The sequence below is a fragment of the Phyllostomus hastatus genome, unplaced genomic scaffold, assembly GCF_019186645.2.
Source record: "Phyllostomus hastatus isolate PE091 unplaced genomic scaffold, TTU_PhHast_1.1 phas_scaffold_1674, whole genome shotgun sequence".
NCBI lineage: Eukaryota > Metazoa > Chordata > Mammalia > Chiroptera > Phyllostomidae > Phyllostomus > Phyllostomus hastatus.
This window is the reverse complement of record NW_025334011.1, coordinates 2,848,836-2,905,756: the sequence shown is the minus strand read 5'-3', so window position 1 is coordinate 2,905,756 and position 56,921 is coordinate 2,848,836. Positions and strand designations below refer to the sequence as shown.

The 56,921-nt window shown below is 39.0% G+C and overlaps 1 pseudogene; it reads left to right on the top strand.

The window, feature by feature from the left end:
* Positions 1 to 34,529: 34,529 nt before the first annotated feature.
* Positions 34,530 to 48,831, top strand: LOC123831056 (annotated as a pseudogene).
* The last annotated feature ends 8,090 nt before the right edge of the window (positions 48,832 to 56,921 follow it).

The window sequence follows — 56,921 nt, the reverse complement described above, 5'->3', positions numbered from 1 at the left end:
TTTTTAGACAGAGGAGAAGGGAAGGAGAAAGAGAGGGAGAGAAACATCAGTGTGTGGTTGCCTCTCATGCACCCTCTACCGGGGACCTGGCCCACAACCCAAGCATATGTCCTGACTGGGAATAGAACTGATGACCCTTTGGTTTGCAGGCCGGCACTCAATCCACTGAGCCATCAGCCAGGGCACATGGTTTTAATTATATCTTGAAATAAACAAGACCCATAAAAACAACTGAGTCAAATGATAGGAAAAATGTTTTAAAAATGCTGATTCAAGGTCATATAACTTTATAAAGATTTTTTTTCTTCTTGTTTTTTAAAATTCTATATTATTTTGATCTTTTGCTTTTACAGACATGTAATAACGTAAAAGCTAAGCTGAGCTGAGATGAAATTCAGCAATTTGGAGAAAGTAGCTTAAGTGAAAAACCATGTCATATGCTATAATTTCTATAGTGTGTCTCTCATAAGTCTACTTCTTAAAACTTTGATTGTTTTAACAATTTTGTTTCAAAATACGAGCTTCACTTTAACCAGTCCTTTTTCTTCACTTTGGCCTCAGGGATTGTGGAAGTATTTAAGACACAAATTGGCCAGGATACAAACTCCTCCACATGCATAGATTCTGTTAAAGAGAGGAGCACTCAACCCACTTGTGTGATTGTTTGTTGATCTATGTCTCACCCACATGACTGGAAATTTCACAGAGTCAGAGACCAGGTCTGCCCTATTTACACTGTATGCCAGGTTCTTGCCAGGGCCTGCACTAAACAGGTGCTCTATCAACATTTCCTGAATGAACATACAAACTCCCCAGTTCTCAGAATCTTTCCCAACAAGTGCAATATCAATAAAAGGAAGTGAAAATGTTTATATCAGTCTATTTTTGGTCTCCCTCAAGGGCAATTGCTTTATTTGCATGAACCCAGAAGAGTCTATCATGGAAACTACAGTTTTACTTCATGCTCTCATTTAGTGGTACATAGATAAAATAGTAACTAGTTCAGCCAGGCAGCAATTTCTCCTTGGGTGAATTAACAGTACCATGCTCTCTTCTAGGCTGCCTCCCAGTTGGAGTAAGAGGTACCCCACTGCAGACTGGGTAAGGGATGAAGAGCAGCATGCAGGGACTACCAGTGATTGGCATTCATTGATAGAGAATGGCTGCTTCCTTCTTCCCATAGCCTGTGTTTCATGGGCTGGGGAACATCCAGATGGTATTTTCAGAAGCCAGTGAGTGAACATGAATCATGTCCTGAAAATTTAGTCTCATCAACCTTAAAAGTACTAAGGCTAAAACAGATTAACTTTCCTTTCCTCGGTGGTTCTTAACCTTTTTTAAAACTGTAACTACTTAATCATTTGAAAATATAATGGAAGTTATGTGCCTCCTGCTTACCACCTAAGTTCACTTAAGCTAAAATGTACAAAGTTGTACATCATATTTCAGGAAGTTTACTCACCTTCACGAAAAACTCTTAAGGAGTAAGATAATGAAGAGTAAATTGGAGGTATAGTACTTGAAAATAACAAGTGAACCCTGAGCTTGTTATCGTTACGTCAGCTGAAAGAGAAATGATATTTTCTGACTGCTGCTTACTGTCCCTGGCAGAGACTTTGGAAAACCTTTCTGGAAGTCCTCAAAAGAGAAGATATAGACAGATAAGGAAAAGAATGAAGAGAAATAAGAGAATCTTCATATTAAATGAAGTCAAGATATGATTGACCTTTAGTTTTCTTGTCAATACACAAGAATAAAACCCAAAACAATACAAAAGATGAAAACTTAGTACTACTTTCAACTGAGGCAACCTGCTTATCTAATCTGCTAAAAGGTAGTACCAAAGACACAAGGTAGCTGAGGTGCAGGGTGAAGTATTTGTCCTTCATAATTCCCTTCAAGTCACAAAATAGATGCATAATTTCAAAAAAAACTATGTGATGTTTTCACATAAAAAAACAAAATTAGAAAATAATTTAGATTGTGTACAAGTTTAGAGATGGGGGCCAGTCTCTCAGAACTTCCTATATTTATGCAAAATAAGGCCATAAAACTTCTTAGTCTATTTGTACTTAATCTGGTGCCCTATATTATCTGATTTCCATATTTGAGTCCCTTTTATGTCTGGGTAGTTTGTTTTCCCGCCTAGCGTAATTTATTACTTTCCACATCTCGGGTGCTTTCTTTCTTGACTATATTAGCTTACTCATCAAGATTAAATCGCTCCTTGTGGTCCCTTAAACAGGAAGGAGGAAATCACCACTTGCAGACTTGAGTGCAGTTTTGAAACAAAGGAAAACTATCTACTCTAAACCTGTTGGATGAGCTTTTCATGAACTTCCTTTTCTCCAACTGAAGGGGGTGAACCTGGAAAGCAGTACTGGCACCATCTCTTGCCCAGTGGGAGACAAAACAAGATGGGCAGGCAAAGAGGAGAGAAAGAGATAAGAAATAACACACCCAGCCAGACCGAGACCTTGAAAGCACATGCCAAAGGGACCCAGAGAGAAGTGAAGGAGGTATGAGGAGAATGAAATATGAGGAGGTAATGGGGAGGTAATGGGGAGAATGAAAGTGGCACACTTTTTTTTCTGAGCTTGACTTACTTAGACTTTAGCAACAAGTGCAGAGTGGCCTCTCTCAAGAATAATTGTACTAGCAAGATTTTACTCCTAAGTACATCATATGTTTTATTTTTGTAGTATTCACAATGACATTATATATTTGCATTGTTTATTCCCATTTAATCGATGAGGAAACAGATTCAAGTTAAGTAACTGGTTGAGGGTCACCCAGCAAGTAGGAGAGATAGTTAACATTTGAGCATAAACAGGGTCCAGAGACTCCGTGCCTCCTCAGAAAGTTTTTCTCATGTGTCTGTAAGTCTCACAGACTTGGTTTTGAGCACATTCACCTGCTTTCTCCCATCCTCCCCTGCCTGAGAGAATTGAGAAGTCTGGAGAAGAGGAGTTCATTCAGTGAGAGGAGAGGAACAACATAAACCAGTAGAAGGACTAGTCCCTCCTCCTGTCAAGGCTTCAGGTTTTCATTAGTAAAATGACAGAATTTATTTCTCCAGTTCTTCCTGTCCAATTTGGTGTGTTATTCTGAGAGACTAAGTGGAATATATAGAGATCTTTCTCTGGGGAATTTGGCCACTTGTGCTGGGAAAGGACACTTGAGATTCAGCAAAACTTCAAGAGAATTTGCACTCGCCCTTAAACTGAGCAAACTACCAAGTCTCATGTGTAAGATTCTCATCAACTGAGAAAGAAGGACCTTACTTTTAAAATAAGGGCTTTCCCTGGCTGGCATAGCTCAGTTGATTGAGCACACGGGCTGCCAACCAAAGCATCGCAGGTTCGATTTCCAGTCAGGGCACATGCCTGGGTTGCAGATCACGGCCCCTAACAACCACACATTGATGTTTCTCTCTCTCTCTCTCTCTCTCTCTCTCTCGCTCTCGCTCTCGCTCTCGCTCTCTCGCTCTCTCTCTTTCTCCCTCCCTTCCCTCTCTAAAAAGAAATAAATAAAATCTTTAAAATAAGGGCTTAATGAAGAAAGAGGCTACAATTGGTGGTCATGGGGGGGTGGTATGAGTCACCATCACACTCCTGTCCCCCAAGAATGAGAGGAAATGCTGCCTGTGCTGGTTTCCCTTTATGATTTCCTCACGACTCTTAGAAAAGTGGCAATTGTTGATCCATTATTGTGAAACAAGTCATGTGGTTGGAGCTGGAAACAATTTTTGAAAGAAAGAAAGACCCCCTGATTTGCTCCAAAGAAAAACATCAAATTTAATGCATATCACTTGAAAATATATTAACCATCTATTCAACAAGCAGTTACAGAGCACCTTCTATGTCTCAAGCACTTTTCTAGTTGCTTAGAAACTCAGTAAATAGCATAAACAGAAATGGCTACACATATGAGTGTTTTTAGATGGATAAATGTTCTATTTTTAAAAAGTAGGAACTTCTGGCCAAGATGGAGATGTAGGTAGACACACTGTGCCTCCTCACACAACCAAAATAAGGACAAAACAATTTGGAAACAGAAAACAATCAGTACCAACAGAAAATTGAACTGTATGGAAGTCTGACAACCTCTGGACCAGTAGGAGGAGCAGAGTCAGGCAGACCAGTGGAGAAGGTCCCAGCAAAGTGGTAGCTGGTGGACCTGAGCACCCAAGGCAGCAGCTGGCAGACCCAGTGAGGCAGCGGATTGTGGAGGGGCTCAGTGCACAAGGTGGCTGGCGGACCAGGCAGTCCCACATTCGCACTCAAATAAACCAGGCTAAACTGGGGAGCAAGACAGACCGCACAACCCAGGGTCCCAGTATGGGGAAATAAAGCATCAAAATACCAATTGAAAACACCTATGGGAGTTGAGGCAGCAGCAGGATAAACTCCCAGCCTCATAGGACAGTTCATTGGAGAGACCCACAGGGTCCTAGAATGCACAAAAAACCCACCCATATGGGAATCAGCACCAGAAGGGCCCAATCTGCTTGGAGGAAGAGGGGGAAGTGACTGATATGGGGCAGAAAGCAGAGCAAATGCCATTGTTCCCTCTTGGATCTCTCCCCCACATACAGCCTCACAACCCAGTGACGTGGGTTGACCCACCCAGGTGAACACCTAAGGCTCCACCTCTCATATGTAACAGGCACATCAAGGCAAAAAAAAAATGGCCCAAATGAAAAAGAGATCAAAGCTCCAGAAAAAAATATAACTAAGGAATGAAGACATAGCCAACCTATCAGGTTCACAGTTCAAAACACAGTTCAATTCACATCAATGGAATGGACCAGAAGGAAAAAAGAATCAACCACACAGAAAAGAATGAAGAAATAAGAATTCAAAAAAATGAGGAGAGGCTTAGGAGCCTCCAGGACATCTTTAAACATTCCAGCATCCAAATTATAGGAGTGCCAGCAGGAGAAGAGGAAGAGCAAGAAGTGGGAAAGTTATTTGAAAAAATAATAAAGGAGAACTTCCCTAATCTGTCAAAGGAAATAGACTTCCAAGAAGTGCAGGAAGCTCAGAGAGTCCCAAAGAAGTTGGACCCAAGGAGGAACACACAAAGACACATCATAATTACATTGCCCAAGATTAAAGATAAGGAGAGAATATTAAGAGCAGCAAGACAAAAGGAGAGAATTACCTGCAAAGGAGTGCCCATCAGACTGTCAGCTGATTTCTCAAAAGAGACCTTATAGGCAAGAAGGAGCTGGAAAGAAGTATTCCAACTCATGAAAGGAAAGGACCTATATCCAAGATTGCTCTATCCAGCAAAGCTTTCATTTAGAATGGAAGGGCAGATAAAGGGCTTCTCAGATGAGGTCAAGTTAAAGGACTTCATCATCATCAAGCCCTTATTATATAAAATGTTAAAGGGACTTATCTAAGAAAAAGAAGATAAAAAACATGTACAGTAAAATGACAGCAAACTCACAATTATTAACAACCACACCAAAAACAAAAGCAAACTAAGCAAACAACTAGAAAAGGAATAGAACCACAGAAATGGAGATCACATAGAGGGCTAGCAACAGGGGAGTGGGAGGAGGAGAGAGGGGGAAAAGTACAGAGAATAAGTAGCATAGATGGTAGGTAGAAAATAGACAGGGGAGGGTAAGAATAATATGGGAAATATAGAAGCTAAAGAACTTATAAGTATGACACATGGACATGAACTAAAGGAGGGAATATGGGTGGGAGGGGGTGTTCAGGGTGGAGGGGAATGAAGGAGGGAAATGGGACAACTGTAATAGCAAAATCAATAAAATATATTTAAAAATAAAAATATAAAATAACAAAGTAAAGCAGAGCAGGGAGATTGGGGTGTCAGGGGGGTTGGGAATGAGCAGACTACAGCATTAGGGAGTCAAGGGAAGCCTCCTTGGGAAGTCAAGACTGAACTAATAATTGAGAGGTATAGGAATGGGTTAAATGGCTATATAGGTGATTATTTCAAGCAAAGAGTCAGCTAGAAGTAACAGTTTAAGTTGGGAGCTGGATTATGTGATTGAGGAACAGTAGGAGTGGGGTAGGGGGATAACTGGAAAAGAAGGACAGCGAGCAATGGGCCAGATTATACAGGCTTGGCAGGTCCTCTTGCACTCTGAGTGGAAAGCCACTGCAGGGTTTGAAGAAAATCAGTGATACGATCTGACACTCTGGCTGTTCATGGGGAAAAAGAGTTGGGGTGGGGGCAAAGGTAAATCAAGATGAACAGTTAGAAGTTACTGTGGAAGTCCAGGAGAAAGATGCCAGTTTTTCACAGTGAGCCAGAGTGGTAACAGCAGACATAATAACTAGTGGTCAGCTTCTGGATATTAAAAAAAAAAAAAAGCACAATAGCCCAAGGGGTATGAGATGTGAGAAAAGGAAAATTATTGATGATGAAGACATTATGTGCAAACTATTGAAAGGACAGAGTATTCATCAACTTTACAGAGCCTAAACTAACATTGCAGAATTATTCGGGTATGGGATGATTCTTGCTTAATTAAACACTTCTAGGTCCTGAGTGGAGCTTCTCAATTATACCCCACACTTGCTTGAAATGGTGGCTATTGCTGGTAGTGCAAGGAGACAGAGACAGGCAGGAAGGCTAGAGGGTAAGGGGTATGTAATAGGTTAACATTTATTGTGTTCTAGTCACTGTACTAGGTCCATTTTAAAAATAAGAATTGTATATGTTTAAGGTATACAACATGATAATTTCATATTCATGTACTATAAGTGAAATGGTTACTACAGTTAAGTCATTTAACTTATCATCTTCTCCCATAGGTACTGTTTTTTTTCACTGAGAGAACCTAAAATCTCTTAACAAATTTCTAGTATTCAAATACAGTATGATTAACTATGATCAGCACGCTGAACATTAGATCTCTAGTTTCATCTTACATTCACAAAAACTCTTAAAGCTTGTCTTTAATGTTATCACTGAATAAAATCACACTCAGTCACAGAGATATATAGGTAGGATTAAAAACAAAAAAAAAGATTAAATATTCCCCTTGGAACTTTTTATCCTATCTTGGACACAGAACCTTAATGCACTATGAAGTGTTTATATACAAGATATGTCCAGAAAAAGTCTCACCATGTTAATATAAGAACAATTTGCATGACAGCGATGTAACCTGGCAGCCAAGGAGAGTGTACTGGAGTGAGCATGCATGAACAATGATGAGTGGGAGTGGTAGATGCCATTGAGTGAACATATGTACTGTGTGGCCGTAGCATTCAAAATGACTGAACAAGTAGAGCAAGTAATCTGTATCAAATTTTACATTAACCTTGAACATTCCTTCATGGAAACTATTTGGATGATTCATTAGGCCACAGCTATGGGCAGCTTCATCACAACAATGCACCCACTCATACATCACATGCCATGCAGAGTTTTTAGCAAAATATCAAGTCACCTAGGTTACTCAGTCCTGCTGAGGCCCAGATTTGGTGCCCTGCGACTTCTGGCTTTTCCAAAAACTAAAACCACCTTTGAAAGGGAAAAGATTTCAGACTGTTGATGAGATTCAGGGAAATACAATGGGGCAGCTAATGGCAATTTGGAGAAGTGTGTGAAGTCCCAAGGCGCCTACTTTGAAGGGGACTGAGGTGTCATTGTCCTATGTACAATGTTTCTTATATTTTGTATCTTCTTCAATAAATGTCTCTATTTTTCATATTACCTAGTTGGATACCTTCTGGAAAGACCTCATATATATTTTTATATTCTAGTACATGAAATATTTTTTCCAGTTTTATTGAGATATATTTGACACAAATCACTGCATAAGACTCAGGTATACAGCATAATGGTTTGGCTTACATACAGTGTGAACTATTTTTAATAACATATTACCCTGGCTGGTGTAGCTCAGTGGATTGAGCACAGGCCTGTGAACTAAAGGGCTGTCAGTTCAATTCCCAGTCTAGGGCACATGCCTGGGTTGTGGACCATGTCCTCAGTAGGGGGCACGTAAGAGGCAACCACACATTGATGTTTCTCTCCCTCTCTCCTTCCCTTCCCCCTATCTAAAAATAAATAAATAAAATATATTTTTAAAAAGAAAATATTATAGTACATTGCAATATATTTGTATAATCTTAAAAGTATAATTTATTCAATATAGGCAGTTAATTTATTTTCAGGTCTTCTCAATTTATTTTGATATTTCTTCTCCTTCCTTCTCCTCCTTCTCCCCCTCCTCTTTCTTCTTCTTTCTTCTATCCCCTTTCTTCAGTATACTCATATTCTAAAAAAGAGAGAGAGAGAGAGGGATTGGCTCAGGCTCACTCTGACTTTTGCAGGACTTTGTGGAGGAACTCTATAGCACAGGAAAGCACTACCTACCTTCATAAATATACCATAAACCATGGAGAGGGAAAAAATAAATTTTGAAAAGAATAAGACATTTTCTCTTTTCTGTGATGTGTTTCAGATACAGGTTCTAAGCCATGCACAAATTCCATCTTTGGTGATTTTGGAATTGTGCAGCTTGGTAAGGGTTGCCCTTAATCATAACTAGGTGGCAATGTAGGAAGGGTTCTGAGTGGAAAAGGCTAACATAAGGAATCCTTGCAATCTCCAGCATGTCCCAATACAAGCCCCGCCTTGTGGCCAGAGGGCAGCGTCACCACACTCCTGGCTACAAACTTACCAAAAAGGTGAGGCTGGAGAGTTTCAAGAAATGCAACCAGGGTTTTAGGCCAGGATGTTGCGTGCTACTTGGTTTTTGGTTTTGTTTTGTTTTTTCATTTCTTAGGAACTGTCCCCGTTCACTTGCTCATTTCCTGCAGGGTGTGTATGTGTGTTTGTGTGTATGTGTTGGGAAAGGGGGGAAGTCTGTCTGTCTAACAATTTTTTTATGTTGGGGAGAAACGAAAGGAGAAAAAAGGAAGAAAGGATAAGAAAGGAGACAGGAAAGGAATAAATGATTGAGGGTGTTAGGATACCTGTTTTTCTCTCCAAAAAAGCAGGCATTTCCTTAATGTCAAGGACTATTAAAATGGTCACATCAAAATATCTTGGGAATATAGCAGGACAGCGTATAATATCATATTGAGCATCATACATAGTGCATTGTACAATAGTTAGCCTTTAAGAAAATGCAGGGAAATATACAACATAAAATTTACCTCCACAACCACTTGTAGGTGCGCAGTTGGTTCAGTGATACTCTGTTCATTCTCATGGTTGTGCAGCCATCAACACCATCCATTCACCTCCAGAACTCTTGGTACTCACTTTTTTATAAATTTATTTTGGATTACATTTTTTCCATTATCCTTTATCCCCTTACACCCCATCCCCTCCGTAATCACCACACTGTTGTGCATGTCCATGAGCCCTTTTTTCCTTTTAGCTTGATCTCTCCACCCCCTAACCACCTCCCAACTAGCTGTCAGCCTGCTCTCTAACTATAGTCTGTCTCTAGTTTGCTTGTTAGTTTAGTCTGTTCATTAGATTGCATATATGTGCAGAATCATGTAGTATTTGTCCTTCTCTGACTGGCTTATTTCACTTAGCATAATGTTCTCCAGATCCATTCATGCTGTTGCAAAGGGTAACAATTTCTTCTTTTTATGGCCAAGTAGTATTCTATTGTGTAAGTGTCCCACAGTTGTTTTATCCACTCATCTACTGATGGACACTTGGGCTGTTTCCATATCTTGGTGATTGTAAATAATGCTGCAATGAATATATCGTGCTTATGTTCTCTTGAATTAGCATTCAGGTTTCTTCGAATGAATTTCCAGAAGTGGAGTTGCTGAGTCATAACACAGATCCATTTTTAATTTTTTGAGGTAAATCCATACTGCTTTACTCAATGGCTGCACCAATTTGCATTCCCACCAATAGTCCAAAAGGGTTCTCCTTTCTTCACATCTTCCCCAGTTCTTGTTGTTTGTTGATTTATTGATGATTGCCATTCTGGCCAGTGTGAGGTGATATCTCATTTGTGGTTTTAATATGCATCTCTTTGATGGCTTGTGATGTTGAGCATCTTTCATATGTCTGTTGGCCATCTGCATGTCTTCTTTGGAGAAGTTCTATTCAGGTCCTTTGCCCATTTTTTAATTGAATTGCTTGATTTTTGGTATTGAGTTTTATCAGTTCTTCATAAATTTTGGATATTAACCCCTTATCAGATATATTGGCAAATATGTTCTCCCATTCAGTGGGTTGTCTTTTTTGTTTTGTTGATGATCTCCTTGCTGTGAAAAACTTTTTAGTTTGTTGTAGTTCCATTTGTTTATTTTTCTGTTATTTCTCTTGCCTAAAGAGCTATATCAGATAAAATATTGCTACAAACAATGTCTGAGATTTTACTGCCTATGTTTTCTTCTAGGATTTTTATGGTTTGGAGTCTAACATATACATCTTTAATCTGTTTTGAATTTATTCTTGTGTGTGGTGTAAAGAGGTGGTCTAGTTTCATTTTTCTGCACATATCTGTCCAATTTGCCCAACATTATTTACTGAGTAAACTGTCTTTAGCCCATTGTATGTCTTGCTTCTGACTCTTTAATAAAAATGACCTTGGTTTAAATCAAGTCCTTGACACTAAGAATCACTTATGTCTAAAGCCTTAGTCTCTTTCCTTTATAAATTGTATGTTTAAAAGAAAACTGACAGGGTCATTGTGAGTATTAACTCATAATGCTTGTAAAGTGCGTAGTATAGTGATAAATGATGGTATTCATTATTGTTGTTAGGATTTCCTGGAATTCTAGCCACTTGTTACTTCTCCATGAATGACATGATCCCAAACTTCTCTATCATCACCTAGTAACTCACTACCAGATCCCTGAAAAGCATACCCTAATGCTCCATATATTTCTTACATTATTATCATTGAACTGTGTGTCATTTCCTATAGCAAGGAAATGGGTTAAGTAGCTGCCAAGACAGTGAAAGAATAGTCTTCAGCACCACTCTGTTCCAGCACAAATTATCAATTTATTTCAACAACCATAGAGCATCAAATGTTCTCAGTTGGTGAGGCAGGGCTAGGTGGGCCAGGATCTGGGCAGCCAGTCTTTGGCACAGCTTTGGCAGAACAGCCTCCATCCAAGAAGTCAGACTCAAAGACTGCAACCTCCCTGGCACACATCCCCTTCTTGGGACCTTTGTAGATACGGATGAATCAATGGAATAGACAGTCAAGGAGGACAAAACTACCTTATTCCCCTTGCTGGGCTCCCACTCATGGCCAGTTCTCCCCACCTCCCCACCTCCCCTGCTCCGCTTCCCCACAATATATCTGAGCCATGCTGTCAGGTCTGGTTTGTAGGAAATTTTAAGGCAAGCTAAATTCAAAAGTCTCCTGTAGGCATTATAATTTACCTCTATTTATACCATTCTGACTTGCTATACATTATCCCATTCAGTGTGCAAATATGACTACTCTCCCTCTCTCTCACATATCCTCCCTTCCTTCTTCCTCCTTTCCTTCTTCCTTCCTTGTTTCCTTCCTTCCTGCCTCCCTCCCTCCCTCCCTAAAAATTATAGTTCCTGATTATAGACATGATTCACTTTCAGTGTAGAAATTTGGGAAATAAAGAAGAAAACAAAAATTATCTGTAATCTCAGCATCCAAGATAAAGACTTTGATATGTATGTTCCAATATTGCACATGTATTTATGAACATGTATTTCAAAAATTAGGCTATACAATACATACAATTTTGAGTTCTGTTTATTTCACCTTCCACTCTCATGTTGACTTTTACTATCAGCACCTACATATCATGATTTTTAGCATTTGTAATATATTATAATATGTGATTTTACCAAGTAACTTTTTTTAACATCTCTATTTGAGGCCCTTCCTTGTTTCCAAGCCTCACTGCACTGGGCTGAGCCCTCCTTTCTCTGGTCTGGATCACCACTGAAACCTACCCACTGGATCAACCTCAAATTTCATTCCTCCACCATCCATTCACTGCTGCCAAGTGAACTTTTTAAAATGCAAATCTGGCCATACCTTCCCCTGGCTTTAATTTCAATTTCTATGTCAACACCATTGTCTTCAAAACACAGTTTAGCCCCCTCACCACGATAAAAGTCCTGCTCCACTAGGACCCTGCTGACCTCTCCAAACTCCTCTCTGGATGTATCTGTCTTCTTTCCCATGCTCACCTTCAGTCCTTTCAGTCTTGGCTCTTTGAGCTTACGGCACACTCTGTCTGGAATGCTCTACCTCCACACCCCACTCCCACCCTGCTTTTTTTTTTTTCCTCAACGAACCTGTTGACCCCTTACAAAGTCTAGGCAGCAACTTCCTCTCTCCTTCCTTGTCTTGAACTTGCCCTTAACTTGCCCCCATCTGGGTTGGGCCTCCCAATCTGCTCTCCCCTAATTCTGTGTACCAACCTCGAGCCCAGTGGGCACATACAAGTTACCTAGGTTTGTTGAAACACGAATCTTAGGACTTGATTCCCAGAGTTTCTGTTTCAGAAGGGTCCAGAGCAAGTATTCACCTTTCTACAAGTTCCCAGGTAACGATGATGTTGCCAGTCCAGGAAATAGGCTTTAAGTACCACTTCTGTAGCCTACTATACTATATTTTAAGTGATTTTTTTTGTTTGCTTGTTTGTTTCTGCCTTCTGGACAGTGACTTCCATGAAACAGGGTCAGAAATGAGCCCCCAGATCTTTGCACATGGTAAGCACATAAAACCTCCTAACTGGAGGAAGTCTTCCCGGAGTCGTTCTGGCTCAACTACCAAGTGGTCACTGTAACCATGCAGAGTATACTTCCTCCATGGGCTGCAGTGTGATAGATTCATTTCTGAGTCATGACTCAACAGCAATCCCTGTGCAATGTTGTTTGCTGACACACTCCAGGAGTCATGGGCCTGAGTACCTCGGCCATGTGTGGGATTTCCAGGGGATTTTGGAAACCTCCCCCTAAATCCCCTTTCCTCAATAAATTTCTCTTGGCTGATGTTTTAAAGAATAATAAAAATAAGGCATTGCTTTCCTGTGGATAAATCACCAACTGTGCAATTGTTCCTTATTAACTTTGCTATTAGGAACCACAAAATGTTACAGAAAAAACTACATGAATTTTACCTTAAAATTCTGGTAAACACACTTTTGCATATGTAAAGGATTTCCATCTTTGGCAGCAGGTGAGGCACAAAAAGGCTGAACGTCATACCAAGGAAAATATAGTGTTGTGGAAAGAAAAACCCCTTTGAATGTGACCTAATGGAAGCTTTCCATGTGACAAATTCAATTCTTTGACCCTCCTAACCACATCTGCTTTCATACAGATGACGTTTTGAAGCTACACCTAAACTTACCAAATTCAGGAAAATGATTGTTTATTAAACTTGCCATAAGCAGAGGAAGACAGGAACCAAAGCATTGCTTCTCTAAAGTGTTCCAGTTTCAATTTTACATGTTAAGCTTGTAGATGTTAAGACAGTCTTTTAAAATGTGCTAATAATTTATACATTAGTAATTTATGTAAAAATGGCTAATGATTACTTTAGGAGTAGAAGATAAAAGAACTCATGATGGCTCCATGTTTTCAAAGACACCTGTGAGAGAAATTTCAGTCTCATTAGGCAAGCTTGGACTCACCAGGATTAGAAGTTAACTTTCCTTCCCACTGCTGAGACCAATGGAGGAAGGCCATAGGAATGACCCAGTTCCCTCTGCTTTATCCCAGAATTTCTTTGTAATTGTTGCCCACTCTTTATGGAGCCACCCAATTCTGTTTGTTTTTTCATCAACCCCAGGGCACAATTACTTAGGGCACAAATTACTTAGTACATGAACAGAGGTGTAGGGAGCTGAACTCAAAGATGACAGTTCAGACTCATGCACCTCATGGATGATCAACAATTAGCTAAAAGACTTATAGATATTTAATCAACAAAAAAGTGAAGACAGCCACCACACACACTTTCCAACTGATTTCTTCCTACAGATAACAGTATGTGTGGGGATGAAGCAGGACATTTTCTGCTTCCCTCCTAAAATAGAAAAAGGACAAGATTTACCTTGAATGTTTCAGGTGTCTCTTTCTTTAGTTCTAGCCTTTTACATATGCTTATGCAGTAATACAATAACCAGGAAATAAAACCTCAGGAGTTCTTGCCTGTCACTCTAGCAGAAAGTGGACAGTCAGTCCTAGGTCTCATCAACATTAGTCAACCCTGAGCTGGAATTCAGAGGACCTACAAATCTGTACATAGATGCACATACATATACAATATGTAGACCAAAATTCTAGAATAATAAAAACAATGATATAGTTGACTCATTTAAAATTTTAAAATGATTTTCTAGGTAAAGTGGAAAAACCATTTATTTGAAGTTTTAATGATTTGATCACAAATATTAATTTGCCAGAATATACAAGTAATAGAAAATGTCAAGAATTTAGCTAGGACATAATTATGGCAGTGTTTTCTTTATCTTTTACTGTGTTATTAGAAGGGATTCTTTGATTAGTCTTGCTCATTAATGGTTTTTTACATTTATCAATTGAATTAATATTTACTGAATAACATTAAATGCTGGGCATGTTGTTAGGTACAAGTGAATTTTTGTTAACATTTATTAATACTGACTACTAAAATTTTTAATAAAATTTGCCTACATACTGAATGGAAGATGTTTGTGATATCAATATTATTTTAAATACACCTTCAAAAACTATCTTGAAGTATAAAATATTAGTTTGGCCTGGAACTTATAACAATAATAATAGATTTCCTTAACTGTACAAACAAAAGCAAGAATAATATTATCATCATATAAAAAACTCTGAATAATAACCAAAGTGGGGAGGAGGGTGGGAGAAGTAGACAATGCTCTTACTGTGCTTCAGTTTAGCTTTAGTTATTCCCCAGACAGTCATGTACTAACATCTCCTCACTTACGCTGCTTAGTACAGATGAAATAAACCTGTAGATTGTGGGTTTAAAATAGGGAAAGCAGGCCCAACAGGCATACTAGGCAGCGCTCAGAATTCTGAAGGGCCATGACCACCATGCAGCTCCTGTGTAGACTGAATTTTTCCTTGATCCTCTCCTCTCTCTGTTCCTTACTGATCCGAATAGTGTCAGTATTTCACCAGGTTGTAATTGGTGTTTGGAGGAGAAAGCATAGCTCACTCTAACACTTGTGTTTTTTCAGGCCATGAGTCACAACCTTCAATGAAATATATGGGAAACTTAAGGATTGAGAGAATAAAGCCATGAACACAGGAAAGGTTGTAGGTGTTAGGATGCATGTTTTCCTCCTTCCAAGCTCCAGGTTGGAGACCCTTGGTCCTCAGGGTTACACAGCATCATACCAGATTGTACAAGAAGCTGTGGGATTGACAAGGGTATCCCCCACAGCATCAGTATAAAGCAAGGATGTAAAGCAAATGGGTATGAAGCAAATTAAAATATTACTTTTATGGTGCATTGAACCAATCAAGGAAAAATTACTAAGTAGGAAATATTGCTTGAATTTTTCAGCTAAAACAAATGCTTTCCAAAGAATTTCACACTTGTGTGGGTCATCAGGCTTCTGCTGCTGGCCCCAAGTCCCTAGGCTCCACACATACTCTCCCACATCATTGAAGGTACTTCGGTGCAACAGAGAGCAGTGCAGTGATTTCCCACTGACTCCCACTCAACCCATCGGCTTTGTTGTGTTTGGCAGTTTGTTGTAGCTCATGTGCGTTTATTTTCTTTTTCTTACCTGATTGACTGTAATTTAAGTCTAACTCCTCAGCTGTGCCCAGCACATGGCTTAGAGCGTTGCAAATAAAGTAAGACTTGTTAATTCCAAGACAGATGTTACTTTAGGAGTATTCACATGCAGAATTAATTCTGATTAAAATTTTGGAAAAGTCTGCTATCAAAGTTCCCAAACTTCCCCAATTCTATGCTCCACTTCTTGTGCCCAGGATCATCATTTTCTCTTCTTTCCCCTTTTCAAAACCTCACTTTTGATTTTTCTTCTGCAATTTGACATGAATGATTAATAAGACTTAAATTTTTCCCTAATTTGTAAAAATGCATATTTGAATAGAGAACAAATCCTTTAAGTAAAGGGAATTGCAGGCATCAGTCAGTGGGTGGAAAGAAATTATTTCATCATTGGTCATTCCCAGTTCTTCTAAAGAGACATCACATGGACAATTACATACTTCAATGATGCACAATGCCAGACTTGAAATAATATTATGCTAGATAACGAGTCAGAGTGAACTCAGTGTTTTATGAAAAAGTAATTTTCGAAGTCCAAAATGAGCTATCATAACCAGATGACATCACACAGTGTAGAATCCATTGGGATTAATTACATGAATTTAATTCTATACCAGATAAAGCTCTATTCTCTGAAATATAAAGAAAAAGCATTTGATTCTGATGGGCTTCACTTTCCTCATCTATGAAGTGAGAATCTTGGGCAGCTACAGCAGAGAATATTTGGCAGTGTCTTTTTTATATTCTAGGAAGTTTCCCTAGTGCTTTTCATGTAGTGAGTCACTCAGTCCTCACTACATGAGGTACCACTATACCAATTTGTCCTCAGATGAAGACACTGAGGCAGAAGAGGTTATGAAGCTTGTCCAAGGTCCCATAGGGACTAAGTGACTGAGCAAGTTTCAAACTCCAATATTGAATTACAGAACCTGCCTTCTTAATCAAATAACATGAGGTATAAATCTCTTCTAGGACTAAGAATCCACAAGTCTCTTTCATTCAGTCATGATGCACATCTGATAAAACAGCATTAGTCCATGAAGCATCATAATAAAGAAACTGCATAGGAGACAGCACCTGCATATTCAAGAAATTATGAAGATAATGATATGTGCCTTGTTTGTCCAAGTTTCTCTGTATATAACAATTTAAGATAGACTTACTTAATAAACCTTTTTGTTTTCTGCATCTTTTAAAGTAATATGGCGTTTGTATTCTGGAATACCGAGATCACTAATAAATCATTATAAATGTTGAAAAATGTTTCTGCATTTTGCTAATGCCAGCAGAATGAATAAATTTATCACATGTAATCTCAGTGCCTGAGATAGCAATTACTGGGCTACTCAGGGTCATATCGAGGATTTGATTTAGAAGTTATATAGCCCAGATTCTACATAACAAACTGTATTTTTCATTTTTCACTTGAGCAAATGTTTTATTGTGTAATCAGGGCCTAAAATAAACACCCAATTCAAGTGTTAAAAATATTTGGATGTATTTTTTGTGAGCAAGGAATTTCTACCTACAAAGGTTCTAAATATTAAAGGGACATTAATAATGACATAAGAATAAAGTTTTATTTGAAGACCTCTATTGGAATTTCAGGGGAGAATGGGAAGGATTTACAGGAACAAATACAAAGGACACATGGACAAAAACTAGTGGGGGTGGAAATGGGAGGGAGGTGGGGAGGGATGGGTGGGTGGGCTGGGATGGGAGTAAAGGACAGAAAACTGTACCTGAACAATGATTAAAATAAAAAAAAAAAGAATCCTTATCTAGTCACCTTACTTAGATTGAGGACCTCATCTTATGGGATGATCTAAACAAATCCTTTGCCCCATTATTTCCTTTTTGTTGAGAGACTTGGATTACTTTTTTTACAATAAAACATTTACAGAACTCTCAACTATTAAAACGTTCTCTTTGCATGCTCACCAGACCAGATTAACCTCAGATAATGGTGTAATGGTGTCTGTAATGGTGTATATTAAAGGCTAATAATTAAACCTATTAAATTATTTTAGTCATTTTTTTTCCTTTTCTTAATGCATTTTTCAGGTAGTCTAAACTGGCCAGGATGGCAGGGAACTGGGTCCTGAAATGTCATGGGTTTCTTGAGGAAGCCACTCAGTTACTTTGAATATCAGATTCTTCATCTACTAAGCCAGAAATTCGTCATCATCATGATGCTTTTCTGCAGTTGTCCTGGTGTTGAATTTACACATAGAAGCACAGCAGTGTTGGTCTCGTTTGAGGGAACTGCCTGAAAAAGAAAGCATGATAGCTTTTAAAGTTCCGCAGGCCAGTCAGCCAAGTTTTCTCAAAGTGTCACTATAACAAGGCCATGATAGGGTTTGCTTTTGTGTCACCTCCCTCCTTCAAAAAATGTAAACTCGAGTATTTCTGGAAAGAATTCCAATTTTTGATGCATGAGTTCTTGTCTTAAAATCATGACATCTTTGAGATACATGAGCTATTATAAAACCAAGCTTAAATATGCTGGTCTAAAAGATAGCAAACATTACCAGGAAAGTTTTCAGTAATCTCTGTGTTCAGTCTAAAGATGCTATTTTTTTGAACTACCCCAACAGGCCAGCTAGTCTTCTGTTTACTGTGGTGTCACATTGACATTTTTTCCCTTGGCTTCAGATATTTTGACAAGACTTAGGAAAAATAAAAGTAAAAAAGAATGAGAAAATAGTAAAAGTTTACAATCCATCTAGTTGAGGTTAACTGAATGAATCTTCATATCAGATACACTTTAATAAGCAATCATTGTTAGTATCTTGAATTTTGAACAGTTGTTAAAGTTACAATTAATGTGACTCCAAAGAGAACTTTTATCAGTCATTCATTAGTGCTTCTGAAATGTGTTTTCAGAGTAGATTCACATTAGCAGGAACTACATTGTTTGACTGCCATCTTTGAAGGAGAAAATGATCAACATTCCTCAAAGAGTAACCAATTTTGAAGAGCAATTCACTGAAAAGGGTGATAATGCTAAAAATATTTCATGGGAGACTTGAAATATTTCTGTTTGGCAATAACATCTTTACTTAGCTTCCTGAACTCAGGTTAACCTGATCCCACTATTGATAGCTTATGTTTACCTTTTGTAGACACCGAGTCTGCCAAACCTATCATTACCCACTTCTTCCTTCTACTATTGAAGCATGTGCACACATGGCAGTGAAAAATTGGGCAATCCTGCACTTGTGGGTTGGGAGGATTTCATTTCCCAGGTTGTGAAAAGTGTAGGTATTAAAGACAATCTCTAACATTATCCACTATTCCCGTGTTTTATGAAATAATTGTACCACTCAATTCTTAAGTTATGATTCACCAGTAAATGAGAGTCCTCTTTTAGCAACCCTTCTGGTGGCACTCGCCCCTCTTCCACATTCTGGTGTTTAGGCCTTGGTTTAACATAAAAATGCAGACATGGGCTCATCTTCATGCAGCCCTAGTTTAGCTGTACAAAGCACAGACTGTATGATTAGACAAACCTGGTTTCCAAATGATTCTGACACACTTGTCAGTAAATGTGACCTTTTAACATGTCATTGAATGATAAAGTCTCCAGTTTCTTGAATGTAAATTTGGGGTAATTATCCTTCTACTTTGAAGGATAATTCAAGGTAGTCAACTACCTTAAAGGATTAACCAATATAACAAGTGCATGTAGAGTAATTACCACACAAAAGGCATTCAATAAGTAGTACAATTATTGCCATTGTCATTTGTTGACAGAATTGCTCATAGCTGCTTATTTTAAAGATCTAAGTCAAACCAAATCCTAAACCAGCTTCCATTGTTTGAGAGTAGCAATCAGCCACATCAAATGTCCTACTTATTTAAAAGTATGAATTTTGTAATGTTCCAGGAAGTTGCTAAGGAAGACAGCCTGACATAGAAGACAACATCCTCTTCTCTTACATGTTATTGTACCGCCATGAGGTAACATTTCTCCTGGTGATTTAGAAAGTTTGTTCCACATATGAGAACATAAATGCTGTCATTTAGATGCGCCAACCATCCCACCCAGAATTCGGGCCTAGAAAGTATAATGACTATACCCTAACATCATGAGTGTAGCCTTAAAGATTAGCAATATAAGGCTACAATATTTTTAGTTCCTTTTTTAAAAATTTCAATACTTTAGCAACCTAGGCATTTTCATATACGTTATCTTATTTCATCCTAACAACTCTTTAACACAGGTATTACTACTCCTCCTCATCAATGTCAGCTACTCACATAGTGAACTCTCAGAGGAAGGGGGTAGAAGTGTCAGACAAGGGCATTTCTCCCAACTATGAGCCATTATCAGCCAGCACTCCTAGCAGCTGGGAGCTGGGTGCACTGGTCCAGAAAACAGGATAGGGATAGGCACCACCAGGACCTACTGTGTTCCCATTTTGCAGGTAGTAGTGGGAAAATGAGGGTAAGAACATTTAAGTGATTTTACCATGCTCACATATCTGGTATAGGACAGCCATCCTAAATCCAATGCCTGATTCCAAGTCAAGCTAAACTCTCTACCACACCACAGATGATTTATGGAAAGATACTAGAGGAGCGTTGTGAATTTATATAAATCTCTCATGGAGTGTTAGGTTAGAAACATGACTTCATTAAGGGCACTGCTCACTGTGAAAAGTAGTAGCTCCTTTAGATTTCTTTACATTTTATTTAATATAAAGAAAACAAATCCATGGGTATCTTATCCATGCCATTCATGATTGCATACAGCCTGATTTCAAGACTTCTCAGAAATTTATCCCAACTGTGTCCTATCCTTTGCATCTGACCTTAAAGAATAGTAATATTTTCTTTTTATCTCCTTGCAATAATGGTCAAGTTTAGGACTTAACCATACAAAACCTGATATTAAACAGGCTTATTCTTGTATGCCATATGTCCCATGGCTCCAGTTTAGATGACATCTACGATCAGCACTTGAGTGGTGACAACTATTAGGCATTACAATGGTGGAATGGCCACACTTCAATTCAATAAATGAAGGCTACTACTTTTCAGAGGCATAGGTGTGAAAGAAGACCCTTGTTCTCAAGACAGTTTCAAATTTAAGGCAAAATTGGAGACATTTTGAGACACAGAAAATACTAGGGACTTCCAGTCAAGATGGAGGCATAGGGAGACACACTTCACCTCTTCATGCAACCACAAAAAGAATTACAACTAAATCTCAAAACAAATAACACCCAGAAATGTCAGAAAACTGAATTGTATGGAAGTCCAAGAACCAAGGATTTGAAGAATCCACATTCATCCACACGGGTAGAAGGGGCAGAAATGCAGAGATGAAGCCAAGAGGCAAGGAGACGTGGTGTGAGGCAGCACAGAGAGGCAGCAGCAGCAGCAGAACAGACATGGACAGTCCCACATGCAAATGTGATGGATAAAAATTGGGAGGGATATCCTGGCAGTGAGTGATCCCAGCCCCAGGCCAGACTGCAGAGCCAAGGGCTCCAGTGCCAAGAAGATAAATATCCATAACTTCTGGCTGTAAAAACCAATGGAGGTTGGGGTAGCAGAGGAAACTGCCAGATTTTCAGGAAGCTCCAGGTAAAGGGCCTGTGGGGTCTTAAAACATACACAAACTCACCCACTCTGGGATTCAACACCAGGGCAACAGCTGGAAGGACACCAATCACATATGGGGAGTGGGTGAAGTGACTAGAAATAGAGAAAGTGCTGGGCAAACCTCCATAAGCCAGGCAATGGCACAGTGCCCTCTCTTAACCCTCTCCCCACACAGAGCCACAAAACAATGAAGTGGGTTGCCTTAGCCTGGCGATTACCTAAGGCTTCACCCCACACAGTTTACAAGTGTCTTTTCTACAATAGACCACGCTTCTAAGACAGGGAGTCAAAGCAGCTCTACCTAATACACAGAAACAAACACAGGGAAGCTTCCAAATTGAGGAGACAAAGAAATATGGCCCAAATGAAAGAACAGAACAAAACCTCAAAAAGAACTAAACAAAATGGAGATAGCCAACATATTAGATGCAGAGTTCAAAACACTGGTGATCAGGTTGAATGTGGTAACAACATAAAGGAAGAAATGAAGGTTACACTAAATGAACTAAAGAAAAATCTACAGAGAACCAACAGTGAAGGGAAGGAAGCCAGGATTCAAATCAATGACTTGGCACATAAGGAAGAAATCAACATTCAACCAGAACAGAAAGAAGAAACAAGAATTAAAAAAAAAAAAAAGGATTGTATAAGAAGACTCTGGGACATCTCCAAATGCACCAACATCTGAATCATATGGATGCCAGAGGAGAAGAACAGCAAGAAAATGAAAACTTATTTGATAAAATAATGAAAGAAAGCTTTCCTAATTTGGCAAAAGAAATAGACATACAAGTCTAAGAAACACAAAGATTCCAAAACAAGTTGGACCCAAAGAGGAACACACCAAGACACATCATAATTAAAATGCCAAAGGTTAGAGATAAAGAATGAATCTTAAAAGCAGCAAGAGAAAAGCAAAGAGTTACCTACAAAGAAGTGCCAATAAGACTATCAGCTGATTTCTCAAAAGAAACTTTGCAGGCAAGAAGGGACTGGCAAGAAGTGATGAAAAGCAAGGACCTACATACAATCTAGACTACTCTATCCAGCAAAGCTATCATTTAGAATGGAAGGACAAATAAAGTGCTTCCCAGATAAAGTAAAGCTAAAGGAGTTCATTATCACCAAGCCCTTATTAGATGAAATGTTAAAGGGACTTATTAAGAAAAAGAAGATGATCAAAAGTATGAACATTAAAAAGGCAACAAATTCACAACTATCAACTACTGAATCTTCAAATACAGCAACAACAGCAAGACAAACAAACAAAAACTAAGCAGACAACAAGAACAGGAACAGAATCATAATTGTGGAGATCATTTAGAGGGTTATCAGCTGTGAGGGGGCAGGGGAAGAATGGGGGAAATGGTTCAGGGATTAAAAAGCATAATTGGTAGGTACAAAATAGACAGGGGGTGTTAAGAATACTATAGGAAAATGGAGAAGCCAAAGAACTTGTATGCATGACTCATGGACATGAACTAATGGGGGATTTCTGTAGGGAAGGGGGATACTGGGCATAGGGGGCAAAGGGGGAAAAATTGGGACAACTATAATAACATAATCAATAACATACATTTTAAAAATAGTGAGGCCAAGAAGAGAGACATTTATTCTGAAAGGACTGGGAAAGGCTTCCTGCAAAAGAAAGCAATTAAACTAGATTTTGAATATTGAAGAAAATTTTATCCAGTAATGTAATTTGAAGGAATCCATGAATAAGGAAGCAGGTTTAAGGGACATAATTTGAAGGACAAACATTTTCTCCCAAAAGCAAAGGTCGGAAATGGAATAAGGAACTGAAGCGAGTAATAAACCTCTAAACCCAGATGTCACAGCACTAAGTTCAGAAACACAATGAGGTTCAGATGTAGGACACAAGGATAACAAATCTTAATCCCAAACCAAAACCTAGAGTCACAAGTAAGGAAATGAGATATCAAGTTAATAAAGATATGTAAAACCAACTGGAACCTAGAGATACTATGGGAGGTTTGGCACAAAGTCTGTTATTGGAAAGAGAGCTGGCCAAGAACTCAGGCAAGGTCATGACAGGAGGCAGAAGTAAGTCATGAGCTTGTTTTTGTCTCAACTGGTCAAGGTCATCATGAGGCTTATGACCACAACATGAACACCACAGCTACTTTTGAGGTTGGTGCTTCATGAAGAGTTTTTCCCAGAATCACTTTGGAGGCCTTACCCATGCACAGTACAAACATACTGATTAGAGAAGCAGAGGCTGGGTTCTGAGAACTGCAAAAGGAAAGAGCCATCCTTCTTGACATCTTAGTTCTAATACCAGATTAGCAATGGCCAAAACATCTCAGGTTCTTTTTTCATTTTATTCTTTTTAAATTTTTTTAACTGTTATATAGCATCTCTTATGTGTCAGTGGCCCAGGCATTATCACATTGGAAATAATGTACTTTCAACTACCTGAATGTCCTAATGTGAAGTAATGAAGAAAGGAGCATGAAGCAAGAAGATCCTTAGGGTCAACGTCAGAAGGCAATCCTTCCAGGGAGTGGAAGGGTCATGATGACTAGACATAACATAGCTGAACAGTCAGGATTCAGGGCTTTCAAGGGGTGAAGCAAGAGGATTAGAGGGGAGCAGCAGGAAGTACCATTTCCAAGTGCCTCTTTGAACCAATAAATTGGCATGGTGCCAATTATTTTGTGTAATTGTTATCTCCATTAGTGTTCTTCATGTTGCAAGTTGGTAAATTTCCAAAAGTCACTCAGAATAAATCATGCTTGCAGGGTATAAGCAATAATATTGTAATAACCATGTGTGATGCCAAGTAGGTACTTGAAATACTGGGAGGGGGTCATTGTATAAAGTATATCATTGTCTGTCCACTATGTTGTATGTCTGAAACTAAGACAAAATAGAGTAGAATGTAAAATAAATACATAAATAAATAAAATGGAAACATTTGCTATTTAAAAGAACAAATAAACTAAAATGAACAGCCTAATAATATGCATTAAATAAGAAATGTCAAACAGAAATTATTTTTTGCTACCTTTTTATTGTAGAACTTCAAAATATCTGGAACAATAGCTCATTCCTTCAGAAACCTACAGAAGGCAATATTATATATTCAATTTTCCTTTCAATTAGTTCTTTTTGTGATTTAATATTATGGATATACTTATGGCATTGTGTTAGAAAACATAATTGTGTTCACAAAGAAAGGAAGATTTTCACTTCTTTTTTAAAAAGTATAGATCATGCTTCCTTTTTCTGCATGCACTCAAATTGAAATTTAGCTCAGCTGGGAATTTTGGACCAATTTTGGGCCACTTAAAGGGTCTTCCCTGATCTTTCTTTTGTTCCAGATAATAATTAAGAATGCCCTTAAGAGGTTAAAAGTCATAATATTATGTTTTGTCTTCATACCATTGAATAACACATACAGCCTGATTTATGGATAAAGATAGAATGTTAAAAATGTATTATTTGTTTCTGTTTTATTGGGCTATTATCCATCATGGCTCAAGAAAACAATTGGCATACTCATCAACATCCTCAGCTTCCTCTCTGTACCCCAACAGACACTCCGCCACACTGTCCTTGCTTTCTTGTTTTCTTTGATACTTATAAGCATTTGACATACTATATTCTTTATATTTTCATTGGTTTACCACTTAACTCTCCACATTGTCCCCTCACACTAGAATGTATACTCAACAAGGCTGAGTATTTTTATATATTTCATTCATGGCTGTATCCAGCACCTACGACAGCACCTGGAACATTATAAGCATTCAATATATGTTTGTTAAATAAATAAGGATTTATTTAGCAGATATGTTAAATACCCAATTACACATATATTTAGTTCATACTAATTTAATTAACTCAAAGAGGCAGAATAGAATTATGGTTAAGAGCACGTGGCTTTAGAGGCAGAATGCCTCATTTGAAGCCCTCTGTTTAGTGGCTAATCCATAAAATTCAAATGAAAAGAGTACCTGCCTGACAGTATTGTTCTAAGGGCTAGTGTTTCATAACAGGTTTTATGAAAGTCTTGTCATTACTATTAAGGGTCCTGAATGCTATATATAACAGCATGACTAGAAACCTGTTTCATTGACATAATAAAGATGCTGCTTAAAACTTATAGGATAGTGGTTGAAAACAAACATTTGATGTGATATAACACTGGGTTGAAGACTTATTTCCAAATATCACCATCAATGTGGACTGGAGACATATCTCATTATTTTCACACCTTCTTTCACAGTCTAAAATATAATGCTAGTTGTACTTACCTTAAAATATGGTTATGAAATAAGTTAATAAAAATTAATTTAATACTCACAGAGCCCTCGGGTAGAACTTAGCTCACAATTAGTACTAAATAATGGGGAACACTCATTCTTACCACAAATGAATAAAACAAAATTACCAGATGGAAACCGAAAACATTAGTCTAAGGAATTATCTAACAGTATGTAGCTTTATTTACTATCTCCAGAAAAAAAAGGAACTCATTTTGTGTACATTTTTTAAAAACCTTTAAGCTTTCTGTTTTTTACAGCTCTGTTCTGTCATCCTAGACTAAGGAAAAGCCAATTGCCCAAAACACTGACCACAACTGAAATTCAAGAATTCTTGATTGTATGGCCAGTTGTTCCTCAAAACAAGTTAAAGTACTCATTTCCTTTTTTTACAATTATGTAAACCTCACTCAGTATTCTGGTAAGAAAACACAATGTTCTTACACTCATACCATAGTAAACATGAGGATGCACATTTTTGAATTACTTAAGCAACGGTGGAAGTCAGAAAGACTAGATCTTCGTCAGAGTAGACCTGATACTTAGAAATCTTGCCTAATCTCTGTATCTTTTTTTTTCATCAGCATCCGTCCATTGCTGTCTTGGAGTCAGCAGCCCTCCATGAACTGGAACCTCCCCTCTACATTTGTCTACCCCCTCCTCATCTGTGAGATGGGAAGTAATTGCACTTCCAATTTAGAGAGGAGCTTGGAAGAGTGAGATCAACATAAAGCCCTTAGGAAGCATGGGGCCACAGAGAAATATCATCACATGGTAGATATTGTTATGAAAGTTTGCCAGAGATCTACTTAATCTTCTGAAATGAATAACACACCAATTCTTTTAAAACTATAATGTAAATACATGTCACATTCCAAACTAAATACTTAATCTTCCTTGGCAATTTTTGGGTGTAGTTTCCCATTTTCAGAAAGGATGATGGTAAATGTCATATCAGAAGAATGTTTTTTTAAAAATAAATGATCCTTGTGTATTTTTGTAGTTTCAAAAAGTTTTGTCTGGCCATAAAGTATTCTCATTTCTTCATGCAAGAAAATAGCATTTTAGGAAAACACTGACCTAGATTCTCAAATGGTATTATTTACTATGTGCAAGCAGCCACTTACCCCAGTTAAAGCACAAATAAGATGTCAAATTGTTCAGAATTAGAATCCCAGCCCCTCTGTCCACTGCCTGTGCGACTCTAGAAAGCTCTGTGAATCCCAGGGATTTTATCTATAAAATAAACTAACAACCAAGACTGGTATGAAAAGGAAATAACTAAAACCACATAAAAAGTCAGCACATTGCCTAGTCCAAAGCAGATTCTCAATACATATTTGAATTTTCACCCTCTTTGTAACTTTTGCTCTATTATAGTCTCAAAATTTAATAATCTAAACATCATTGTGCAAAATCACATCAGTATAACAATTTAGAGTTTGCAAATTGTTTGCATTTAGATCCTTGAAAACTGAGGTTCCAAGAACCTAGTTGCTTTTTACAAAGCTGCTAAGGAGCAGAGTTGAAGAGGTAGGCCCAATCTCAAGGTTTAGGTCCAGCAGACTGCCAGTGCTCCACTCCCTCCTTCAGAGCCATGCACACAGCCATACTGGAGTGATCTATGTTTTCTCTCTTTCTTTTTCTTTTATTTTTAATTGTTTATTGAGCTTATTGGGGTGACATTGGTTAATAAAATTATATAGATTTCAGGAGCACAATTCTATAATACATCAATCATCTATGTATTATATTGTGTGTTCACCACCCAAAGGTAAGTCTCCCTCCATCACCATTTATCCCCCCATATCCCCTTCTACCTCCTTCCACACCCCTTTCCCTCTGGTACTCACCATACTGTTGTCTGCATTTATAAGTCTGTTTGCTTGTTTGTTTGTTTGTTCACTTTTGCTTAATCCTTTCATCTTATTCACCCACTCCCCCAAACCCCTCTCTTCTGACCGTTGTCAGTCTGTTCTCTGTCTATATGAATCTGTTTCTATTTTGTGTTAGTCTAATTTGTTCATTATATCCCACATACAAGTGAAATCATATGGTACTGATCTTTCTCTGACTGGCTTACTTCATACAAATAAATACCTAGGAATAAATTTAACCAAGGATGTAAAAGACCTGTACTTGAAAAATTATAAGATGCTGAAGAAATAAGTTGAATAAGACACACATAAGCAGAAGCATATACCATGTTCATGAATAGGAAGACTTAATATCATTAAAATGTCCATTTTACCCAAAGCAATCTTCAATCAAGATACCAATGGCATATTTCACAGAACTAGAACAGGTATTCCAAAAATTTATATGGAACCACAAAAGATCCTGAATAACCACAGCAATCTTGAGAAAGAAGAACAAAGTTGGAGAAATCATGATACCTGATATCAAGCTGTAATACAAGGCCATAGTAATCGAAACAGCATGTACTGTCATAAAAACAGACACATTGATCAATGGAACAGAATAGAGAGCCCAGAATACATGCAGGCCTTTATAGTTCATTAATATCTGATGATGAGGTGATGTATTCTTCATGGAGTAGTTTTCATAAATAAGTGTCTTATAGCTGTAGATTATTACTTTGACTTACAAAATTTTGACAAAAATGCTTAAAACCAAGTTTTAAATTGCAGGAGGAAATCATGTGCTTTTTCTTGCCTTCTTCCTTACTTTCTCAGAGTGTGTCTTCCACACAATTCTGGGGACTCATCCACCTTTTGCAGCAGACACCTGGCCTATCCTGAGTGTTATGAAGCATCATGGGATATGATCCTTTGCGGCTTCTATCAAAGTAACTAACCAAGTCTCTACTAAATGTAAGTATTTTGTTTACAGGGGAGTATTAATTGACTAGGTTAGTACTGGGCACATAGTAGTGTTTAATCTAGATTATTTTAATGAATAAATTCTACTTCACATGAATAGGATTCCAACTGATTTCACATGGAATCCCAGATAACCATGATCTGGCTCTCAGTTTGAACTACAACTAAATTTAGAACAGGAGTTGTCCATCTCATGTTGTCTTCCCATCTGGACTGCAAAGGTCCAGGTCAAGACCTGAGTCTTGCGTCTTGAGGAAAGAATACCTAGTATAGCATATATTGAATGCATAAGTAACTTCTCTTTGAGAAATTACTAAATTATTAATTCATTTTTGTAGACATAATTCTTTCTTAGAAGAATTCAAATAATTTAGTCCATATATAGTGCTATAGGTAACATTTTCTTTACAAACTCTATAGTGCTAGTGTTTTGATCTGTAATCCAGTGAGTAGAATATTAGTCTGAAGAGGGAAAAGTTGGATTAAAATAAAAGGAGGTAGAAGATTTACAGGCTCTTTCACCCAGTCAGGGGGAGATTTCTCTACTGAAAGCCTACTTTGCAGTAGCCTCATTACTAGAGTCTCTTCCCTGTTCCCCCAACTTCTTCTTTATACTTGTATTTCATGAGACAATTAATGTTTGAAAAAGGGAAATTTTTATACAGGAATATATTCAAATGAAATTCTGACCTAATATAATCCCTTAGCAAGAAAAAAATAAGTAATTATTATAAAACACTTTTTCCCAATCAGTTTGGGATAAATTTCTGCTTTGGCTTTCTGTAGTTGTTCTTCTAACAACTGCCCTTCTCAGATGCCTTCAAAGTGTTCATTTACCTCCTGTTACAATTATTATCTACATCTCAGAACTAGAGCATGAGAGCTCCCCTGAGGCACCTACTCTTACAGCCAGAATGTTTTCCATTGGAATATCACAAAAGACTAACATGTTCAAACTTTTGTTCAACAACTTCGCAGCCAGCCATTTCCTGTGAAAATTATTTCATCATGCAGTATGACAACTAAAGACCATAACCATAATGCAAATAGTGTTTTTTTAATAATCTTTTTTCCAGTATATGTGAGCTCTGGAAGAGCAGGTTCCTCATGGGTGCACTCAGCACCTCGGTCTGTGACTAGCATATAGTAAGCTGCAGTAGCATGTAGTGGGGAATCAATAACCATTTGCTGGACTGAATGCACTTGATTGTGGCTTTTGTAATAATCATAATATAATAAACATCATGCTATAATTAACAGTGCCAGGAAGTAGAAATCAGAGTCTTGATTACCACCAGCAAGGAACTTTAAATGAATGACTGCGGAACCTCTTTTTCCTTAGCAGAAAATTGAGAGTTGGGATAGATTATTTTTCAGGTCCCTTCCATTTGTAAAATAGCACCTCGTTCCACCTTCACTTAGGATAATTTAACACTCTTTACCCCAGGGTATGCCAACTTTCTTTCATCCTTGCTTGGAAAAGTGTTTCCAGTAGAAATGGTGTGGGGACAATAAAAGTGGCCCCAAAGTGGTCACTGAAAACTCCTTCCTGGAGTCTGCACATGGTAATTTCAGGATACAGGATACTCCAGGATATTTGGGATGGGGTGTCTTGTCCATAAGAAATAAATTCTTAATCTTTGAACACTTTCCCTCCAGACCCTTGGTCAATGTCAAAAGAACCACCTCTTCCAGTCAGTCCAATGATGACAGATATCCTCTGCCATGAGGGCTCCCTGGATGGGTGAAACTAGGTGGCTGAAAACTCAGGGGAAAGCAGAGCCACCAGCCGAGGACAGTCAGGTGGAAGACAGAGTCTTTGGGGGCAGCATGTTCATCCATAAGGCTTGTGGTACTCAGATACTGTACATGAGACCCTGGAAACACTTTTTACAAACAATTATAGGACCAAGGGGCTACAACTCTGCTATTGCAAAATACTCACATTTTACTGGATATTGTTTTTTTTTCTAAAGATTTTATTTATTTATTTTTAGAGAAAGGTGAAGAGAGAAAGAGAGGGAGAGAAACATCAATGCACAAGAGAAACACTGATTAGTTGCTTTTTACAAACCCCCAGCTGGGGACCTGGCCCACAACCAAGCCATGTGCCCTGACCAGGAATTGAACTGGCAACCTTTTGGTTCACAGGCTGGCTCAATCCACTGAGCCACACCAATAGGGCAGGATATTATTTTATTTTAATGAAACTTCCTTCTGATGTATTAATGGCCACTGCATTTTTACTTTAGGGAGTCAGTGTTCAGATCCTATTAGTCAAGGAGAGTTTTGGTTTCTTTTTCGTGGCAACTTGAATAAAGTGATGTGATTTCACCCTCAAGTGCCAGGCACCTCTGTTCCCAAGTTTAGATGTTAATTACTATTCTTTATGTGAACCCTAGCCACTCTGAGACAGGAGGCCATGAGAGAGGAAAGGATAGATATTCAGTGAAAATGCCTCCTGCTCTTACCCTGCCCTGGGACCTCTCTCACTCCCAGCCCTCCTTTGTAGGGTTTTGGTCTTGGCTTTTCTGTGAAATAAACATTTTCTGGTTCTAGCTTGTGGAAAAATTGGGAGAGCTAGACACTGAAGTAAGCTAATATTATCCATAGCCTATTTGGCACAAATAAATGCCTTCAAGAAATTATTTTTCATGTCATATTTGCGTAAATTTGTCATGGGCCTGCAATATCAATTGAAGGAAACCAGCATGACCTTGAGTGTACAACATCCTGTTGCCTTTTGCAGCCAAGGTCAGACTGTACCCTCTCTTGCTTCATTTCTACTCTTCTTAGTGGTCTCTAGGCTGGCAGATCTGAAATTGCACATGATTATATTCAAAATTGTATGTGCTATGAGTGAACAGCCTAAATTGTGCAACATTTTATTTGGCTTGTATTTCAGTTTCTTGAGTCATAGTCATGACAAGTGGTCTCATCCCATGAAGCAGCATTTTCTGAATTAGTGCATGTGAGAAAGATGTCATAGATAAAGGCCTAGTTGGTATGGCTCAGTGATTGAGTGCCAGCCTGTGAATCAAAAGATTGTTGTTTTGATTCCCAGTTTGGGGCACATGCTTGTGTTGTGGGCTGGGTCCCTGATAGGGGGCACACAAGAGGTAACCACACATTGATGTTTCTCTCCCTCTCTTTCTCCCTCTCTTCCCCTCTCTAAAAAATAAATAAATAAAATCTTTTAAAAAAAGAAGTTGTAGATAAAGGTAAAGCACAGTAGGTACTCAGAACCACTATGTGACTCCACAGCCTTATTCTATCATGCAGATTCCTATTTGCTTCATTCAATGACATTTGTTCCTGTAAGTTTAATGTAAACTTCAGACCTTCAGAAACATATCTATCCCAAGACACATGATGAACAGCACTTAGCATTGAGCCTTCTGCCCTAACTGTGAGAGTCTCCCACCAGGAAATAACAACAGCTGTCAGCTATTAATTCATGAGCAATTTGATGCCTCTTAAGTGCCAAACAAGTTCGGAAGTGAGTTTCCTGCTTTTGACAGTCCAACACTTTAGAATTTCTTCAATAAAAAACTGTAAGTTTCTTCTTTACCTCAACAATGAAAAAAATTTTTTTCTTAAAACCAAACAGATTAAGTGTGTTGACAAGTGTTAGTGTGATAAGTCAGGTTCCTAAACAATCAAACAGCAGGTCTACCTCATGTTGCAATTTTTCAAGAAAGGTCTCCACTTTTCCTAATCATGCCCTGTTGTTTTATGCTATCATGAAATGACTTAAACTAAAATGTTATTCCATTAATTGCCCAAAAATATTATACTTGAAATAAATATATGTTTACACCCTCTGTGTAGATATCTTGTCTGGAAGCCTTAACCATTGAAACTATACCTCTGCCTTTTCCCCAAAAGTTTCTCTCCCTATTTATTATGCACTTGCTGAGTTCAAAACACTATACTCTGAAAGCTGTGAAAACATATGTACAAATAGAAAGACGTTTTTCAAAAAGATAATAAAATAGGAAATAATTATAGTAACTTTCTTTTCAAAACTCAGCTTTTCAACTATTTCTTCTAGAATTCCTTTTCAGATCTTCCTCCAAGTCTAACACTCTCCTACCCCATCCCTATGAAGAGTTGTACATTATATACAACTCTTGGTCTGTCTTGATTACTTTTTTAACTCCCAGGGAAATTCCTTAAGGATAAGGGTCATGTGTACTCCTTTCTTTCATTCCCAGTGTCTAACCCAGAGCATGAGTAAGGCCTGGCACCGTCCTTACTAAGTGACCTCTCTGTATCCTCAGCCACAGTGTGAGCTCTTTGCTAGAAGGAACTGTCTTCTCTGTGCCTCTCAGAGTCCTGATCAGAAACTTGATGTTTGACATTTACAGAGTTAGTAAACCAAATATATGTGAAGCCTAAGAACTGTGTCCTTATTGAGGACAAGAGAGAACCAGTCTTTATCCCACATGGCCTCTGGCAAATAGCTGAAAAATTGTAAAGAAACTATAAGGGGGGAACTAGCCCAGCAGTACAAAGTGGATTCTGCACCCTATTCCACTGCCTTGGTCACACATTTCTCTGACTATTGCAAAGTCACAGTTGTTGGCCTTTGGTTCACCTAGTCAGTCACCCTCTTAAAGTTGTGTTCATCCCCTTTCCTCCTACCATTTTCTTCTATTCCAAAACCCCTTTGCCCCTTTATATCTTTTCTAAGGAATTCTAGGGGTTGCTTTGCTGTTGGCCTCATCACTAACCATATAGTGATGGCTCCCAATCTCTTCCTGCTGAGCCACAGTGAGGGAAAGTGTGATTCTCCTCACATCGTGAGTGAGGAAAAGCAGAGAGCAGAGCTGGAGGGAAGTGCTACCTTCAAGATAATCAAGTCTTTCACATCACTTGGATTAACTATCTGGTGGTCTGTCTCCCTCCCTTCATCATCTCAGCCTGTATGAACTCAATTCCAGAAGGGGAAAGGAATGAATTTTAAAAGTTTATCCTGTTGCTGATGAATTTTGTTGCAGACAAATTGATTCTGAGGGATCTAAATGTATGCAGCAGAGAAAGTTGTTCAGGCAGATTAAAGCATGGGCCTAAAACGACAGAGTGAGGTGGATAGTTCAGCTCTCCATGACTGCTTAGAGAGAGCAGAATCAACCTCTTTGTCTGGACCACCAGAACTCCAGAGTTCCTTGTCCAAAGCCAAACAGCTTGGGAAGTCTCCTGCAAAATTCTATGGTTAATAGCTGACTCTGTGCATGCATTAACCTTATACACACAGAATTCTGTGGCCCTCACCCTTGGCAGAACCTTCACAGGACTGTCTCCCCTACAGTCACCTCCCCCTCACTATGATTTTCTTTATTCTCTCTATTTTAAAAAAATTGTGAGATAGGTCACACTTACAGAATAAGTGATAAAGAATGAATACCTATATTTTAAAATATTATAAAATTCACATATGTGTATTCACCACACAGGTCAGGAAATAATATATTACCAAAACCTTCTTCCCACTCCCAGTCCCTCTCTGCTTCTCTGGTAACCACTTTCGGGGTTTTTTGTTTTGCTTTGTTTTGTTTTTGGCCTTTTTTTTGGTAATCCTTCCCTTGCCATTCCTTTGTTCCTTTATACCTTCACCACTTCCGTGTGCATTTCTAAACCACACACTCATTTGGCCTGCTTCCTTACTTCATGTAGAAGGAATCATTATGTTTGCATATTTGGTATCTCAGTTCTTTTGTCCCACAATATGTTCGTGTGATTCATCCATGATATCCTGTGCAGCTAGAGCTGGTTTGTTTTCTTTGCCATTAGTAGTTAAGAGAAGAGACTCTAGAGCCAGACAGCACAGATTTCAGTCCCAGCTCTATTCATATTCCGGTCCTTGGCATTGTGCAAATTATTTCATCTTTCTGTGCTTTTGTTTTAATTTACTTGGAATTGACTTGGGGTTACAGTGTGGGTGAGGTGTCCATCATAGTTGGACCTTCCTGGGAAACAGTCTCTGAGATGGTGGTTTGCATGCATGCGATTTATTGGCAAATGCTCTCAGAAACAATGCCCAGAAGGCAGTGGGGGAAGCAAGACTGGAATTTGAACCTGAACTTGAACCATGGAGCAGATGCAGCAGAGGACTCAGAAGATCCCGTAAGGAACTGTGAAGCTGGGATGGCTTTTCTGTGATGTTTCATACTGATAGATTTGTACCACAATATCAACCAGTCTTTGGAGGCGGACTACTCTCAGGGAGGGGGCAAAGCCTTGAGCAATTCATCTCTCTTAGGCCTAGAGAAGTTACTGAGAAGGGATTCTACTGTGAGCTGTCAGCTCCAATATTCCTGGCAGTGGGGGAATTAGAGAGACATCCTGAAGGGGATATCTGGGCAGGCAACACAACACCCAATAAAAGGTCCACTTTAATTTTTCTGTACAGTAGTTAATGTCCTAGCACCTTTCTGTACTGATATGCAATTCTACCTCTTTTATATTAAGTGTTCATGTAGGAGCCTATTTCTGTTTCTGTGGTCAATTATCTAATTATAATAGTTGATACCAATGCATTTATAGATAATTGACCAATGGAATGGGAAGAGATGATGAGCTATTAGATATCACAAGTTTCTAGGTCATTCTTGGCCGTTCAACAATTTCTGTTTTCTCTTTCTTATTCACCAAGGATACATAGCTTACTGCTCACCCTTCAAGATTAAGTGAAATGTGATTTCACCTCAGGAGCTTTCATTTACCTAAAGTCCTTCTTTTTTGTGTGATTCTTCAGAATATCAAGAGCTATCTCATCTGCTGTGTAGATTCAAGTCTTAACTCAAGTCCTATTGCTGTGTGATCTTAGACTAGCTATTTAATCTCTATATACTTCAGTTCCCTCATAATTTCCTCTAAGCCTTCGATGTAAAATGTATATTATATTACCACTTGGCTTTTATAATATAGGTAATAAATTATTTTTATTTTCCATTCTAGATGTTGAGTTTCTTCAGTGCAGGGATCATGGACATTTATCTCTATATCCCTCTCTCCTTGCACATAGCTTCACCATATGGATGTGACAAAAATTCAACACAGCATAGTGGTATGGCTCATAATCTGGACTCCAAGTAGCACATTGATTTACCAGAAATAACAATCAGAGACATTTATACATAAGTGTCTTGCTTCTGGCACTAAAGCATCAACTCTGGAGTTTAGTTTAAAATCATAATACTCTCAATTCTTTTCTTAACTCAAAACTCCACATTTCACCAACTCTTTTTCCCCCCTATAAGGGACTCCCACTCACTATCATCACTGCTGTACCCGAAACCTCATGCTTCCCTGTAGACTGGGGGAAACTGTTAAACTGAAGAATATGGAGAACAAGGAGGAGAAGAAAAGGGAGGAAAAGAAAATACAAAATACAGCAATATGTTTATATACCCTTCCCCATGAAACAATTTGTTAAGATGTTAAACAGGGTATCATTTTAATATTCTAATATTTTATCTTTGGACTGGTTTCTAAATATCCAAGTGACCCCATGGAGAAAAATATGAATAAGTGCCAGAAGTAGGATTAACTATCTAGAAGGTGCACCACATAGGAAAATGAATGAGTATGCCAAAGTCCAACATTCTCCTTTACCCTGAAAGCTCAGGAAATATTTTGACACTTTAGAAATATCTACCTGATTCCTGCTTTCAGGTATTGTGCATTGAAAATATTGAGGTCCACTTTTTAAGATATTTCTGGATTTCTCTTTTGCTTTTGAATTTTTCTTTGAACAAACAGAAAGCTCAAACTCTGACTTGTTTCAAAAATGGATGTGTATAAACTATACTGTCTATGGTAGTCACAAAATAAACATTTGATGAATGACTCCATAGTGTGGTTTTAATCACCAAAGATACCAAATGGCAGGGTCATTCTAGATTTAACTCAACAAAAGAACTTGTTAGGAAACGGGACCTTCACCTGCTGTCCACTGCCCTTGTTTATGTTGGATGTTCAGAGAGTCATGGTATTGTCATCGGCCCTCTTCTACTCTGCACACATGTACTGAAGATGCTTTTATCATTTATTATGACTTCATCTTCTCAAGTGATAATAATAATAGGCTCAGGAGAAAATAAATTTATAAGAGTAAAGATAGAACAGAGTTCCTTGTTATTTACAGTAATTCTTTTGGGAAAGTGGACATGAAATTAAGCTGGCAGAGATGCATTCCAGAGGCTTACTCCTTGCCTCAGCTGTGGAAGGAGGACACGGAGGACGAGCTCACCGGGCTATCCCCAAGGCAGCTCATGGGGCTCAAAAAAGAGGAGAGTGGAAGAAACTCAAGGGGCACAGAGCTGTTTGGGTCTATTCATAAAGACCAAAATGTCCTCTCTTTGTTATAAGGTTTATGTTGTGAGCTGGATAAATTAAGAGCTTTGTCTTTCCCAGAACGATCTTTGTGTTCCTTCAAAATATCATTACACTGAGTTCACACCACACCTCAGGGAAACAGAAATGTGTTTCCGCCTTTGGGGCCTAACCTGCTGGGCAGCTGTTGTTTCGGTGATCTATGACACTGCTCAGAACCTCAGGAATGTTAGTAGGTCAGTGGGGCATTAGGAAAGTAGGCTGTACTGGCTGCAAGAACAGGCCTGTGGAGTTGGCTGTTTTCCTCCAGGCACAAGTGAAAGAGTGCATTGTTAGCCCTGATGTAGGCAGCTTTACTGAACACATATTTTATTTCACAGAACACGTATAAGCAATCAGAAGAAAAATTCCATAACCCTCCACCACCACACCTACCGACATGCCTAGATCTGAATGCACATGCCTTTTCTTCTGTTACAATAAATCAACTGCCTGGGCCCTATCAAGGCCAATCCCTCTACCTTTGTATGAGAGCCCTTTCACTTTCAGCTACTCAAGGTCATCACTCCAGTGACCGGCCTTCCCAGTTCTGTTTCACCAACTTTTCTTTCCTCTCTTGAGCTCCACTGTCCAATTCAGCAACCACCAACACATATATCTGTTTAAATTAACCACAATCCAATCAAATTTAAAATGCAATTCCCCAATCACACTGGCCACACTTCCAGTGTTCAATAGCCACATGTGACTAGTAGTCACAGTATCAGATAGCACAGATGTGAATAATAGAACATTTCTACCCATTGAGAGTTCTATTGGACCTCGCTGTTCTGGAAGATTATTCCCATCTACTTTTAACATTCTGTAATCCTGTATCTTAAAAAAATGTAATTAAAGAACTGCCTGGTCTCCCTTTCTCCCCTGGGTACTACTCCACTCCTCTATTACCACTTAGGTCACGACTCTTCAAAAGAGAATCTGCCCTGGCCGTCTTGCTTCTCTTTTGAACTCACCGAATTAAGGCTTCCATCCTCACTGTTCCCTATACAATTTTTTGTGAAAGTCACCAAAGACATGTTGCTAATTTCAATTGTCTGTATCAGTCTTAATCATCCAGAAACCATGAACACAGCTGATCTGGAGGCATATTTCTCCACTTAAATTCCAGGATAGCCCTCTGTCTTTATTCCCTTTCTACTTGTCTGCTACCCTTCTCAATCTCCACACATAGATCCACTTCATTGGCTTAGGACTCCATCTGATTTCTCCTTTCTCCCTGCATCCACTCCCTTAATAATCTCAAGCAATCTCATTGTTTTGAGTATCTTCTTTATATTGATAAATCAAAACTGTACATCTCTAGTCCAAGCCTCTTTCTAAACTCCATCCTCCCTATCTGTTTCTTGCAGTCACTATACACATGCCTAAAAAGCATCTCAGTGTGGAATGCCAAAACTCACTCTCCTGTTTTCCCTCTTAAACACAGCATGGCTTCTCACTAAGCCTTCCCATTTCAGTAAATGGGAAGTCCATTCCCAAATAGTCCATTCTTCAGATGACTCAAGCAAAGTCTTGATTTTAGTAATGACTCTTCCCTTTCTCCTACTCCCCCATCCCATTCATCAGCAGCTCCTGTCTACTCTCTATTTTAAGTACGTATATCTAATATGCAGCCACTTCCCAGTTCCCCTTCTGCTACCACTAAAGTCCAGGCCACCATCACCCTTCATCTAAAGAATTTCTACAGCTTTCTAATAGATTGATCTACCTACTTTTTCTCTTGCACCCCTACATTCTATATTTGATTGGAACATATTCCTTCTGAGTGAATGAAAAGAAGAAAGGCTCTTGTTAAAACAAGTCTTGTCATGTTACTGCCCAGGTCACTATCTCCAGGGGCTTCACACTGCACTAAGATGGAAGTTACTGATAAGTCTTCTCAGAGGCTCCCCAGTCCCTCCACGGTCTCCTCTCTCTGACCTCATCTTCTGCTGCTTTCTCCATTCAGCCTGTGTGTCCTATTGCAGTTTTCTCTGGCTGACCTTCCTACAGCTCCTCACACTTTCTCAGCATCCCCATCAGAGTCTTCCTGCTTTGCATCCCCTTCCTTGCTTCCTTCTGTTCTCTGCACAAACACCCCTTTTCAAGGGAGTGTCCTGACTACACTATAAAAAAAATAATAATTGAACAACAATAAAAAATGAAAAAAAAAAACAAAAATAGAAATCTCCTAGCACTCTCTAGTCCTCTTACCTCCCCAGGGTATTTGAATTACCAAGTTGCTCAGTCTGCCAACAACACTTTTTTTTTCCAAAATAAACCATAAAACCATCAAGAATAAATAAACATTTTACAAGGAAACAACAAACAGAGCTTCAAAGAAGTATACTTTCTAACTTTGTCCTCCTCTTATCACCCACAGATCAGCCTGGTCTATTATTACTTACCCAAATATTGTTTTTTCTCTAGTGCTCACACTTGGACTCCTGGGCTTTCATTTCTCTGTGATGCTTGTCTGGGGTGGCTTCTGAACTCCTCACTTCTCTCAACTGTAAACTTAACCCATTATAAATAGGCATAGTGTCTGTCTGCTTCACTTTGTCTTCTAGTGTATGTATGCTTGGGCATTTTATATAAAACACATATCATTTACTTATAAATACATTTCCCTCTATTAATGCCCTCTATCATGGACAGAGTATTATACTGAGAGATTCACTAAATTATGTGTACAAAGAAATTCTAATGCTTTTCTGTTTCATTTTTGGACATTAGGAATGGTATAAAATCTTTATTATAATAAGGAATTTAGAGTTTTATGATTGTAGACAATTGATTGAAACTACCTTCCCCCTATACCAGGAGCAGATGAGGACACAGAGGCAGAGACTCTCAAAGACCATGACAGCGGCAGCAGAGGGAGGGCCGACACTGGAACCGTGTGCAGTGACTTTCATTTACTCCCCCTTTTCTACAGATGATTGCTTCCACATGGCTCAAATTTACAAGCAGTTAATAGAAATACTTGTTAAATGATCCTTCTCACCTAATCACATTTCTTTTAAAGGGAAATTTTATCCTTAATTGGGTTCTCTAAAATTATGTCAATGAAATTTTAATTCTGATTGAATTGCCTAAAATCACTTTAATTCGTCGTTTTACAGAAGCCTATAATTTAAGACCTTTATAAAAAGTAAATTATACCAGCCCATGAACATAAACTTCCCACACAACCAACAATGCAGAGTTATATTGTGCTACTGGTTTTAAGTGTCCTCTTTCTGTTGACTGTTCACTGAAGTCACCCCACTGACTCTCGAGTTTCAGTGTGAATTGTACACAAATGCTTATACTGTGAAAATGTCTTTAATTCCCACAGCATAACTCAGTGCTGTAGACATGGATTCAACTCTGCACAGAGATCTGCAATATAGTATTTTTTCGAATTTACCATGTAAATATGACAGCATCCACCAGACAGAAGTTTCAAACTAAGCCTCAGATTGTGGGTTAAAATGTATTGTTTGTTAAAATAGTGTTGGCTGAGGCCCTGCAATGTGTGCAATAGGTGAGTCAGCTTCAAAATAGTTTGAAACAAGAATTTATCTTAGGTGTGATATGACTTCCACTTCCTGTAAATCTGTAATTTTATTTACTTATCCTCAAGCGGATTGCGTGCTGTCCACAAATGTGAGTGTTTTCCCACATATATTGTCAGCAATACTTAAGTGTTAAACATGAGTCACATACTCTTTATAAAGCTATTAGAGATGTGCCTGGTCTCATGGCAACACTCATCTGCTTATTAAGCAAACATTTTTGAGCACTTTCTGTGGACTAGTTGCCGGGCACGTGGAGAAAAACAATGATGATCTTTGGCCTAGCCTTCATGGAGCCCCCTGCTTCTGAAGAAGAGAAAGCTGTGTCCTTCCTCTGGGTCCCTCCATGTGATGGTGCAGCACAAGGCTTCCCACAGCACATGTTGATAGGATTGAGCAAAAGAAGAGCAAGCAGAGTTCAAAAGAAAATCGCCAACGTGCTGTTGATAGCAGGACCCAGCAGGCCCAGCCCAGGACAGAGCCTGAGACCCTCAACTCGTTTTTTCTATTCTCTCTTTCAGTTTCTCAGAATTTTTACAAATAATGCCTTGCATAGGTAGTAAGAGATTCTACCTCTCTCTCTGGGAGACATCAAAAGAGGCAAGGAAATGTTCTAATTTTAGGCCATTAACACCCTAGTTTGAACCAAGTCAGAAACACTACTATCCAAATAAAACTGTAATGTACAAGAATAATTTAGTCACCTGTCCATACTGTTTACCACTGAAAGACACTGGTCTAGCAGTGTGTTTCTTTTCTGCCTAAGGACTATTGATGATAACAGTACACAAATCAGCCAATCTGAAACATCAGGATCTGTCTTGAAAGTCATCTCTGCTTCATCCATAATGTTCTGCTCCCACCTCATTAATTTCTTTCAAACAAAGTGCTGGCAGCCACTTTGCTCCTTACATCCTGCTGGGGATCAGTCCTGGGAGATGAGCTCAGAAGGCCATATTTTTACTTGTCCATATTTTACTTCCTATGAATTTTCTAAATTGTCTTCCAAAGGCATTTGGAGATCAGGACACATCCATACCACGCTAGCCCTTCGCTCTGGACTTTGGGTGCAGCAAGCCCATCTCTGACATTCTTCCATGGTCCTTCCATTTCTAACCTTTTTTTGTGAAAACAGTCTGTGCCCAAACCTGGTGACTTCATTTGAGGTCCTCACCACCCATACAGTGGACGTATAACTGCTCTTGGCATTAAAGAAACACTTCCAGCACTCTCTGAACAGTCACATTGATTTAAATAGGTAGGATAGGCCTGCAGAGAGATCTAGCACTTCTCTTTTTCTTCTTTCTTTCCATGTCCTCCCTCTGCCCACCACTACTTGATCCCACCACCTTGTCCCTGAACACCTTTCTTTGCTTGGCTTCCCTGACATTACACCGTTCTGGTTCTGCTATTTTCCGTGAGGCTGTGCTGCATCAAATTATTTTGCAGTGACGTTTTTCTTCCATGTTCTAAAATATAGCTGTTTCTCTCTCCAGTCCTTTTCTTTTTCTGTTAGAATTCCCTTTATACAACTAGCCATCTATTTACTAATAACTCCCATTCTATATATTTTTTTTAATTTTAAATCCTTACCTGATGCTATGTTTATTGGTTTTGGAGAGAGAAAGGGGGAGAGAGAGAGAAACATCAATTCAAGAGAGGAACATTGATTGGTCACCTCCTATATGTGCCCCAACAAGGGGTTGAACCCACAACCCAGGCATGTGCCCTGACCAGGAATAAAACCCTGAGCCCTTTGGTGTATGGGATGACACTGCAACCAGCCAAGCCACCTGGCCAGATCCCAACCTCTATTTTCAACATAGACCTCTGTCTTGAATCAAAGAACTAACCGTGTATCTACTATGTCCTGGACACATTCATTAGATGACCTGTGCTTCATCCCAACCAAGTAAACCCTTCTTGACCCAGATCTCCCCTTCTCTTGTTTGTGAATGGAGCTCCTTAGTTGTCCAAGCAACTGGAAGCTCTCCTTGATTTGTCCCTCTCTCTTAATCCTCCAAATCCTATTAATAACCAAATGTCTTCTCCACTGACATTTCACTAGTCCACATACCCATTATCTCTTGCCTGCATTACTTGAAAATCTCATTTCTTGCCTCAAGTCATGCTCCACTCTGGTGTCCTTTCTTTGTCCTGCAGGCAGAAATTATCTAAAACACAAAGCTGATCATGTTATTTCTTACCTGAGCATTCCCTGATGGCTTTTTCATTGCCCTTAAGATAAAGACAAAATTTACTTTGGGGATTATAAGGCCTTCCATTAACAAGCCTCTACTGAGTTCTCCACAGTCTTTTCCCACACTGCCTGCTAATAGTCCAATATCCAATCATATTGAACTTCCTTTGGCTGCTAAAAGTGACATTTTGCCAATCAATTTAGACTTCTGTACCAGCGTGTTCTTCATCCTGGGGTGCCCTCCCCTCACCCACAGGGAAAAACTTTATGCATAAATGTTTACATTGCATAGGTCTCAGTTCTTGCATTACAGGTAGTTTACATATCTTTTTTTTGCTATTACATTTTTTTAATGTTAGACAATAAGCACGTATTAATTTTATAATTTAAAACCCAATAAATAACATATACATACTTTGTGACTCAGTAATTCTGCCCCAAATAAATATGAAACAAAAACACAAATAAATCTTTTTCACCAAAACTCTAATTATTTGTGAGAGAATTTTTGCTCCTTCAAATTAATTAAAAGCAAATATATTAGAGCTTTTTAAAATAACAATTGTTACCAGGTGAAGGGTACAATGGACCTCTCTGTACTATCTTGGTAATTTCCTATTGATCTATTTCAAAATAAAACCTTTAAAAATGTAATAGTCTTTAACATAACTATTATTTAGTAACTTTAAAAAACAGTCCTATAAAAATTAAAATTTAGTTGGCTACCGAGTGAAAGATAATAAATCATTGATAAGATCTAACCTCAGTGTTACTTTATGGTTTAAGACATTCTTTTAAATGAATCATTCAAATTACTTGTATTTATTGAAATATAAATATCAGAGAAGTAAATGTGGAATTAGGATATTCTTTCCTGGTTCCTAGAACTCAGTGAACCCAGAAGTTCATAGATTAGGAAGCCTTAATGTGACAACTAGAATGACATATATTTCAAGAAAAGTATGGATTTTCAAAGACAAACGAGGATTGCAAAAGAAAGAGGGTAGAAGCCTATTGTTGTTTTCCTTTCCCTGGAAAGTACCTCATATCAACCCCCAGAGCTGTGGTCTGGAGGAGGCAGGGGAGAAGGAAAGGGAGTAAACCTCTTATGAGCACGAGATAGAGCCATGGCCAGACTTCCTGGCGTGTGGTCAACAACAACTCCACAGTGAGCACTCTGTCCTCCGTGTTCTGTGCCCCTGCCCACTCATGTCCCCTTCATGCCCAGCTCTCCCCACCCACCCATGCAATCTGCCCATCAGTCATGAGAATAAAACCGCTAAAAGTGTATGATATACTGTATAAATAAAAAATACCATTAGCAATGATGGTCCTCTTGGAAGTGTTAGAGATTTACCCAGGATCTTATGACCAAAAAAGAGCTCTTGATACCCCCTCCACAAACCAGCTGATTCCTAACCCTTCTTTAATTTGGTAAACTCACCTAGTAGCTCAATTAAAAGTTAAGAATTTATCCTTGATATCTCTCTTCCCCTGCCAGTCTATTTAATCCATCAGTAAATCTTCTTACTTTTATATTCTAATTGCACCTCAAACCTGTCTGCATTTCTCCATCTTCACTGTTACTACCTTGGTCCACACATCATCATCTCTCACCTGGATACAGCAGCCAGGGTGACCATTTAAAAAATAAATCAAATCACATTACTGCTCTGCTTAAAAACTTCCGATGACTTCCCACTGAATAAAGCACTGACTCATTGTATCTCCTCAGGGTTCTCAAACTCTGGACCATCTCTGCCTTTCAGGTGGCACTCACTCTGCCCCAGCTATCCATGCCTTCTTCTGATCCTCAAACCTGACAAATTCAGCTCTATCTTAGGGTCTTGTGCTCTTCCTGAAAAGCTCTGTCCTCAGAGTTGTTCATTGCTTCAAGTTACAGTTCAAATATTATCACCACCTAACAGAGGCCTTTTCTGAGCTTCCAAACTAAAAAACAAACTAAGTATTTCACACTGAAATAATTTCAGTGTAATTACTGTGCTCATTTCTTCAGTGTCTATTATTTTACCTCTTCCAAATTCCACGTAAGCTTCAGGTGGGCAAAGATCACTATTATTTGGGGAACCGAAAACAGTGTGACACATAGTAGGCTCTTTACAAGAATATGTTGATCATTTTTTGCCCATTGTTTCACTCTCTTGTGTTTCAACAGGATGACTAAAATGTAAGGCAAAAGAAAATGAGGAGGAAGAGGAAGAAGGGTGAGGAAAGAGATCAAGATATAACCTCAAGGGAAATAAAACAGTTCTTCCAGATTCAATATTCAACATGAAATGAAAAGCAAAAAAAGAATGTACTGCCGAATGAGATCTATACAGATTGTGTAGGCAGAGTTCAATGCAGCTGTCTATTGATTTTGGTTAGTATGACTATTATGAAAACACTTTGTTTGCTTTTATTACAATGAACATTATTTTCCCCTGTGGACTTTGGGTGTAGCAATAAATGTGTTTGCAAAGGTATTTATACTTGATCAAGAAAAAATGAAATCAAAACATTACTCACTCTGTAACTATTGCCACACTGCCCAATTTCTCCCAGTTGCCGTAAGTCTCTTTCCACTTGAAGTATCAAAACTTCTTTTTATTTTAAAAGAGAATGAAAGAAGGAGAGGTGGAGATTTCGATAATCACCCACTGAACATTGCATATAAAGCAGTGAAAATACCTTATATATATTTGTGGCCAAAACACCAAGACTCACCTAAGGACTAAGAGATTTCTCATTTTTGTTCTTAATGTTATATGCATTTTATGAGTCACATATCATAAAAGTTACTCTTTATAAGACCTCACTGAAAGCGATGTCAAAACTTTCTTTTTCTTTTTGTTTTTTTTTTTGAGAATAGAGGTTTCTGTTTACCTAAGATGTGTCCTTTTGTCTATAGATAAACAATTGACTGACATGAATAGCATGTTTTTTGTCTCATTAGCCAAGGCAAGTAAGAGAATAGAACTCTATCCAAAATCATTGTCTGGAACTAGCAGGAAAGAAGTTGGTTACTGGACTTGAACTATCAATTAGTGTCATTTATGATTCCACAGGGCTATGATCAACTGTTGGAAAGCTCCAATTAGATTGTTCTTAAGCTGGCAAAGCTACTAGAGTTCTATTTGATGGCAAAACAAATTCAGTCTAAAAAGCGACCTGAATAGTAACTATTGTGAGAAAGAAAAGGAGTCATCTTGTTTGTCTGAAATAACTACCTGTTTGGAACCCTTCTGTCTCTTCCTCCAACCAGCCTCAGCCTTGGGATAAGTTATGGCTCACAAGTCTAGTAAGAGCCTATCTGTTGCCTCTAGAATTCCAGATTTTTTGACAGTGTATTTTATTTCTATATTTGCTGCTTGAGAAAAGGGAAGATGCCTCTGAAATGTGAAGACATAACAGACAACCATGAAGGGCAGAACGTTGCAATGGGAAAAAAACCCAACCTAAGAATCAGGATCCTGGGACTTCCGGCAAGATGGAGGAATAGGTGGATGCACCGTACCTCCATGCACAACCAAGATTAGAACAACAACAATTTAGAGCTAGAATAACACCCAGAACTGATAGAGGAGTTATCTGAATGGAAGTCGGACAGCCAAGAAGTTGAAGTATACCCGTACATCCAGACTGGTAGGAGGGGCGGAGAAGACGAGCCGGGCGGGCGTGGGTGGGCAGTGCGCGGAGGTCAGGGAGAACTTGGCATGAACTCAGCATGTAAGCCATCTGGGGTGCGCAAGATTGCACTGGTGGACCCTGAGTATGCAAGCAGTGGCTGGCGGACCCAGTGAGGCTGCGATTGTGGACCAGGGCAGAGCTCGCAACTCAGGATCCCAGAGAAGGGACTGAGGTCCCAGGAGAATGGAAGTACCACCATTGTTCCCTCCAGTCCCCGCTCCCGCCCCCACATATAACGTCACAATCTAGCGACTGGGGTGCCCAGCCCCAGTGAACACCTAAGGCTCTGCCCCTCACCATAACAAGAGCGACTAGACCGAAAAAAAAAAAGAAAAAACAAGGAGAGACAGGGAGAGACATGTTTCCAACAGAAGAACAGATCAGTCCCCCAGGACTCATCCTTTTGAGCAAACAAGCAATAGCCAATCTATCAGATGCACAGTTCTAAACACTGGTGATCAGAAAGCTCACGTAATTGGTTGATTTTGGGCGCAAATTAGATGAAAAAATGCAGATTACCATAAAAGAGATGCAGGAAGATACACAGAGGAGAGCCAATAGTGAAGGGAAGGAAACTGGGTCTCAAAATAATAGAGTGGACCAGAAGGAAGATAGAAACAACCAAGCAGGAAAGAATGGAGAAATAAGAATTCAAAAAAATAGGAGAAGCTTAGGAACCTCCAGGGCATCTTTAAATGTTCCAACATCTGAATTATAGGGGTACCAAAAGGGGAAGAGGAAAAGCAACAGATTGAGCACGTATTTGAACAAATAATAAAGGGGAACTTCCCCAATCTGGGAAAGGAAATAGTCTTCCAAGAAATCCAGGAAGCTCAGAGAGCCCCAAAGAAGTTGGACCCAAGGAGGAACACACCAAGGCACATCATAATTACATTAGCCAAGGTAAAAATGAAGGAGAGAATCCTAGAGGCAGCAAGAGATAAGGGGACAGTAAACTACAAAGGAGTTCCCATCAGACTGTCAGCTGATTTCTCAAAAGAGACCTTACAGGCAAGAAGGGGCTGGAAAGAAATATTCCAAGTCATGAAAGACAAGGACCTACATCCCAGATTGCTCTATCCAGCAAAGCTCTCATTTGGAATGGAAGGGCAGATAAAGTGCTTCTCAGATAAGGTCAAGTTAAAGGAGTTCATCATCACCAAGCCCTTATTTTATGAAATGCTAAAGGGACTTATCTAAGAAAAGAAGATAAAGAAAAAACATGTATAGTAAAAGGACAACAAACTCACAATTATTAACAACCACACCTAAAGCAAAACCAAAAGAAACTAAGCAAACAACTAGAACAGGAACAGAACCACAGAAATGGAGGTCACATGGAGGGTTAGCAACAGTGGGGTGGGAGGAGGAGAGAGGGGAAAAAGGTACAGAGAATAAGTAGCATAGAATGTAGGTTGAAAATAGATAGGGGGAGGGTAAAAATAGTACGGGAAATGTAGAAGCTAAAGAACTCATAAGTATGCTACATGGACATGAACTAAAGGGGGGAATGTGGGTGGGAGAGGGTGTACAGGGTGGAGGGGAGTGAAGGGGGAAAATGGGACAACTGTAATAGCATAATCAATAAAATATATTTAAAAAAAAGAATCAGGATCCTGTCCACTAACTCTGTATGACTTCTCTGGGACTTTTACTCTAGAATGTAAAATAAACACAGAGATATGTTGGGTTCCATTAAACTCTAAAATGGTGTGTCACTGCAGTAGACTTTTCCTTAGGCAGTAAATGATTAAGATTACATCTCCACTGAGTTGTCAGAAGAATGAAGACATTATATAATTAAAGAAAATCGCATTTATGCAGTCTTGTCCTGCAAGGATGCTTCTGAGCTCTGCACCACTCCTTGCTTCTTCTCTGGGTAGGGGTGGGGGTGGGGTGGGGGCAGGAAGCCAAAGGAAGATGAGCCTGATGCTGCTGCTGCTTTTGCAACTCACCTTAGAAACGATCTCATCCAGCACCTTAGCATTGCAGACAATAAGGGGCAAGTTGCCAAGAAGACAAGAGCTTTCACAATTTGGAGAAAACCTTCAGAAGAATTTAATGGATATCTTTTCAAAGCCCAATGTGCTATGGGTGATCTTGTCAATGGACCATATATGCCCAGGTCCCTGTCACTTGGATTGGGACGGCATAATGACTTCAGTGGACATTTTGGAGCACTTTGAAGGGGATTGCTGTGGAATGTGTTACACTTCTGTTGATCAGCTTTGGGATACCATTTCCCCGAGACAGTTTGTTGATTTCTCTTGCACTGTGGACTATCAAGGAGGGTTTTTATCCAGTGGGATAAGTCTTGACTTGAGTGGAAAGAGACCAGAATTTGTTCATAGGTCCAACCATCCCACTGGTTGATTTTTGTGTTCCACTGGAAGAGTGTTTGACAGGCTACATTCAGATGGCTCTGCACGGGACATTTCCTCAGTCTGCAGTAGATACAGCCATGGCAAGCACCTGCATCAGCTTCTACGGTGACTTATGAAAAGCCTTATGAAAGGCAAAACACGTTGCATCTTGTAGTTCCATGGTTCCCTCAGGCAACTCTTTCTCTCAGCTCCACGGCCCATAAAAATCAGCACCCTTTCCTCTCTTCTTCAGAATCTGTAGAAAAACTTGAGATGTGTTTGGTTTATTTCATTGCTAAACTAAATAGCTGTCTAAGAGAGGGCATTTTCATTTTCTTAAATAGTTCCTTGCACATTGTTTGGCTGGTATAGCAGTGTGTCTAGGAGCAGAGAGTATAACAGAAATCCAAGAAGTAGGCACCGGTTCCCCGACCCACGCTCTTAAGAAATTGAATAGTGCCTCAGTATGAAGTTTTTGGCTGCTTAGAAATTAGAAAAAGGGCAGGCTTCATGCTTTTGGCTTAAAATCATCTATTTTAGAGCTTTATGAACATTTTTGTAAAAGTTTTAATTTTTTGAAAGTTAAGTATTAGTACCTTACTTTTGCCATTCTCTATGAGTTCTCCAATATCTTGAACTAAAGAAAAACTCTTCTCTATATTTTATAAAAATGAACTTCATTGTCAATTGGCTGGCACTACTTTAAGAGTTGAAAAGATCAGAAATAAGAAAAAGGTAGAAGAAAAGGGTGTTATAGTAACTATAGTTTCAAATCAAATGTAATTCAGTTTTGATACCTGAAAGATAGCATTATTTTGTGGGTATCTTTAAAAATATAGTTGCATCTTTACATACATTTATTTTTGGAGTCTTAAAACATTTATGTGTGAATAAAACAGTACAACTGCCAGACATGTGCTGGGGACACCACATTGACCAGACAGTAGTCTGGGTTGTGTGACGTGGCTGGTGGTTCCCGTAGTTAGCAACAGGGGATCATCTCTCCAGAAGGTCAAATTCAGTGAATGCTGAATATGCATTTCAGTTTTGAAAGTATCTCAGCTCATAAAGTATTACTAATTACTTCATAAACATTCACAATTGCAGTGTGAATTTTTCTTGGAGCTATAACAAATACATTCAGAGATTGATCCAAATGCCTAAATGAGTCATTTTATAACTAGAATGGACCATAAAAGGCCCCTTGGTTCTCTGGCTGTCTTCAATGAACATTCTTAAATGAATTCAGCATTCCAAATGACTCTTTGGCTTTCCCCCTAGTTTACTTCTAAAATGAGGGATTGAGGCATCTCAATGTGTCCAGGCAAATTTCTGTGTGTATGTATGTTTGTGTACATGTACACATCTTGAAGTCTATTTCATTGTTTAATGTGAGTTCTTTCTGTGTTATGATCACTGTTTTATTTCTTTTCTCCGCCCCCCACCCCGCCCCGGTTCATAGGGAGTAAAGTAAGATCTGGAAATGCAGGCCACAAAAAGCATGTGAGCATACTGTGGTTCCAGTGTATGAAGGTGTGATCTGTGCTTTACTTTGCTGTTTTCCTGAGTGTAAATGGAGCACAAGTCATTGTTCCTCACACCCAATTTGATAAAGTGGAAAAAGTAAAAAAAAAAACCTTTATTTACAAAATCTTCCCTGAAGAAACTGTTGTTTACTGTTGTTCACCAAGGAGGACTTCAACACAAAGAGCAGTAAATGTCACAAGTTTCCGAAATGATTTGTTTCCAGTTCAACAGTACCGGTGTTTACTAAGATTCTAATTTTTAGAGAGTATTAACTTGACCTTGGATAACAATGTTCCTCAGCATTGAAGATGTGCACCTGGTGGATTTTTTTTCATAAGTAAGAATAGGTTTCGCTCCTTTTTTAGCAACACACATTAAGTTTTGTGGGGGGGGGGAGGGGAAGAGGGTATTATTAACTAAACTTTCCAAATAGTAATGTTTGTGTCAAGACCTTTATATATTTATCAAATCCTTACTATTTTTAAATGCTTAGTTGTGAAAAAAAGCTTTGGAGAACCAGAGCTGTAGAGAGAGAGAGAGACCCTTTGCACTCCAGTTCAGTCGACTGAAAGAAAACTAATGTAGAGAATGAGCATCTACGAGGAGGCTGCAGCCAGTGACAACGAGGAGGCTTCAAAATGGCCAGAGCCTCAAGAACACATTCAAGTCTGAAATCTGGGGTGGCACAGAGAGCTCCTGGCAATCCAGTGGGTGAATGAGGCAGCGTGATGCTTGCAAATGAACATACTTGGATTTACACTCATAAATTACACTCATAAACTCTTCCTTCTCTTTTTTTCTTTTTTAATTCCTCCCATGAGGGTGATTTACACCTACTACCTGGGTGAAGAGTTTTGCTGTGTTTTCTACCCATTGCTGGCCAGCCCCACAGTACTGCCCCCAGGTACTTAAGTAGAAATGAGAGCCCAACTCTATATTACCAGGTCATTAATCAACAGAATAACTGAACGGCCTTTGAACTTGCTATTCTCTGCTTGGAATGTTCTTCATTTATCATATACATGGTTCACTCCCTCACTTCCTTCAAGTCTCAGTTCAAAGGTGGTATCATCCAAGAGGCCCCCCTGCCCCCTATTTAAAATACAATTTCCCCTATTGGTCTCTATCCACCCATGTGCTATGTTTTTCTTCAGAGTCCTGATAACCCCCTGACATACATATTTATGTAAACATATTCATTTGCTTCTGGGTTTTGCTTGTGTTGATGCTGGAATGTAAGCTCCACACGGGTAGGGACTTACATTTGCCCACATCCCAGCACCGGTGACAGTGTCTGTCTGCTGCCTCATAGGTGCCTAACAGACATTTGTTGAATTAGCTAGTTTAATGCAACCAACACATATGATTATGCTTTAGAGCAGAATCCTGGACAGGCTGAGAAAGAAACTGCCAATGTCTTTTTCTACCCCCTGCTTTTTTTCAGCTACCTCTTGCAAAGGCTTTATTCACGGCTTCCTCTCAGGAGATAATTATCTCAGGAGATAATTACTGATCATGGACAATATGGAAACTTATTTGTTTCTTATTTTCTGAGTATGACCATAAAGCTGTCATTTTTCCTACAGGGAACATTTATGAGGTATGTTTCATACACTTAGAGTAATGATAACAGAGCTGTGGCTAAAGTTTAGGAATAGGACTTTGATGGGGTTTTAGCAGATATAAATATAAGGTAATTTATATTCCTCCTCCCTTTTTTCCTCCCAGCCTTCATTTGATTGATCTGGTTTAACTACTCAGGTTCAGGAAACTTGTTTCAACTTTTAAAATACTAATAAAATTTAGCATTTATTTAGACACGTTTTTCTTCCCCAGTCTTTGCTGGAGGTCACACACACACACACACACACACAAGTCGGGGGGAGGGGGGGGATAATGTAATTTCCTAACTTGACATATTCTAAAGAGAATAAAAGAGGTGGGGAGAAAACATTCACCTGTTCCTTCCTCTTGTATTTAGGTGGCAAGTCATTAAAGGTTTAATTTCCTCAGTGAATCTGGAAAGAGGACATCCTTGAATGAGGTTTGTCCAATATTTTATGGAGTTTCTGCTTTTCATCAGAAAGCATGGTCTAGTCAAATAACTCAAAGCCATTCTTTCCATTTCTAGTCCCAGTCTCTTGACAACCTGCAAGACTCATCTGCTCGAACGTCTTGCGAACATCTTGAGAACTGCCTGACCCTGAATTAAACAATACTGCATATACTTACTGTGTCCCCCTGTTAAATAGTGCTGGTGTCCAGTGAAAAAACTTAGCTTCTTGCTCCTGAAAATACTTTCTCACGGAAGCTGAGATTGTGAGCCAATTGGTCTACTTATCAAGACTTATCAGCTTCTTGGAGCCCAGAGATGAGGGAATGAATTCCAGCCCTGGAGAGGTAAGTCTATAGAAAGCAGTTGAAATGTGAGTTGAGTCTGTAGTGACCAAAAGAAACCTTTCTTCTTCTACCAAGTCTTGTTTCCTTTGATGTTTCTAATTACTGCTGTATTATAAAATAAAGCTGTTACTTACTTTTAAAAAAAGACCCTGTATAAATAAAGAGAAAGAAAAATTTCAAAAGAAGTTAATGTTTCCCTTTCAAAAATATATGTACCCTGCAGGTCTCAGAGGAGCAACAATTACCAGACAGAAATCCCCTGTATTCGGCATTGTGTAGTGTTTGGAGCACACCCTGGCTCTTAAGAATTAGGAGGATTTGAACAAATTACACACCTCTCTTGACTTTCATTTTCTGGCATGAAAATGAGATGATGAAAGTCCCATTCTAAGAGGTTGTTATTAATATAACATGCATTAAGTGAGATAATGCATGTCAAGTGTTTAACTCAGTGCCAGCACATAGTAGATGCTCATTAAAATTGGCTATTATTAAGACAGGCCCAGTAGTTCTACAGAAACTTGGCCTCAGGCAAATTACTTCCACCTTCCAGGAACCTGCTCTTACCTATTGACAGTTTTCTCAAGAGCTCCTTGGCCTATCAGAGAAAGCAGTGAGGGAAGGTTTCCCCATTCAATGAAAGAAAAACCTATAGGAAAGTGGCAGCTAGTCTCAACTTGACTCACAGGTTCTGACAAAAACAGGGTGGGAATCCAATTCCAGGACCTTCTGGTCTCACAAGTATTAAATCATTTAACACAATGCAAATTAGAATTCCCCTGAATAAAGCAGGACTTAGTACTAACTAGGAAGAGCCTTCTCATCTTTTCATTATTATGTTACTTAGCAATGCAGAGTCAGGGTGGGAAATACCTTCAAATGATAGTAAGGAGTAGTCATGGCTGAATGTAGTGAGCTCTAACTATACAGTCTCTGGGCTAAACACTGTATATACATTCTCAAATCTGATGCTCCCAGTAACCCAATGATGTAGGTACTGTTTTTATGCTAATTTTTCAGACATGAAAATAGATCCTCAGCCTGAGTTTGCATGGCAGGGAAGTGTGTTGATGCTGTGATCTGATGGTGCAGAAGTCCAGTTCCAGAGCCAGTGCTTATCACAACCCTGTTGTACCACTTACCTGAGCCAAACCTACTGCTTTGTGGAAATAATTGATTCTGAGTTGCCGACAAGAAACTGTATACAAGGTGTAGATGCAACTTTTAAATGACCAGAGAAACAATCAAAATGTTATTTTTTTAGACCAGGACACGCTGCCATGTTTCATCAACATTCTGCCCACATTGCGTGGTTTCCAATCATCAGACACTCCGTGTTACTTGAGTAATACCAACTGAATATTTCATTGATTAAAAAAGATCCTAACTGTGTATGACGTGAATCTTCCTAATCTCTCAATAGAGATTATTTCTCAATACCACAATGTCTGTCTTCACTGAAGACATGCAACCCCAGCATGCAATCCTTTTTAAGATGAAAGGCGGTAATGAATTTCAGATATCCTGAAGTCATATGGGTGTTAGGTGGAGAGATTACAGGATACAGTAGTCAGATTAGTAAACTGAGAACAATGAAATCAACCCCAGAATTTAACTCTTCCGAACCCGGGAACCTTGTGACTGTACGAGTCGGTTACCTGTCTGGGCATTGTGAAGAGCTTGCCTCTCAATAGAATTTTATTTTAATTTTAAAAACAGTCTATTTTTTATCTGACATTTGTAGCACTTTTGCATTGGGTCTACAAAAAAAAATAATAGAAATTTCAAGCCTCTAAAAATCTTAAATTTTGACTTGAAAATGAAGAAATTATAAAAACAGTACTTAAGAAAAGTTTGAACAAAAATACTGAAGCAAATGGGTGGTCACAATCAAGTAGCTACAGAGGTTATTTTGTATGTATCTTTGCAGCCTAGCAGTTCTCCAGGCTGGTGCCGCTGGTGTGCAGGCCCCATGTGCAATCGCTGACATATCTACATTGGAATGGACACGAATGATGATGGCCTTACCTACATAGTGCTTTCTCTGTAGCAGACAGGGCTCTCATTTCATCTTCATTACAACCCTATGACAGAGGTGAGAAAAGTGAGGCAACGAGACCAGGAAAAAGTGCAGCAATTCCCCTGAGGTCACATACAGGTGGCAGTGCTAGGATTTGAACTTGGAAAATGTGGCTCCAGAATCTGAGACCTTTACTGTCATATTCTGACTCAGTGTTCTTCCAAAAAAGTCAGCTTTAAGCCCAAGGCAACTCCTCGTCATAAGGATGAGGAAGTTCATGATCTCGTCTTTCATTCAGGGAAGACTGCAACAGCTACCCAGGCTGAACTGAGAGAGACTGGAAATGTGCAAACTGACTGGCCCAGCCAGGGCCAGCTGGAGTTTCCAGCCATCACTGAAACTCCTATCAGGACTGAGCCAGGCCAGGATGACCACTAGAGGTACTAATGAATGCAAGTGCTCCCTGGCCTCTAGTGTTTATGTTTCAGGAGAGAAGAAGGGTTTCTGGCACAAGTTCCTGCTTCATTCCTACAGAGTGTAAAGTACTGCATTAGGTAACTGATAGGACAGGATGATAGAGAAGTCTTGTCTCAACTCCCAGAAAATCACATTCTAAAGCTCCTTACTGACATCTATTCTTGATTCTCACCTTCCTCCGATATCTTAAGTATTTAATTTTCAAGAAATTTCTATTTATTAACTCCTCTGAAACCAGGAGGTTTGTGACTATATTGGTTGGTTATCTTTTTCATCATTTTAAAGAGCTTGCCTCTCAACAGATATATTTTTTTATTTTAAAAACGGCCTACTTTTTATTGGTTCCAACATTATCAAACTGAGAGATGAGTTGACTGCCAGAGTTAGCCAGCCAACACATGAAAACCAGACAAACGACTTACAGTAAATCCTGCACCCCCATGCCTTGCTCTGATTCAGACACAGGCATTAGTGAGGCTTAGAGTGCAATGAATTCGCTCCCACACTACAGATATCTCTCAGCTACGGACTCTGGGATGGATATGCCCCAGCAAGTATGGGAAAGATAGAGGGATTTGCACCATGAAAACAACCTAATCCCACATCCATGCCGAGTAATGTCAATTCATGGGATGACACCGTCATCACCACTCGGTGAAAGATCATTGTCAAACTGCCTAAAGTATGATAATAAAAGAAATTAGAATATTTATTAATGCCAAGACAAGAACCTTGACTTATAACTTTGCCACTTGTAAGTTTGCAAGAAATCATGTCTTAACATATTCTACACAACATTTACTGAACATGTATTATGATCCAGGATGTGTGTCAGCTTCTTTGAACACAAAACTAAATTAAGACACAGCTGCTTCCAGTGACAAACTTGTAATACAGTTTCAGTGGAAGCAATAAGTATTTATGAGACAATGATAACAAGTGGAGCACAATTTGTCCTCTTTCCTCATTGAGAGAGACTTAATTTGATTTTATCTGAGAGTATTTGTTTATAAGTAAATAGTTTCACCTCCTTAGGCTTAGATTTTGAACAGAGCAACAGAGGTGATACTGTTCCCAAAGAAAACTCTTTAGAAGTTTTTGATGGAGACAAAATAAGAATCATTCTTGTTACTAAAATAAAACTTTCATGATGCAAACTAAGAACATTCTGAAGTAAAAAATAAATCAGTTTGGGGCTAACAAGCCTGTTGATGCTCCATGTGGGCCAATTGCCATGTGGAATTGCCTAATGCAGTGGTAGTTTGAAGAACAAGAAAAACATTTATCAGAGGTGTGATAGAGACAAGTAAAAGTCAGTCTGATAGCCTGACCCCTTCTTCTTTGCTAAGCAGATCCTGATTTGACTAGTGCTGTCCAAAATGTGACCACGTGGATTCTGCCTCCCCACCCTGCCCAAGGAATGAATTTAAATCCATCATGACAATCCCATTCTCCTCTTCCAGGGATTGTGTAACCAAACAAGGGGTGGAGGGGGTTCTCAGAATTTCGGAGAAATTCTCCACAGCCCACAGTTGAGGGAAGGGGGGAGGATAGAGGTTAAGATACTTTGCATAACAATGGCAAGTTGATAGCCATGTCCCTCCTGAGGGAAGTGGACTGCCCTCCAGGATGAAAGGACTATGTTACTGTCAGAATGTGTAGTGACTTGTGACATAACCCTGAGGGTAGGGGGTAGCTTACACTGTACTTGCATGAGAGGCAGGGAGGCAGATGCCCATGCATCACTGAGAACTCTTGCCCTGACTAACTATGGCAGCCAAAAGAAGGTAAAAGATATGGGGGAACTGGCAAGAG